This window comes from Choloepus didactylus, chromosome 14, assembly GCF_015220235.1.
Source record: "Choloepus didactylus isolate mChoDid1 chromosome 14, mChoDid1.pri, whole genome shotgun sequence".
NCBI lineage: Eukaryota > Metazoa > Chordata > Mammalia > Pilosa > Megalonychidae > Choloepus > Choloepus didactylus.
Genome location: NC_051320.1, coordinates 65,213,633 through 65,285,721, shown reverse-complemented (window position 1 = coordinate 65,285,721; position 72,089 = coordinate 65,213,633). Strand labels below are relative to the sequence as shown.

The following is a 72,089-nucleotide window of genomic DNA, read 5'->3' as shown; positions in this document are numbered from 1 at the left end:
ATAACTACTTTGCTTCCAATATGTTCCTACCATACCCCAAGAAAATTAATAAACCATGTCCAAACAGAGGAGTAAGAAAAACAAATAATCTAAAATAACTACATTGCTTCCAACATGTTCCTGCCATACCCCAAGAAAATTAACAAACCCTAAGAAAACAAAGGAATAAGAGAAAAAAAAACCTAAAATAACTCTATTGCTTCCAACATGATCTTACTATATCCAAGAAAGTTTACAAACCATAATCATTCCTGAGCATTCCCATAACATTGAGATTACCCTCCATAGTTTATCTGTTCTTATTAGATTATCATTCCCCCTCCACTAATTGGTATCTCTAGGTCCCCTACATTCTACAGTATAAAACATTGTACATTTTTCACAGAATTCACATTAGTGGTAACATACAATATCTCTCTTTTTGTGCCTGGCTTATTTTGCTCAGCATTATGTCTTTTTTTTTTTTTTTTTTTTTTAATCTTCATTTTATTGAGATATATTCATATACCACGTAGTCATACAAAACAAATCGTACTTTCGATTGTTCACAGTACCATTACATAGTTGTACATTCATCACCCAAATCAATCCCTGACACCTTCATTAGCACACACACAAGAATAACAAGAATAATAATTAGAGTGAAAAAGAGCAATTGAAGTAAAAAAGAACACTGGGTACCTTTGTCTGTTTGTTTCCTTCCCCTATTTTTCTACTCATCCATCCATAAACTAGACAAAGTGGAGTGTGGTCCTTATGGCTTTCCCAATCCCCTTGTCACCCCTCATAAGCTACATTTTTATACAACTGTCTTCGAGATTCATGGGTTCTGGGTTGTAGTTTGATAGTTTCAGGTATCCACCACCAGCTACCCCAATTCTTTAGAACCTAAAAAGGGTTGTCTAAAGTGTGCGTAAGAGTGCCCACCAGAGTGACCTCTCGGCTCCTTTTGGATTCTCTCTGCCACTGAAGCTTCTTTCATTTCCTTTCACATCCCCCTTTTGGTCAAGAAGATGTTCTCCGTCCCACGATGCCAGGTCTACATTCCTCCCCGGGAGTCATATTCCACGTTGCCAGGGAGATTCACTCCCCTGGGTGTCTGATCCCACGTAGGGGGGAGGGCAGTGATTTCACCTTTCAAGTTGGCTTAGCTAGAGAGACAGGGCCACATCTGAGCAACAAAGAGGCATTCGGGAGGAGGCTCTTAGGCACAACCACAGGGAGGCCCAGCCTCTCCCCTGCAGCAACCGTCCTCCCAAGGGCAAAACCTGTGGTAGAGGGCCCAACCCATCAAACCACCAGTCCCCCATGTCTGTGGTCACGCCAGCAACCATGGAGGTGGGGTAGGCGAACACCCCCGCACTCCCCACAGGCTCCTCAAGGGGGCACCACATCTTTTTTTTTTTCCTTGTTTTTTTTTTTTTTTTTAACTTTCCCTTCTTTTTTAAATCAACTGTATGAAAAAAAAGTTAAAAAGAAAACAAACATACAATAAAAGAACATTTCAAAGAGACCATAACAAGGGAGTAAGAAAAAGACAACTAACCTAAGATAACTGCTTAACTTCCAACATGTTCCTACTTTACCCCAAGAAAGTTACCTAATATAGCAACATTTCTGTGAACTTGCTCCTACTATATCCATCAGAAATTAACAGACCATAGTCATTCCTGGGCATCCCCAGAACGTTAAATAGCTTATCTGTTCTTCTTGGATTATTGTTCCCCCTTCCTTAATTGCTCTCTATTGCTAGTTCCCCTACATTCTACATTGTAAGCCATTTGTTTTACATTTTTCAAAGTTCACATTAGTGGTAGCATATAATATTTCTCTTTTTGTGCCTGGCTTATTTCGCTTAGCATTATGTCTTGAAGGTTCATCCATGTTGTCATATGTTTCACGAGATCGTTCCTTCTTACTGCCGCGTAGTATTCCATCGTGTGTATATACCACATTTTATTTATCCACTCATCTGTTGAAGGACATTTGGGTTGTTTCCATCTTTTGGCAATTGTGAATAATGCTGCTATGAACATTGGCGTGCAGATATCTGTTCGTGTCACTGCTTTCCGATCTTCCGGGTATATACCGAGAAGTGCAATCGCTGGATCGAATGGTAACTCTATATCTAGTTTTCTAAGGAACTGCCAGACTGACTTCCAGAGTGGCTGAACCATTATACAGTCCCACCAACAGTGAATAAGAGTTCCAATTTCTCCACATCCCCTCCAGCATTTGTAGTTTCCTGTTTGTTTAACGGCAGCCATTCTAATCGGTGTTAGATGGTATCTCATTGTGGTCTTAATTTGCATCTCTCTAATAGCTAGTGAAGCTGAACATTTTTTCATGTGTTTCTTGGCCATTTGTAATTCCTCTTCAGAGAACTGTCTTTTCATATCTTTTGCCCATTTTATAATTGGGCCGACTTTACTATTGTCATTGAGTTCTAGGATTTCTTTATATATGCAAGATATCAGTCTTTTGTCAGATACATGGTTTCCAAAAATGTTTTCCCATTGAGTTGGCTGCCTCTTTACCTTTTTGAGAAATTCCTTTGAGGTGCAGAAACTTCTAAGCTTGAGGAGTTCCCATTTATCTATTTTCTCTTTTGTTGCTTGTGCTTTGGGTGTAAAGTCTAGGAAGTGGCCACCTAATACAAGGTCTTGAAGATGTTTTCCTACATTATCTTCTAGGAGTTTTATGGTACTTTCTTTTATATTGAGATCTTTCGTCCATTTTGAGTTCATTTTTGTGTAGGGGGTGAGGTAGGGGTCCTCTTTCATTCTTTTGGATATGGATATCCAACTCTCCCAGCCCCATTTGTTGAAAAGACCATTATGACTCAGTTCAGTGACTTTGGGGGCCTTATCAAAGATCAGTCGGCCATAGATCTGAGGGTCTATCTCCGAATTCTCAATTCGATTCCATTGATCTATATGTCTATCTTTGTGTCAGTACCATGCTGTTTTGGCAACTGTGGCTTTATAATAAGCTTCAAAGTCAGGGAGTGTAAGTCCTCCCACTTCGTTTTTCTTTTTTAGAGTGTCTTTAGCAATTCGAGGCATCTTCCCTTTCCAAATGAATTTGATAACTAGCTTTTCCAAGTCTGCAAAGTAGGTTGTTGGAATTTTGATTGGGATTGCATTGAATCTGTAGATGAGTTTGAGTAGAATTGACATCTTAATGACATTTAGTCTTCCTATCCATGAACATGGAATATTTTTCCATCTTTTAAAGTCCCCTTCTATTTCTTTTAGTATTGTTATGTAGTTTTCTTTGTATAGGTCTTTTACATCTTTGGTTAAGTTTATTCCTAGGTACTTGATTTTTTTAGTTGCTATTGAAAATGGTATCTTTTTCTTGAGTGTCTCTTCGGTTTGTTCATTTCTAGCATATAGAAACATTACTGACTTATGTGCATTAACCTTGTATCCCGCTACTTTGCTAAATTTGTTTATTAGCTCTAGTAGCTGTATCGTCGATTTCTCAGGGTTTTCTAGATATAAGATCATATCATCTGCAAAGAATGACAGTTTTACTTCTTCTTTTCCAATTTGGATGCCTTTTATTTCTTTGTCTTGCCGGATTGCCCTGGCTAGCACTTCCAGCACAATGTTGAATAACAGTGGTGACAGCGGGCATCCTTGTCTTGTTCCTGATCTTAGAGGGAAGGCTTTCAGTCTCTCACCATTGAGTACTATGCTGGCTGTGGGTTTTTCATATATGCTCTTTATCATGTTGAGGAAGTTTCCTTCAATTCCTACCTTTTGAAGTGTTTTATCAAAAAAGGATGTTGGATTTTGTAAAATGCTTTTTCAGCATCTATTGAGATGATCAATTGATTTTTCCCTTTTGACTTGTTAATGTGTTGTAATACATTGATTGATTTTCTTATGTTGAACCATCCTTGCATGCCTGGAATAAACCCCACTTGGTCATGGTGTATGATTTTTTTAATGTGTCTTTGGATTCGATTTGCAAGTATTTTGTTGAGGATTTTTGCATCTATATTCATTAGGGAGATTGGCCGGTAGTTTTCCTTTTTTGTAACATCTTTGCCTGGTTTTGGTATTAGATTGATGTTAGCTTCATAAAATGAGTTAGGTAGTGTTCCATTTTCTTCAATGTTTTGAAAGAGTTTGAGTAAGATTGGCGTCAGTTCTTTCTGGAAAGTTTGGTAGAATTCCCCTGTGAAGCCATCTGGCCCTGGGCATTTATTTGTGGGAAGATTTTTGATGACTGATTGGATCTCTTTGCTTGTGATGGGTTGCTTGAGGTCTTCTATTTCTTCTCTGGTCAGTCTAGGTTGTTCATATGTTTCCAGGAAATTGTCCATTTCCTCTACATTATCCAGTTTGTTGCCATACAGTTGTTCATAGTATCCTCTTATAATTTTTTTAATTTCTTCAGGATCTGCAGTTATGTCACCTTTTTCATTCATTATTTTGTTTATATGGGTCTTCTCTCTTTTTGATTTTGTCAGTCTAGCTAGGGGCTTGTCAATCTTTTTGATCTTCTCAGAGAACCAACTTTTGGTGATATTTATCCTCTCTATTGTTTTTCTGTTCTCTATGTCATTTATTTCTGCTTTAATCCTTGTGATTTCTTTTCTTCTACTTGGTTTAGGATTGGTTTGCTGTTCATTTTCTAGCTTCTTCAGTTGATCCATTAGTTCTTTGATTTTGGCTCTTTCTTCCTTTTTAATATATGTGTTCAGTGCTATTAATTTCCCCCTTAGCACTGCTTTTGCTGCATCCCATAGGTTTTGGTATGTTGTGTTCTCATTTTCATTCATCTCTATATATTTAGCAATTTATCTTGCTATTTCTTCTTTAACCCACTGATTGTTTAGGAGTGTCTTGTTTAACCTCCAGGTATTTGTGAATTTTCTAAGTCTCTGATGGTTATTGACTTCTAATTGTATTCCATTGTGGTCAGAGAATGTGCTTTGAATAATTTCAATCTTTTTAAATTTATTGAGGCTTGTTTTATGTCCCAGCATATGATCTATTCTGGAGAAAGTTCCATGAGCACTAGAAAAGTATGTGTATCCTGGTGATTTGGGATGTAATGTCCTGTATATGTCTGTTAAAACTAATTCATTTATGAGATTGTTTAGGTTTTCAATTTCCTTATTGGTCCTCTGTCTGGTTGATCTATCTATAGGAGAGAGTGATGTGTTGAAGTCTCCCACAATTATTGTGGAAACATCAATTGCTTCCTTTAGTTTTGCCAGTGTTTCTCTCATGTATTTTGTGGTACCTTGGTTGGGTGCATAGACATTTACGATTGTTATTTCTTCTTGCTGAATTGCCTCTTTTATTAGTACGTAGTGGCCTTCTTTGTCTCTCAAAACATCCCTGCATTTGAAGTCTATTTTATCTGACATTAATATTGCTACACCTGCTTTCTTTTGGCTGTAGCTTGCATGAAATATTTTTTTCCATCCTTTCACTTTCAGTTTCTTTGTGTCCCTGTGTCTAAGATGAGTCTCTTGTATGCAACATATTGATGGTTCATTTTTTTTGATCCATTCTGCGAATCTATATCTTTTAATTGGGGAGTTTAATCCATTTACATTCAACGTTATAACCGTGAAGGCATTTCTTGAATCAGCCATCTTATCCTTTGGTTTATGTTTGTCATATTTTTCCCCTCTGTCTATTAATATCCTTTATTGTACCCATACCGAATCTCTTTAGTACTGAACCTTTCTCCAAGTCTCTCTGTCCTTTCTTTGTTTCTCTGTCTGTAGGGCTCCCTTGAGTATCTCCAGTAGGGCAGGTCTCTTGTTAGCAAATTCTCTCAGCATTTGTTTGTCTGTGAAAAATTTAAGCTCTCCCTCAAATTTGAAGGAGAGCTTTGCTGGATAAAGTATTCTTGGCTGGAAATTTTTCTCACTCAGAATTTTAAATATATCGTGCCACTGCCTTCTTGCCTCCATGGTGGCTGCTGAGTAGTCACTACTTAGTCTTATGCTGTTTCCTTTGTATGTGGTGAATTGCTTTTCTCTTGCTGCTTTCAGAACTTGCTCCTTCTCTTCTGTGTTTGATAGTGTGATCAGTATATGTCTCGGAGTGGGTTTATTTGGATTTATTCTATTTGGAGTTCGCTGAGCATTTATGGTTTGTGTATTTATGTTGTTTAGAAGATTTGGGAAGTTTTCCCCAACAATTTCTTTGAATACTCTTCCTAGACCTTTACCCTTTTCTTCCCCTTCTGGGAAACCAATGAGTCTTATATTCGGACGTTTTATATTATCTATCATATCCCTGAGGTCCATTTCGATTTTTTCAATTTTTTTCCCCATTCTTTCTTTTATGCTTTCATTTTCCATTCTGTCATCTTCGAGGTCACTGATTCGTTGTTCAACTTCCTCTAGTCTTGTACTATGAGTGTCCAGAATCTTTTTAATTTGGTCAACAGTTTCTTTAATTTCCATAAGATCATCCATTTTTTTATTTAGTCTTGCAATGTCTTCTTTATGCTCTTCTAGGGTCTTCTTGATTTCCTTTGTCTCCCGTACTATGGTCTCATTGTTCATCTTTAGTTCTTTGAGTAGCTGCTCTAGGTGCTTTGTCTCTTCTGGTCTTTGGTTTGGGTGCTTGGGCTTGGGTTATCCATATCGTCTGGTTTTTTCATATGCTTTATAATTTTACGTTGTTTTTGGCCTCGTGGCATTTGCTGAACTTGATAGGGTTCTTTTAGGATTTGTAGACCAATTGAAGTCCTTATCTCTGATTTATCAGATCTACAGCTTCGTGGAGTACACTTTCTCTAACTAACCAGCAGATGGCGTCCACGAGCCACCTGTTCTCCACAAGCCAGTTCTCCCCTGCTTAGCCTTTTTGTTGAGTGGGGGAGTGAGTCTTGTGGGGTCCAATTGGTGTACCAAGCTTGCGTGTGTAGTTGGTGTTGCCTGCCCTGTATATGGGGCGTGTTTCTGAGCAGTCAGGGAGGGGGGGGTGGCTCTAACAATCAAATCTCCCTGGTGATCCTAGAGTTTTAAAGCTGCTGCAATAGTCTAATCCTTCAGTTCAGTCTTGCCACAGTTTGTCTCTGCCACTGACCCACAAGTCCTTGGTATTGGCGTATGGCTCCTGAGACTTGCAAGTGGGCCCCTCTTCCAGGCCGTGCACCCCGGGTCCTCTGTTGAGGGATGACTGTGCTATGTCACAGGTGAGTGCCGTACCCCCAGGGCAGTTCTGGGCTGCTGGGCTGTGTAGGGAGGCTCCCAGTCTGCTGAAATGATGGCTGAATGGGGCTTTGTTAATTGAGACTGCTCTACCTTCCCAACTCTGGGACAATCAGCTGAGGTTGCAGGGAAGGCTAATGTCCACGCCCAGTTTTGTGGTGTGTGCCTGTTATTTGAAGCACTTCCGTCACACTGGGTTGTCTGGGGCAGTCTGGGCTATGGGGCTGGCGATGGGCAGGAGTGTTTCCTGTCCACCAGGATGATGGCTGTGAGCGGACACCCCCCTTTTCTTGGGAAGTTGTGGTGTTTAGTGAATTTTCTCAGCCACTGGATTATTGCGTTTTGTCTCAGAGCTCTCCTAGTTCTGCTCTTGACTTGACCTGTCCAAATATTAAGTCTTTGAAGCTTTCTGTATTGGGCTTCTTAGAGTAATTGTTTTAGAAAAAGAAAAAAGGATTAAAAAAACAAACAAACAAACAAACAAAAAAAAAACGGGCCTTCCTCAGAGATTTAATGGGTTATTGAAATGCTAAGAGACAAAGCAATTAGGACCATTAAGGAAAGGTCCACAGGGCAGAGAGATCAGCTTTTCTTTGGGATTTGCATATGTGCCTCAGGGCCCTTCCCCTTTCTATGTTCACCAGAACTCCAAAAATCCTCCGCTTTTATTTTGGAGTTTTTCATGTTGTTTTTTTTCTATGCCTGTCTCCTGTCTGCTGGGCTGGCTGCTCTCAGATTCTCTGGTGTCTGGTCTCAGTCTATCTATGGTTGGATTTTGGATCAGTAGAATGAGTTTCCGATAAGGGCTGCCACTTCAGTTCTCCCTTCTCCTTCCCGGAGCTGACATCCCCTCCTCCCCCGGGACTGAGCCTGGCAGGGAGGGGCACGGGTCCCCTGGCCACAAAAACTTACAGATTTCGCTGATCTCAGCAGTTCCACGTTTTCATGAGTGTTGTATGAAGTATGCCCAAAGTCAGATTGCTCTGTGGTGTCCAGTCCACGCAGTTCCTGGCTTTCTACCTACTTTCCTGGAGGGGTAACTAAAACATACAGCTCACCAGTCTGCCATCTTGCCCTGCCTCCCTCACATGCATTCTTAATAAACTTTCTGCCTGCTTAAAAAAAAGAAAAAAAGAGAAGAGCTTCCCAAACAGAGAAATATGGAAGGAGCAGTAGAATCTACTTCTCTCCCCAAAGCAGCCAGTAGCCAGGCAGAAACTATCCAAATTAACTGTTCCGGGGAACCAGAGACTGGGGGTGGGGAGTCAGTAGAACATCCAGGGAAGAGTGGAACAAAGAGACTGAGAAACTGTGGCCAGAGACTGTGAGCAATCCATCCACAGCTCCTGGCGCCTATCCCTCACCCTTATAGGAAGCAGTGGCAGGGGGCCTGATTCTTGACTAGGTGATGGCTGCAGGCTGGGATGGCTGTGGAGTTGTCTGGCCCAAGTACAAAGGGGACATAGCCCAGCACTGAGCCAGACATTTACTGGTTAAGTTAGAACACAGGATCCCCGAAATCACAGCTAATCCCTGTCAGATACCACTAGATGCCACTGTTTTGTGTCATAGGTGGAACTCACAAAGAGTTATAAAAGCCTGCATTTGTAGGGCTGAGGGGATAGGTAGCTGAAGAGTGCCATCTGTTGGGCAGGCCAGAAAGTGCAGCCTGGTGATGAGGTGGGACGGGGCAGTTTGGAGTCTTTCCAGACCCTCTTCCAGGGCCCTTTGGATCTGGTCTCTGCCCCATGCATGGTACCTGGCTCTGTTTGGGCTGGGAAATACTGACAATCCAATTGACAAAGAAGAGCCTTAATACAAATCCAATCAACAACAAAATCCTAGACAAGAGAGAAACCAACCTTCAGAGTAAACACATCAAGATAATCAGATGACCTAACAGCAAAAAATCACAAGGCATACTAAAATGCATAAAATATGGCCCAGACAAAGGAACAAATTAAAAAATCAGAGGAGATACAAAATTTGGAACAAATAATCAAAGATGTTCAAATTAATCTCTCAAATCAATTCATGGAGATGGCTAAAGAGATAAAAGATATTAAGAAGACACTGGGTGAACATAAAGAGGAATTTGAAAGCATATAAAGAAAAATAACATTTTATGGAGATGAAAGACACTATAGATGAAATTTAAAATACTCCAGAGACACACAGCAGCAGATTTGAAGAGACAGAAGGAAAGATCAGTGAACTAGAAGACAGAGTATCCAAATCTGAACAGACTAAAGAACAGATGGAGTAAAGAATGGAAAAATTTGAGCAGGATCTCAGGGAAACAATTGACAACACATGCATCATGGGTGTCCCAATAGGAGAAGAGAAGGGAAAAGGGCCAGGAAGAATATTTGAGGAAATAACATATGCATCATGGGTGTCCCAATAGGAGAAGAGAAGGGAAAAGGGCCAGGAAGAATATTTTAGGAAATAATGGCTGAAAAATTGCCAACCCTTATAAATACACAAGTCCAAGAAGTCCAACATACTCCAAACAGAATAAATCTGAATAGTCATCCTCCAGCACACATACTAATAAGAATGTCAAATACTAAGAAGAAAGAGAGAATTCTGAAAGTAGCAAAAGAGGTTCACCGAATACAAGGGAAACTAAATAAGACTAAGTGCTGTTTTCTCATCAGACACTATGGAGGTGAGAAGACAGTTGCATGATATACTTCAGACACCGAAAGAGGAAAACTGCCAGCCAAGAATACTTTATCTGGCAAACCTGTCCTTCAAAAATGAGGGAGAGTTTAAAATATTCACAGATAAACAGAAGATGAGAGAATTCGTTAATAAGAGACATACTTTTCAAGAAATTCTCAAGGGAGTTCTGCCTGCTTAAAGGAAAGATGAGAGAGGGCTTGGAGAAGAGTACAGAATGAAGATTATCAGTAAGGGTAACTAAAATAATAAAAAGAGAGAAACAATAGATATGACAAAAGCCAGAGGATAAAATGATTGAAGTACTGCCTTTAGAGTAAAAACATTGAAAGTTAATGGATTAAACTTCCCAAATCAAAAGACACAGATTGGAAGAATGGATAAAATATATAATCCATCTATATGCTGTTTACAAGAGACTCATTTTAGACCCAAGATACAAATAGGTTGAAAGTGAAAGGCTGGAAAAGATACTCCATGCAAGCAGTAACCAAACAAAAGATGGGGTAGCTACAAGAATAGCAGACAAACTAGACTTTAAATGAAAAAAAAATGTTATGAGACAAAGAAGGACATTATATATCAGTAAGAGGGGCAATTCACCAAGATGAAATAATAATCATAAATATATATGCACCTAATCAAGGTGTCCCAAAGTACATGAGGCAAACACTGGCAAATACTGTTTCTACAATAACAGTGGAGACTTCAACACTGCACTGTATTCAATAGATAGAACATCTAAGCAGAGGATCAATAAGGAAAGAGAGAACCTAAATAATATGATAAATGAACTAGACCTAATAGACATATATAGAATATTGCACCTCCAAATAGCATGATATATACATTCTTCTCAAATGCTCATGGAACATTATTCAGAATAGACCACATGCTGGGGCACAAAACAGATCTTAATAAATTTAAAAAGAATGAAATTATACAAAGAACTTTGATCATAATGGGATAAAGCTGGAAATCAATCACAGGTGAAGAACTGGAAAATACATAAAGACATACATGAAGGTTAACAACATGATCTTAAACAATCAGTGAATCAATGATGAAATTGCAAGAGAAATCAGTAACCATCTCGAGACAAATGAAAATGAGAACACAACATATAAAACTTATAGGATGTAGTGAAGGCAGTGCTTAGAGGGAAATTTATAGCCCTAAACTCCTACTGTTCTGGTTTGCTCAAGCTGCTGTTATGCAAAATACGAGAAACTGATAAGGCTTTGTGAAGGGGGATTTATTGGGTTACAAATTTACAGTTCTAAAGCCATAAAAGTGTCCAAGCTTCAATAAGAGGATACTTTCACTGAAGAAAGGCCTATGGTGTCCAGAACACCTCTGTCAGCTGGGAAGGCCCATGGCTGTCATCTGCTGGTCCTCTGCTCCTGGGTTCTGGTTTCCAAATGGCTTTCTCCAAAATGTCTATGGGCTTCTGTCTCTCTTAGCTTCTCTAGCTCAGCTCCTGTGCATTCTTGCTGGTTCTCTCAGGGCATTTCTCTCTAATCATCTGGGGGATCCTCTCTTAACTTCTCTGGGGCAAACTCTGGGCTTCACCTCTTAGCTTAGCATCTCCAAATGCCTTTCTGTCTGCATCTCCAAGAGTCTGGGTCTGTGTTGGCTCTTAGCTTCTCCCAGGGGCATACTCTGGATTACATATCTTAGCTTCTCTCCAAAATGTCTCTCTCAGCTTCTCTTGGGGAATTTTGTCTTCTTTGCTCTCTGTGTGAGCTCTCTTTATAGGAACTCCAGTGATCTAATTAAGACCTACCCAGAATGGGCTGGGTCACACCTCCATGGACATGATCTAATCAAATGGTCTCACCTAGAGTTGGGTGGGTCACATCTCCATGGAAACAACCTAATTAAATGTTCCACCCTAATCAAAAGAGTAATAAGTCTGCTGCCACAAGACTGCAATAAAGAACATGGCTTTTGTGGGGGGGCATAATACATTCAAACCAAAACACCTACATTGAAAAGGAAGAAAGAGCTAAAATCGAATACCTAACTGAACACTTGGAGAAACTAGAGAAAGAAAAGCAAACTAATTCCAAAGCAAGCAGAAGGAAAGAAGATGGCAATTCTACCCAAAATGATTTATGGATTCAACACAATCCCCATCAAAATTCCAACAGTCTACTTTGCAGTTATGGAAAAGCTAATTATCAAGTTTATTTGGAAGGGTAGGTAGCCTCAAATAGCCAAAAACATCTTGAGAAAGAAGAATGAATTTGGAGGACTCTTGCTTCCTGACTTTAAAGCACAGTATAAAGCCACAGTGGTCAAAACAGCATGGTACTGGCATATAGATAGACACATTGATCAATGGAATCAAATGCAGAGTTCAGAAATATCCCCTCAGATCTATGGTCAATTGGTTTTTGACAAGGCTTCCAAGTCCACTCAACAGGGACAAAACAGTCTCTTCAATAAATGGTGCTGGGATAACTAGATATCCAAATCCAAAAGAATGAAAGAGGACCCTATCTCACACCCTATGCAAATATTAACTCAAAATAGATCATCAAAGACCTAAACATAAGAAGAAAATGTAGGGAAGCATCTTCAGGGCCTAGAGATAGGTGGTAGTTTCTTAGACCTTACACCCAAAGGACAAGCAATGAAAGAAAAAATATATAAATAGGACCACCTCAAAATTGAGTATTTCTGTGCTTCAAAGGACTTTGTCAAAAGGGTGAAAAGGCAGCCAACTCCATGGGAGAAAATATTTAGAAACCACATGTGGTAGTTTGGAGGTTTTATGGACCCCAGAAACGATCATGTCCTTAGATTTAATCCATTCCTGTGGGTTTAGACTTATTGTTGGTGGGACCTTTTGATTAGGTTATGTAAATTGAGATGTGAACCACCTCATTCAAGGTGGGTCTTAATCCTCTTACTGGAGCCCTTTATAAGAGGATAAAAGCCAAAGAAATTCACAGAAAAATGCTCAAGAAAAGCTGAGGTGAAATTCAGAGAATCACATAGAAAAAGGCCCCAGAGAAGCTAACAGACAGAAGCTAACTGAGAGGACACACAGGTGGAGAAGCCAGAGCTAAAAGCAATGAAACCTGGGAACAAGGACCATCAGCATCTCCATGTGCCTGGCCATGTGACAGAGGAATCTGGATTGCCGGCAGCCGGTCTTCAGAGAAGGTATTGTCCTGTTGATGTCTAGATTTGGACATTTTTCACGGTCTTAGGACTGTAAACTTGTAAGCTATTAAATCCCCATTATAAAAGCCAACCCATTTCTGGTACATTGCATTTCATCAGCTTTCGCAAACCAAAACACCACATATCTGGTAAGGTTTTGATATCCAGAATATATAAAGAAATCCTACAACTCAACAATAAAAAGAAAAACAATGCAATTAAAAAATGGGGAAAGACTTTAATAGACATTTTTCCAAAGAGGAAATACAAATGGCTAAAAAGCACATGCAAAGATGCTCATCTTCACCAGCCATTAGGGAAATGCAAATCAGAACAATGAGATATCATTTCACACATAGTAGAATGGCCATGATTAATCAAACAGGAAACGAAGTGTTGGAAAGGATGTGGAGAAATAGGAACACTTATTCACTGCTAGTGGGAATGTAAAATGGTACAGCCACTGTGGAAGACGGTTTGGTAGTTTCTCAGGAAGCTAAGTATAGTTCTGCCGTATGATCTGGAAATCTCGCCACTATGTCTATACCCAGAAGAACTGAAAGCAGGGCTGCAAACAGACATTTGCACATCAATGTTCATAGTGGCATTATTCACAATTGCCAAAAGATGGAAACAACCCAAATGTCCATCAGCCGATGATGGATAAACAAAATGTGGTATATACATATGATGGAATATTATTCAGCAGTAAGAAGGAACAAAGTTCTGAAGCACACAAGAACATGGATGAACCTTGAGGACATTATGTTGAGTGGAATAAGCCAGAAACAAAAGGACATATATTGTATGATCTCACTAATATGAACTAAGTATAACATGTAAACTCATAGAGATAAAATCTGGAATATAGTTTACCAGGAGAAAGAATGAGGCTAGAGAATGGGGAGCAGATGCTTCATATGTGCAGGATTTTTAATTAGGTCAGGATTTAGGTGTATTTAAATGTTTGGAAATGGATAGAGGTGATGGTAGCACATTATGGTGAGTGCAATTAACAGCACTGAATTATGTGTGTGATTGTGATTGAAAGGGGAAGTTTAGAGTCACGTATGTCACTAGAAGGAAAGCTAGAGGTTAAAATATGAGACTGTATAACACAGTGAACCCTGTGGTGGATGATGACTATGATTAACAGCACAAATATTAAAAAGTTATTTCATGAACTAGAACAAATATATGTCCCTAATACAAGGAGTTAAAAATAGAGTGGTATATGAGGAAAATGCATCTATTGCAACTATGGACCATAGTTAACAGTAATATTTTAATATTCTTTCAGCAATAGTAAGAAATATACTATACCAATGTTAGGGGTCAATCAAGGGGGTGGGATAAGGGGTATGGAAGTTTTTGGGGGGAGAATAATGAAAATGTTCTAAAAGTTGATTATGGTGATGAGTGCACAACTATGTGATGGATACTGTGAGCAATTTACTGTATACTTTGGATGGATTATATAGTGTTTGAATATATCTCAATGAAACTTCATTCAAAAAGGAAAAAAGAGGGAAAAAAGTAAGACATTGCCCCACTAAATTCCTTTTAAGAATGAGCACTGCTTGACTTGAGAGTGTTATTCAACTCTTAATCTTCTGTTTTAAACAAGTTAATTTTTCATGGTTTCTATCACACTCCACCATCTCCATGCTATGTTACCCTTTCTCAATACTTTTGCTCAGGCACATTTTAAAAAAAAAGTCTCCCCTTTTTGTCTTCACTACCCCTACCTTCTATGCCCTTTAATATCCTACCATCATTTAACATTCACCTCATAACGCACCCTCCAAAACTCCTCATATTGCTATCTTAGCATAGGGTGACTTCTCTCTCTTTGAATTTTCATAACATGTATTGACTTTTAATTATTAGGCAATTGACCATGCACTTCCCTCTTTCTTCTCTTGGCATCTTGGACTGTTACCTAATTTAAAATATTTGAATTTGGTTTCTTTAGCCAGATTGTAAGATTCTTAAGGATAAATCCTATTGTCTTCTTTGCCTTATCCCAGTACCAAGGAAGGTGCTTTGCATATAGCATTTCTCAGTGAATATTTGTGACTTGATAGGGTAGGGTTTCCTTGTCTTGAGTCTGCTCTGTTATTGTTAGGGAATGTTTTGTACATACCATGGGCCATATATCTTGTAACTACTTTTATAAATAGTTTAATGTAATCCTCACAGTTCTCCCATGAGATAAATATTTCTATCTCCATTTTACAGATGCAATGATTAGATGCTAAAAATCAAATACCTATAAATTACATAAGGGAGAATGAGAAGAGTAAAGATGCACTGAAATGACAGGATCCTTTATGGCTCCAGAATATAGAGAAACAACCTCATTTTTTCTGTGTTTCATAAAATGTATTCTATACTAAAAATAAAATAGTTGACATACATATACAATGTCAGGTCTTCGAGATTTAGAAGGTGATCTCTGATTGGAAATACAATGAGATCTATTCTCAGCTTCATTTTCTGATTCTTCATCTTCAAGATGACATTTCTGATCCACTACTCACCAGGCATCCATTTTTATTTTATTTTTTAAACATTGTAACACTGATGTTCCCTTAAAGCAGAAGACTTGGGTACAGACGGAACATTTTAGAGTTGACGTTAGGAAGCAGATGTTAGGGAGTTGAGAGAGTGGGATAAGGAAGGAGGAAAAGCAAATGCAGGTTGTGTTTTTGCGCTGGTTACCATTATGGAGAACTGGGGCTCAATCCTGCCGAGGACCCTCTGATGCCTCAGAAATATTACAATAGAAGGTGGGAGGCTGGAATATTTGTCCATCGGCTTTCACTATCCACTGATTGAGGACTGCCCCCAGGGGCATTAACTCCCGGAACTCCTAGCCTACTTATAGCCAAGCTAAGTGGTTTTCCAGGGCTTTGGAGAAACCTTAGAAGTGGAAATGCAGAAAGACACCTTGCTTTACTGGACATGGTATAGCGGCAATGTGTGTAGAACTGTCCACGACAACTGTGCTGAAATCACAAGGAGGGACCAAAGCTATGTGGCTCAAGGGTTTTCATGTCAGAGGAAGAAAACAGAAAGGCCTGAATCACGAAGCTGAACATATTTGAAGATTAATATGAATAAGTGGATGGTGTTTCAGATTGAGGAAACAGTGTGTACAGGCAATCTACCCTCTTAATACTTACTATATGTGATATACAATGCTTTCTGCACATAAAATTTAATTCTTTAATAAGAACATTTGTTTGCATCCATTAATGAATATTTGTGGAAGTTCTATTTTTGCCAGGTACTGTGAAAGTCACTGTATTTTGCTGACCATGGTGAGCAAACACCTGTTCTCATTGATTTTTATAGCATTTTAGGAGAGCTGGGGAAGAGGAATATGGTAAAATCATATTAAACTAACTACTTGGGAGAACTGAGGAAAATGTACATAGCTGGGATGTTACACATCATCATATAAGGGAAAAATGCTTTGAATAATAAATAGTGTTAGTGACGGCAAGGTCGCTTTATTCTTTAGGCATTTCTAAGAAGCCTCTCTTGTTCACAGAATTCTACAATGCTTTAAGTATATATACGTATATATTTTTAAAATTTTACTTCTCGTGTTCTCCAAGTGTGAAAGAATGAGGTCACTGAAGCAAAACTTGAGATCCACTTCAGAAAGCATTTCCTTTACATGCGAGAATGAACTTTATCAAATGTATTTGTCTACTCAACCATTGGCCCCAGGGACTGGACAAACCTGCTTTCACACAGAGCTGAACTTTATAGTCTATGCATTTTTACCCTGCCTCTTCCAAGTAAGTTGGAGATTATTTGGAATTACAAAAGTAATAGAACAATTTGCTTTACCTTAACACATACATATTTGAGTTTACTCTGCTAGTGTTCAAAAAGAGACAGAGACATTTTAAACAATATCTTTAAACAGTGTTGTCCAAACTTCAGCCACTTGTTTAACCCTCATGATTTTTACCTCATCTAATGTTAAGTAGACTCATTAATATCAGTGAAATCATAGATTCGATGAACTAGTCATATCTGTTCCAATACATATTAAATTTATTGCTACAATTGAAAATGTGTATCTGTGTATTACTTATAATCATCTCAAAAAACCACCAGTTGTATATATACCATACTTTGGGTGTCACTGGATTAAAAGGAAATCTCTGGGCAAATGGTTTGGGATCAAGTTACATTGGAAATAAAAGAATCTGAGAGAAAACGAAAGCTAAAGAGCCAGATCTTTCAGTTTGATGCTTTATTGCTTGCAATGTACATATTGGAACGACACACAGTTTCCCACTGCAGAACATATAATACTGCACTTTCTTAATGAAAAGTCTTTGTCCGACAAGGACACGATGGTTATTCCCAAGTGATGTGGTGAGCCAGCACGCAGCTTTCTAAATCTAATGGAAGGAAGCCAAAATAGTCAGAGGCACATCATAAATCAATATGCAAGTTAACAAGTTTGTCACAGGTAATCTGAAGCAAATCACTATGCATTTTCAATTTCATACTTAATGCTGAAGCTTAGGTTCAGGAAGGGCCAAGGTCTCTGAGCCAGCTCTGATCTCTATGTTTAGCATAATTGGATAAATCCAGAGTTGTTAAGGACCCCTGAAATATATGCACATGTATAAATATGTTTAATATATGATGACAATATAATATAGAAACAAAGATGTAAATATTACTTTCACTTGGAAAATATGGATTATAGGAATATTTTTAGAATTATAACACTTAAAAGATAAATAAGGTACTACATTTTCTATACATAAATGAAACTCACAAAGTTTAGAAAATAAGCATAGCTGGCATATACATTTCTTCTTTACATTCTTATGAATGGGTAAATATTTCCTTTTTAAATATAAGTACAGGTAGACCCCCAACTTCATTTACTTTTCCTGTACTTGGCACTTTAATAGTGGTGGCAAATATCGAAGGACTAGCTGCCTTCCTTCATCAATCCTAATGGACTGGACTTGCTTTGAACACAAATCTTAAAAGGTCTAAAGCCTTGCCCTAGCATTTGAAATGTCTCCCTGCCCTCACTAATCTTATTTATTCACATGGTTTGTCTTTTTTTTAAACTATCTAAATCAAATCTATCCTTCAAGGAAGTTCTGTCTTCTCTACAAAGCCCTCCTAAATGATTCCAGGCCCTACTGATGCCCTCTTTCCTATGAAGAGCCCAGTTGTTTGTAGTCTGAAAACACAATTTGGCTTGAATTGTGTATTCTGTTTTTCTTATATGTTGCTGTGTCAGTGTGTTGCCACTAAATAGTAAGTCTCTTTGAAGACAGAAGCAATGTGTTAGTCTTCTTTATTTGTCCTTATTAAATTAGGTGATGGATATGAAAGTGTTGAGATTGTCAAAAATGACACATATGTAAGGGATTGTTCTGACCATCATCCTTCATACTTAATACAGTGCCTTTAATGGAGCTGGGAGAACTATTTAAAGAAATAAAAACAAACAAAACTAGTAATCTTATTGTGAGGATACATCTATAGGCAATTACGCAGCATCAGAAGATTTAACAATGTAATCCTTAGTTTGGGATTCACTGGCTTATTCATTCATTTAACAGGTACTTAGGGACACTGTTCATATTTAAGTGATCTGTGGAATATGAAAGATAAAATAGACTAACCCTAAAGGAGTTTTCTGTTTAGCTGCTTTTTAAGAATTATGTGAAAATAAGAGTCTTGAAGACTCTATGTTGGAATCTAAGACTTGGTGGTTTTCCAGATGTGATCAGAGGAATACAGGCATCAAAATCACTTAATAAATGAGAGAGTCTTGGGGCAGGGTCAAAGAAAGTGCATTTTAAAATAAGCTCACAGGTAATTCTTACATATACCAAGCTGGGAGTGATTTATTATTCCTGATTAGGTAGTCAAGTATTTGGCCTACTTAATGGAGCATTTTGTGCCATTTCAGGAATACAGAGAATGTTCATATTGAGTTCTGAATTCAGTCCTCTGTTTAGGTTTAGTCTTACTCTGCAGCCATGTTGTATTTATTTTTGTTTTCTGAAGAGGCTCCATATTTATTAATAAAAGTCTATAACATTCTTGAGGAAGTTCATATACTCTCTTCATTGTAAGTCAGAAAACAGCCATATACACAAACACTAAGTCCATTATTTCTGAGATGAATGAAATAATCACTTACAGGCTGTTACTTCAGGACTCAGATAAATTGCAGGAGATGTAGCTAACTCCATTGCTCATCCTATCCTTTTAACTTCTGTAATTTTCAAAATTTTTTCATTTCCATTATTCCATTTGGGAGCCTGTAGTATGTACTTGACCCAGATGCTCCTCCATGAAGGTACCAGGCAATATGATGCAGATTTTCTGTTTATTGGTCATAAAACTTTTGTTTTTTTTTTTTGCTGGACCCAGATTTTTCATTTTTCTAGAAGAATTTCTGAAGTATGAATCAATTACCACCTATGGATTTACATTGGATTTACCATGAATGTGCTTGGAATGTAAACAGGAACAACAGCATTGTGTACAAACATTTATGGCCACTCTCTCCAAAGAGATTATTTGAATATGAAATCAGAAATGTATAGCATTAGTTAATGTCAGGATACTCCATTTGGTGCTAACCATCTCAGTAGCAAAACTATTCCTCAATGCTCAACTCCTGTACATGAGATTTGCTTTTGAGTGATTTGAGATGATACTTATAGAGTAAACATAAAAATAAAATATTTCAAGGTCTTATCCTACCCTTTTCCCCCTATGTAATCAAGGAAGTTAAGAAATAAATTAATTGATGTTTCTAATTATAGTCCATGAAAATAGAAATCACCACATGCAAATAATCTTTGCATTAAAAGTCATACTAGTGATTTTATGGAAACAAAAAGGTTTTCAGAACAACAACATATTTCCTTGTACATAAACAGATCAGAATGCATGTTTACACTTTTATTTAAGATATTTCATGTCCAGTTTTAGTCTTGAATGAAGTTTGATGAATCTTCATGCTCTGAGGAAAGCAATGCTTGTAATGAAAGTTTGATGGCGGAGGTGGGAAGGAGAGAAAAAATATTTATCAGTACAGAGTTCTGAAAGGTTTCTTCATGTGCATTACTTCAAAAACTTACATTTGCTCAGCCAAATCTTGGTTTTTGTGGCTATTTACTGTAGATGGCTAAGATAAATAGAAAATAAATTGCTATAGATGTTCATATTGCTTCTTACTAGGGTAACCAGTGATTCCAAACATCTGAAAACATTTTCTTTGAACCTGGGACTGACATGCCACTTCTGTGTGCTCTCTCATTCACATATAGTTTCTTTACTTCACAAACAAATATTCCAGCCCCTTTGTGAATTGCAGTTGAGAGGCAAAAGCAGTGCCAAATATCACACTTGTAGAGTCCACAGAATCTTGGGTAAACCATTAAAAATCTCCTTTTAATTGTCTAAAATCTAATTTTCCTCCAAAAAGTTAAAATTTTCTTTCTACCAACATGTTTACAGTTTTAACACAGGTTAGAATGATATAACTTTTTATTCTTTAAGAACACACCAGAACTCTGTGGACCCAACTTTGGTAAAACATATTGTTCTTATTATTCCAACACATTCTTCTGAAAAAGAAAAAAAAAATCAAATATCCACTTAGGACTTGTTTACAATAAATTATGTTCCATGGCTACAGTTTTTCCTTTGACTTTTACCAGTTGTTTTGCTCAAACTAGCCATTAGTCTTGGTATAACATCAAATTCTGTGCATTTAACCTATCTAAGAATGATTATAGAGTCTGGACTTTTCCCATTTCTCTTCAGCATTTAGAATATTTGTGTTGGAAGATATATTCTAGAAATATTCTCCCGATACTGATGAAGAAGTCTTAAGAGGGAATTTATATTTGCTTGCTTTATTCATGATCTGTGCCCTTGATCTAATTACCTTAGGTGCAAGATATAAGCAAAGATGCTCAGCAATTAATGAAACAGGAAGTAATAAAGTAACTCAAGGAATTTTATTAAGGGAGGCCCTTAATAACATTACTTCATTCCTGTATCAATTTTATAATCTAGCACTCTGTATTTTTCATTTGATGCTATATCAAGTTTTTAATGACTTATGAAACTATTTTATGATTTTGTACAGTGTGATAAAGAAAACTTTTAAAAGTTATATCTCCTCTGCGTAAACTTAAATGTCTATTGGACATTGCATGGAAACATTTAATTTTATAATGATATTTGCTTTAGAGTTGAAACACTATGAACTGTGTTCTTTTGAATTTCTCATGCGGTTCAAAGCTAACAGATTATTAGCAAATAACTTTTTAAAAATTAAAATGAAAAAGCTGAATCCATGTATCAAATTCCCAACAGGAGAAGAGTATATTGTGTTCTGAGCATATTATGTAAAACTACTTGGAAATTTTTTCAAATCTGATATAACCACTCTGCAAAGTATATTTTCTGTTAACTAGGCCATCAGGTCACAGGAATTGTAATCATCATGCCAGCATTAAGAGAGAGAAAAAAAAACAAATTTTCTCCGTTTTCTGACCCTTGTTTTATACTATTTAGGGAAGCAGCATTGATCTCTGGCCCCTGATCTGATCATTAGAGAAATTCCAACTGTTGTGAGACCGTGATGAAGATAATGTCCATTAAGGACCTACCAGCATGTCTAGGACATAGTAGATAACCAATGATATTAGTTCCTTTCTCTAATAAGAAGATCTACGATATTCCAGCGCCTTCGTTAAGCAATTTATATGCATGTGTGTATGTTTTTGTATGCACCTGCACATGCTTGCCTGATGTGAGGTTGGGTCTCTCTGGCACTCTACCTACATGATTCTAAGACTAATATTTAATCCAGGATGAAAAATCGGTTAAAATAGTTTGCTTAGTGTCATGCAGAGAGATTTTTAGGGTATTTCCTACAAATATTTGCTTGCATTTGTTTACTGATACTGTGACTGAATAAGAATGTCTTACTGGAGTAGATGAGTCCAGTTTTCACAAAGCATATTCTGTAAGGTTCTGGATGGCAGTCTTCATGAAGTAGCATTTTAAAGCACAAGTTTCCAAAACAGAATGATGTGTTCTTTATTAAGAAGGTAGGGAGGGGTAACTACCATTAGCAATTAGGGTCCAGAAAAAAATCCATGAAAGGGATATAGGCTGGAGAGGGAAAATGCCAGCCTATGGGGTACTTAAAGTACCAGGTACTTTTCTTTGCTCTTAAACTTTTTATTGTATTAACATATGTACAACTCATACTATGCTCTTGCTTATACCCAATACTTTCTGACCCAGTGATTAAAATTCAGTGTTAAAGAACAGTCACCAAGAGCAATTTATACACTTGGAGACGAGTCACTTGAAAGGGAGCAAAGTAGGACCTGACACAACGTCCTGGGCAGACTCACTTCACACCTCCCTAATAATCACTGGAATAGGTTTATCTAAGTCATAATTGCAAAGAAGAGATACTGATAATAAGGATGAAATCAGTTTTAACTCTATCAAAAATAAAGCCTGCAGAAATTTTGCATTGCTTTGATTTAGAATCTGTAAACAAAATATCACTAACATTTGAAGGAGAAAAAAAAAGAACCTACAAATGACAAGCAAGGCAGGAAAGAGAGACAATTGCAGACAAGTCACCTTAGACTCCAATGCTCAGTGGGAAGTCTTCATCAGGAAGTGTAATAGCCAACTTTGGCTGACTGAGAAGAACAACTAAGCTTTCGTGAATATATCAGACTTTTAAGCTAGATTCAGCTAGAAGGATTCACTTGATAAGGCTCAGTAGTTTATTCACAAGAATGTTCAAAAAAGATTTTTTCCTTAAAAGTTTCAGAGAAAAGCTAAAACCTTATTTTAAATACTTAGTCTTCATTTGGCTATACTTTTCAATATTAATTGCATGTTAGTTTGCATCTTCACAGTTACTTAATCTTGATATTTCTCCTGCCCATCTATCATTCATGAGGCTTGAACAGTTGATAAAAGCTGGATTCATCTCACAATAAAATTTACATATTTTCTCAATTTGTAATTTTGGATAGTTTTGAAGTTTATTTTATATTAAAATAGAATGATAACCACCTATTTACTTTGTAAGATATAAAAATTATCTCTGAATTTAATAAACATTATGACATTTGGCTTATTTGTTTTTAATATAGTAAACATGTTTGCCTGAAAACTCATTTTTACTCACCAAATAAAATGTTTTCTCTATTTTCCCCTACAGTCTCAGATATTCATGAAGTAGCACTGTACATTGTTAAAATGAAATACTAATTGCAAGCATTTAAAAATCTGCATGTTGTAAAATTATCAAATGTATAGACAAGTATTGAAGGCGGAGATTGAGAAATTACCTTTGCTAAGGCTATTATAAATATGTAAAATGACATCTAGATTTGATATAAACTGCATAGCCCAGAAAACATAGTGAACTTTTCAAGTTAAATGAAAAGGGTCTACTTTCATTTTCCACATTTTGATTATTTTCCAGATCTTCTCTACATTTTGTGATACTAGTTTGATAAGAGGGAAAATATGAATCATTCTCATGGGTTAAAATATCTTGGGCCAGGACTTGTTAGAACATTGGCAAAGAGTTTATCTGCTCTGTCTTCACAAATTATTGGCTATTTTCTCCCTTTTGTTGATAACTGCACAGATTCTAGTTTGTGGTTCATGATCTAATTCATGAATCAACTTTGGCTCAAGGTTACCTCAGAAGCCAAGCAGGTGTCATCAAAAGCTACTTTCGTGGCAGACAAATAAGTATCAGTGACAGTGATATCTTCAAGCTCTGTGCTGAAATGATCCGACTCTTTGATGACGCTGTAATTCAGGGCCACACTGTAGTTAACAGGTTTCTCTGCTGGCTTCTGTTTGCAGTTGCAGAGCTTTCTGAAGGCTGCACGGAATTTCTGGGACATGAGGTTGTAAATGACTGGGTTGATGGCACTGTTGAGATAAATGCAAATTCTGCAAAAGAGCAAGAACCAATTTTCTTGGAAAGGGCTGGAGAGAAATGAGTTGACAACCACAAGGGTCCTGTAGGGCATCCATAAAAGGGCAAACAGAATTACAACCACTGCCAGCATCTTGGTGACCTATGAAGAAATAGAGAGAAATGCAGTGCAGACTCAAATGAAAACAAAACAACACAACCCCTCATACTGTCCCCACCAAAGCTTTAATTCCCAAAATGTAGTCTAAGTTAATACTTTAGTGTGGGTAGTTGATTTGGGAGGTGATTCTATGAAGTAGGATTGAAAGTGCCGAGGACAGTGATACAGTAGAGGAAACGACAAAAGGGGGCGTCACTGAGATTGCTATCGGTGTGGGCAGCTGAGGTTCAAGTGGTGTACTTCCGAGTTCTCTGAGGATGGAGAAGGAGTTGAGGCATTTTTCCATTGGCTTTTATTTCTCATTTGTTCAGGGGTGCCCTTGGGGACCTTAACACCCCTGCAAATCCAGGATTCTCCTGCCTGGGCACTCAAAGGGGGCTGTGGAGAGAATCTGAGGCAGGAAAGATGAGAGACAAACAGGGGACAGGGATGCCTGATATGGATGTTGTCAGCATTTAGGAACTATCCACTCTAGCAGTGGCTGAGGTCAGAGCCAGGCCAAGAGAATGTGGCACAGGGCACCAACAGTGCCTGTGAGTAGCAGTAGCAGATCTAGGTCTAATACCGTCCCCGCTTACCTGCTGTGTGGCCCTGAAATTATTTTTGCCTTTCTTACAGCTTGTGTGTAAAATGAACTGAATATTGCCCCCTAACCAAATGAGGTAATGTAACAGTTTGAAAAGGATAAAGTCTCTAAAGCCAATAAGCTAATGGCTATTGAACATTGACTATGGGCCAGACACTCTACTAGGCTCTTTACATACATCATCACATTAACCAGCCTAAAACCCTACAAAATAGGTATTGTGCCCTCCATTTTTCAAATTGGAAACTGAGGTACAATGTAGGCAAGTACTTTGACAGAAGTGGTAGAGTCTTAGAGCTGGGACTGGAATCCAAGTCGGCCTGTATCCAAAGCTTTTGCCCTTCTCACTGCACAGCTTTCTTTCAGGATAACAGGAGTAGAAGATACAGAAAACAAACTCTGAAATTGTACCTACATCTGTTCCTACTCCTATGTATAAGCAATGCACAGGAGGTAGTATGTTAGCTTGGATGAAGGTTAATATCAAAGATTGTCCAGGTACAAGATATCAATGGGCATAATTGATAATACTTTACTCTCACTCACACAAATGCTCAGTGAAATTCTGAGGACTGGTCTGGTCTTGGAGTTAGATCATCTGACTTTGACTCCATAACAGGCCTTGACTTAATAAAGTTATTCAATCTTATCTGTACCACCATTTCCACATATGAAAATATGCCTGCTCATATTGTTTCATTTACCTCATAGAGAAGATTGAATAAAATGATAAATGTAATAGGGCTTTGAAACTGTAAAGCACTATGAAAATATAGTGACATAATGAAATGTATGAAAATATAGTGAAATATATGAAAATATAGTAAATAATGACAACAAAAAGATCATACTATTTCTACTGTGTGAAAGGGCAAATTCAAGTTGTAGCAGTGATTGTCTTTGAGTGGAGAGATAATAATTGATTGCTTTTCTGTTATCAGAAGTTTTCAGTTTTCTTCAGTCTCTCACGGAATTTGAGAGATTTCAGCTTCCTCAACCAAGACTTTCTAGAACATGGAGAGTACCTAAATAGAATTAACTGTCTCTGCTCCCTTTATTCCTCCTAACCTCCCAGCTGTCTCACTTAAACAGCCTCTAGCTTGTCCTGGCATCAACGGAGTTGTCCTGTCCTTAGAGAGAGCTTTTAAAAGTTCTTTACCGTAGAAATAAAGATTCTGCATTTAGACACCTGCTCTGTCATTAGTATCTACTCTAAACTCAGGTCCCAACTTTGTTCTTAATCCTGGTAATAAAACCATCTTGGTCTCCTGTGTTGGAATGTCTGCCTTTGTTACCCAGCATTCTTTAAGTTTTCCAATCCTGGGGCTCTACGTTCCCTTGACTACACCTCTTCCACCCAGCTAAGGACCCCTTACGAGTCCTCTGGAGATGATAATGCTAGTCTTTTGCTGTTATTATCCCTGGATGAATATAAATTGTTGGCCTCCTTTCCTGGCCCTCCATGTGTCAACTGCAATAAGACTTCTTACCTATGGACATACATAGCCCTTATCTCTTTTGAACCACACCTATCCCTACTACTTGTCTGCAATGGAACCTATGAGACTTCCCCCTGTTTCCACATCCCTTCTGCTTCCAGGGCCTTTTGCTCTTTGTTGCATCTTTCTCTGCCCTCCAAAATGTGACCCCCTTGAGAACCCAGCCCCTCTTGGTCTATTCCAGTTAGTGTTCACTGAGCTTCTCGTCTGACTCAAAGTGTCTAGTATAGTAACACTCCATATTTGCTCACTGGGGGTAGAAAGGTTGTTCAGTGGGAAGGTGATTTTCACACTGGTTCATATAATACCAGGTAAGACATTCCAGAGATTCTGACTTCTTTTAGAGATAGGGAGAGTCTGCTCAACTAAGAGCTTAACCGAGGAATGATTTTTCCTATGCAGATTTTTCAGATTATGAGTAAATATATTTTAATCGGTCATAAGAAATAAAAGGCTCAATTCAGTGACAAATATTCTGAGCTTTGGAAGGAGCTATAGTAATCATCTTCATCATCACCATCACCATCACCTTTATCCCTGCATTGTCCCCTGCCTAGTACTCCAGGTTCTCTGACTTCAAGTCACTGCTTCACACTTGCCCACATCCTCCCACTCCCTGCCAAGGACTAAGGATCTGACATTTGAATCTCTGTCATGATATACAATTAGATTGCCCTTTATGATGGGCCATGTAATCTGATAAGTGCTATATTAACATTATCATATTTAATACTTACAATAGCCCCATAAATTAGCTAACATCATTTCTATTTTACAAACGAAGAAGTTGATGTTTAGGGAATTTAGGAGATTTGCCTGAAGACACATGAGTAGTAAGTGACAGAGCCATGATTCAAATCTAGGTCTACTTAAGCTGAAGCCCATGCTTTTTTCCTTTATATTTTACTCCATGAAAATCTTTTGCATTTTCAATGATGAGATATCTACTGTTTTATCCCCATTGCATAGTTCTTCTAAGTAGGCAACACATTTCCGCTAAATTTCAGAACCGAAAGGTTGAATTTCATCCACCTTCATATTTTTCTCTACAATTGTCAGGTGAAACATTGAATCCACATTTAATATCCACTTACTTCTTTTCACTTAACTGTTTTTTTAAAGGAAGAGCAGCCTGCTTAGAGGTTAGTGTCTCTCCCATGTGCTTCTATAGATCCCCATGCATACTTGACATCATTCCCAAAACATTTCACTGTAATGAGCTATTTCTGTCTGTCTCCCCAGTAGACTATGAACTTCGTCAAGGCAGGGGTAAGGTTATTCATTTCTCTGTCCTCAGGGATTTAGTACAGTCCCTGAGATAAGGTAGCCCTCAGGAAATGCTGAATAAATTCAGGCATGGAAAGAATTATTTCAAAACGTGTAACCAGGATCCTTTTCTGGGTTTTAATACTACAAAGTATTGCTAGAGGAAACTTGCAAACATTTTATTTTTTAATATAAAAATAAACCCTTTTAAGTGGTGGTTAGGTAAATTAGTAAAATGAATCCTTAATAAATTTCAGCTTCTCGTTTAAAATATATTTTTTAAAATTTAAGGAGCTGTAAAATGAAACAAATACAACGACATTTCTAAGGTTGATTGAGATGGAAATATGTCTCCCGTGGGATGCTAGAGAATACATTTTGATCTCATCCATAATTATTTTTACTTAATTTCAACTATGTTTGTCTGAGTTTAATCACTTTCTAAAATGTTCACAAATTTTTAGTATAGCTATATCTTGGATTTTAACAGCGCTTACTCAATACAGATGCACACACCTAGAAAGGGAATGCCCTGGAGATTGTCTTTCATCCTCAATTAATTTCACTGTGGTTGTTGAAGTTTAATTTCTGCTGTTATTCCTTATCCCAAATAAAGTGACAAGAATCCAAATCTGAAAAACACCCTTGGACCATTGTTTTTAAACAATGACTTTTTTGTCAGGGCAGGGAAAGGCATGCGGCGTGTGGTCATGTGGAAGACTGCTTCCTCACAGCAGCCTTTGCCCCAGGGTGTAAAGGTCCTTGGGAAATAGAATAACACAATCTATGGGGGAAAATGATCTTTCAATATATTTTTGATTTGGAAGGAATTTTTCCATTCATTCTAAAATAATATGTAGTAGTCAATGTCCTGGCTCCTGAGGAAGCAACAACGATCTGCAGTGAATTGCCAATGGCCTTATGCACATTATAAGCTGATGGGCAGGTATAATACAATGTGATAAATGCTATGACAGAAGATTATTTTGGTTTGCTAAGAGGATGAAGGATGATTAATAAGGGCTTCCTGGTCTAAGTGACATCTAACACAACCTGAAGGTAAAGAGAGAAGGGAGTGTTCCTGCAGAGATTTGGTGTTTGTGATGTATGAGGTATGAGGTATGAGGGATGAGGGCATATCATGGTATGAGGTATGAGGTATGAGGTATCATGGTATGAGGTATGAGGTATGAGGGAGGAGGGCATATCATGGGGACGAGAAGTCATTTAATACAAGAAGTTCCTATTGCAGACCATGTAAAGAAATGGAGCTACATCTTTCCCTAGCAGACCTGTGGAAATCATTGCAAAAGCCATTACTTTTTCTATGATGAGATGATGTGACACTCCGTGGGGTACATGGCCTTCCAATGCCAGGGCAGAGACAGAAAGCTGAAGCTGCCAAAGGAGATACAGATACAGGGCAGACTTCTGAATTCTGAAAATGTCCGCTTCATGGAACCACTTCAACATGGGAAGTAGGCAGTCATTTTTGACAAGCATATTGCAGACAAGCAAAGGAGGCTATAAAAACATCACTTCATAAAAATGCAGTGTTTAAAGACAGAGCTTGCTAGCAGAGATGGTTGAGAAGAGCAGAGAAGGAACAGGATTAGCTGGATAGGACTCTGTCCTTTGCCATGACAGTTAAGGGTTATCTCCTTAGTTAGAATCATCTAGAAACTTTGATATCAAGCCCTACTGTATATCTTTTACTGTTCACTGTATTCAAGTATGTGGAATAAATCACATATACTCACAAGAGAATTTGGATTCAGTCCTCAACAAATCCTTTTGTCATTGTTATAAACCTCTAGCCAAAGATCATAGATTTCTTTTTCTTTTATTGTGAACTGGATAGATTTCTATCTTATTGTCAAAATTGAGATTATGGTTCCTTGAGTGGGCACAACCTTATCTCTGTATATGTGTGTTGCATATGAAATAAAGAGAGGCTAATTGTGATCTCTCCTCCATACTGCTGACGAGCCTTCTGTTACTACTATCGCTATTACGACTACTATGACTAGTAATAAAAGTTCTGAAACTATTGACTAGCAAGCATTTATTGCTTTAAAAAAAATACTGATAGATTATGGAAAAGCTGCAAAGATAGTACAGAGAGTTTCCGACTGCCTGCACCCAGGCCCCTATTTTTAACATCTAACATTATTATAGAATACTTGTTACAATTAATGAATCAATATTGAAATATTTTAATTAACTAAGCTCCATAATTTATTCACATTTCATTTGTTTTCTCCTAAAAAACTTTTTCTGTTCTAGGATCCCATCCAGGATACCATATTACATTTAGTCATCATGTCTTGCTGGGTTCCTCTGAGCTCTGGCAGTTTCTCATACTTCCCTTGTTGTTTGATGACCTTGGTTAACAGTTTTGAGGAGTATTCGTCAGGCATTTTGTAGAATATCCCTCAATTTGAGTTTGGCTGATGGGTTTCTCATAAGTAGACTGGGGTTATGGGTTTCACACACTAAGTTTATTTATCAGAAACTAAAACCTCCAGATTGTTCTTATGCCAGATAAGCCCTGAAACCAAGAGATACCAGTCTCCAAGAATATCAACCTGTTGCATCCCTCTACCCCACAATGTCTTCTTCAATTTGAAGAAGTTAGAATGGCCATTGCCCAAATATCCCGGAAGCTTGGGAGAATAATCAAATGAGAGGGAGGAGTTGTAACAGAGAAGATAGAATTGAACAAATGATTATGACTACTAAATCATTACGTAGATATTTCTTTTCAGTCTCTAATGTTTTGGAACAGCTAGAAGGAAATACCTGAAGTTGTGGAACTCTAACCTACACTTTGAAATTTGCTCTATAATAACTTGTTAAACTGTATTTTGAAATTTATCATTCTGCATATATGTTATATTTCACATTAAAAATGTTTTTAAAAACAGAGAGAATGGGAGGAGGAGAAATGCAGGTAGTGAGTAAACATATCTTTTGAGAGTTTTGCTGAAAAGAGTAGACAAATAGAGGAGATGACAAAGGGGAGATGAAGAATAGAGGCTTTATGTTTTTGAGGATGGGAAATATTACAGCATGTTCATATGTTAGGGAACAATTCCACAGAGAGGTAAATTTATGGTTGAGGAGGGAGAGAAAGGAGATAATTGGGGATGGGGTCCAGTGCACAAGTGCTGGTGTTGGGCTTTTCTCAAAAGCATACCCAGAGTTACTTTTCCAATATCTGTTCCTTTTTTGTAGTTACACTAATTTCCCTTGTGTTTAAGAGTGTATTATTTATTTTCCACATTTGTGGATTTTCCAGTTCTCCTTATTGATTTCTAGCTTCATTCTATCATGGTTGGAGAAATACTCTGTATGACTTCACTATTTTTTCATTTATTTTGACTTGTTTTGTGACCTAACATATGGTTTATCCTGGAGAATGATCCATGTACACTTGAGCAGAATGTGAGTTCTGCTTTTGTTGGTGAAGTGTTCCATATCTGTCTGTTAGGTCTAGTTGGTTTATAGCATTGTTAAAGCCCCATATTTACTTATTGTTCTTTTGTGCAGATCTTCTATCCATTATTAAAAGTGGTGTACTGAAGTCTCCAACTATCAATGTAGAAATGCCTACTTACCCCTTCAAATATGTCAATGTTAGGTGCATATGTTTATAATTGTTATCACTTCTTGATGAATTGACCATTTTATCACAATGTGATGTTCTTCTTTGTCCTTTGTAACAGTTTTTGATTTAAAGTTATTTTGTCTTATATTAGTATAGCCACCCCAGGTCTCTTTGGTTACTATTTGCATGGAATATTTTTTCCATCATTTCACTTTCAACCTATTTATAAGTTGAGTCTCTTATAAACTATACGTTTATAAACAGCATAAAGTTCAGTCATGCTTTTATATCCATTCTGCCAATATCTGCATTTGACTGGAGTGTTTAATTTACTTACATTTAAAAAATAAGTATTGATAATGCTGAACTTGCTTCTACTATTTTGCTATTTGTTTTCTTAAGTCTCAAACATTTTTTTTTTGGTCCCTAATTCCTCAATTACTCTTTAGTATTGTATTTAGTTGATCATTTGTAGTGTACCATTTAAAATCCCATTTCATTCTGTGTATAGTTTTCAAATATTTTCTTTGTGGTTATCATGGAGGTTAAATTTAACAACGTAAATAGATAACAATCTTGTTCGATTTGATACCAACTTAAATTCAATAGCATACACAAACTATGTTGCTATACCCTTCCATTACCCCTCCCTTTTTTTGTTCTTGTCACAAATTACATCTTTATACATCCTGTGTCCAAAACCATTGATTTATCATTACTTATATGCATTTACATTTTAGATTCTGTAGGAAGTGAAGAGTGGAGGTACAAATGAAAAATTCAATAGTACTGGCATTTATATATACCCATGTAGTTACTTTTACTGGAGATCTTCATTTCTTCATTCAGTTCTAAACTACTGTCTAGTGTCCTTCCTTTTCAATCTGAAGAAATTCCTTTAGCATTTATTATAGGAAAAGTTTAGTGGTGATGTACTTCTTCAACTTTTGTTTATTTGGGAATGTCTTAATCTCTCATTCATTTTTGAAGGACAGTTTTGCCAGATATAGAATGCTTGGTTGGCATTTTTTTTTCTTTCAGCACTTTAAGTGTATCATCACACTGTCTTCTCACTTCCATGGTTTCTGCTGAGAAATTGGCACTTAATTTTATTGAGGCTGCCTTATATCTGACAAGTTGCTTCTGTCTTGCAGCTTTCTGGATTCTCTCTCTGGTTTTGGCATTCAACAGTTCAAGTATAGTATAAATTGGTATAGATCTCTTTGAGATTCTCCTAGTTGGAATGCCTTGAGATTCTGGGATGTATATATTAATGTATTTTGTTAAATTTGGGAAGTTTTCAACCATTATTTCTTCAAATATTCCTTCTGACCTTTTCTCTCTTCTCCTTTTGGAACTCCCACAGTGCATATATCGGTATGCTTGACTCTGTGTGGATGTTTTCCTTCAGAGTTTAGCCGGTTTTTTTACAGTGAACCTAAAGAATGGCCTGAGGTGAAAGCAGTCTTTTCTGAGCACATGTCTTCTCTTCTTCATGTATGTGTGGCTTTAGAATTCCACTGTTTACATGAATCCTCTGAATTCCACTCTTTCCCCAGGGAATTCAGTCTTTTTTCCTGGTCCTAGTGCTCTACTGTATTTCTTTTTTTTTTTTTTTCCCTTTGCTCCAAGTTTTTTTTTTTTTTTTAAATCTTCATTTTATTGAGATATATTCACATACCACGCAGTCATACAAAACAAATCATACATTCGATTGTTCACAGTACCATTACATAGTTGTACATTCATGACCTAAATCAATCCCTGACACCTTCATTAGCACACACACAAAAATAACAATAATAATTAAAGTGAAAAAGAGCAATTGAAGTAAAAAAGAACACTGGGTACCTTTGTCTGTTTGTTTCCTTCCCCTATTTTTCTACTCATCCATCCATAAACTAGACAAAGTGGAGTGTGGTCCTTATGGCTTTCCCGATCCCATTGTCACCCCTCATAAGCTACATTTTTACAGAATTGTCTTCGAGATTCATGGGTTCTGGGTTGTAGTTTGATAGTTTCAGGTATCCACCACCAGCTACACCAATTCTCTACAACCGAAAAAGGGTTGTCTAAAGTGTGTGTAAGAGTGCCCACCAGAGTGACCTCTCGGCTCCTTTTGGAATCTCTCTGCCACTGAAGCTTCTTTCATTTCCTTTCACATCCCCCTTTTGGTCAAGAAGATGTTCTCCGTCCCACGATGCCAGGTCTACATTCTTCCCCGGGAGTCATATTCTACGTTGCCAGGGAGATTCACTCCCCTGGGTGTCTGATCCCACGTAGAGGGGAGGGCAGTGATTTCACCTTTCAAGTTGGCTTAGCTAGAGAGAGAGGGCCACATCTGAGCAACAAAGAGGCATTCAGGAGGGGGCTCTTAGGCACAATTATAGGGAGGCCTAGCCTCTCCTTTGCAGCAACCGTCTTCCCAAGGGTAAAACCTATGGTAGAAGGCTCAACCCATCAAACCACCAGTCCCCTATGTCTGTGGTCATGTTAGCAACCATCGAGGTGGGGTAGGCCAATACCCCTGCATTCTCCACAGGCTCCTCAAGGGGGCACTACATATTTTTTTCCTTGTTTGTCTTTTTTTTTTTTTTAACTTTCCTTTATTTTTTAAATCAACTGTATGAAAAAAAAATAAAAAAAAAAAAACATACAATAAAAGAACATTTCAAAGAGACCATAACAAGGGAGTAAGAAAAAGACAACTAACCTAAGATAACTGCTTAACTTCCAACCTGTTCCTACTGTACCCCAAGAAAGTTACCTAATATAGCAACATTTCTGTGAACTTGTTCCTACTATACCCATCAGAAATTAACAGACCATAGTCATTCCTGGGCATCCCCAGAACGTTAAATAGCTTATCTGTTCTTCTTGGATTATTGTTCCCCCTTCCTTAATTGCTCTCTATTCCTAGTTCCCCTACATTCTACATTATAAACCATTTGTTTTACATTTTTCAAAGTTCACATTAGTGGTAGCATATAGTATTTCTCTTTTTGTGCCTGGCTTATTTCGCTCAGCATTATGTCTTGAAGGTCCATCCATGTTGTCATATGTTTCACGACATCGTTCCTTCTTACTGCCGTGTAGTATTCCATCGTGTGTATATACCACATTTTCTTTATCCACTCATCTGTTGAAGGACATTTGGGTTGTTTCCATCTCTTGGCGATTGTGAATAATGCTGCTATGAACATTGGCGTGCAGATATCTGTTCGTGTCACTGCTTTCCGATCTTCCGGGTATATACCGAGAAGTGCAATCGCTGGATCGAATGGTAACTCTATATCTAGTTTTCTAAGGAACTGCCAGACTGACGTCCAGAGTGGCTGAACCATTATACAGTCCCACCAACAATGAATAAGAGTTCCAATTTCTCCACATCCCCTCCAGCATTTGTAGTTTCCTGTTTGTTTAATGGCAGCCATTCTAATCGGTGTGAGATGGTATCTCAATGTGGTCTTAATTTTCATCTCTCTAATAGCTATTGAAGCTGAACATTTTTTCATGTGTTTCTTGGCCATTTGTATTTCCTCTTCAGAGAAATGTCTTTTCATATCTTTTGCCCATTTTATAATTGGGCCGACTGTACTATTGTCATTGAGTTGTAGGATTTCTTTATATATGCAAGATATCAGTCTTTTGTCAGATACATGGTTTCCAAAAATGTTTTCCCATTGAGTTGGCTGCCTCTTTACCTTTTTGAGAAATTCCTTTGAGGTGCAGAAACTTCTAAGCTTGAGGAGTTCCCATTTATCTATTTTTTCTTTTGTTGCTTGTGCTTTGGGTATAAAGTCTAGGAAGTGGCCGCCTAATACAAGGTCTTGAAGATGTTTTCCTACATTATCTTCTAGGAGTTTTATGGTACTTTCTTTTATATTGAGATCTTTCGTCCATTTTGAGTTAATTTTTGTGTAGGGGGTGAGGTAGGGGTCCTCTTTCATTCTTTTGGATATGGATATCCAACTCTCCCAGCCCCATTTGTTGAAAAGACCATTATGACTCAGTTCAGTGACTTTGGGGGCCTTATCAAAGATCAGTCGGCCATAGATCTGAGGGTCTATCTCTGAATTCTCAATTCGATTCCATTGATCTATATGTCTATCTTTGTGCCAGTACCATGCTGTTTTGGCAACTGTGGCTTTATAATAAGCTTCAAAGTCAGGGAGTGTAAGTCCTCCCACTTCGTTTTTCTTTTTTAGAGTGTCTTTAGCAATTCAAGGCACCTTCCCTTTCCAAATAAATTTGATAACTAGCTTTTCCAAGTCTGCAAAGTAGGTTGTTGGAATTTTGATTGGGATTGCATTGAATCTGTAGATGAGTTTGGGTAGAATTGACATCTTAATGACATTTAGCCTTCCTATCCATGAACATGGAATATTTTTCCATCTTTTAAGGTCCACTTCTATTTCTTTTACTAGAGTTATGTAGTTTTCTTTGTATAGGTCTTTTACATCTTTCATTAAGTTTACTCCTAGGTACTTGATTTTTTTAGTTGCTATTGAAAATGGTATCTTTTTCTTGAGTGTCTCTTCAGTTTGTTCATTTCTAGCATATAGAAACATTACTGACTTATGTGCATTAATCTTGTATCCCGCTACTTTGCTAAATTTGTTTATTAGCTCTAGTAGCTGTATTGTCAATTTCTCAGGGTTTTCTAGATATAAGATCATATCATCTGCAAACAATGACAGTTTTACTTCTTCTTTTCCAATTTGGATGCCTTTTACTTCTTTGTCTTGCCGGATTGCCCTGGCTAGCACTTCCAGCACAATGTTGAATAACAGTGGTGACAGCGGGCATCCTTGTCTTGTTCCTGATCTTAGAGGGAAGGCTTTCAGTCTCTCACCATTGAGTACTATGCTGGCTGTGGGTTTTTCATATATGCTCTTTATCATATTGAGGAAGTTTCCTTCAATTCCTACCTTTTGAAGTGTTTTTATCAAAAACGGATGTTGGATTTTGTCAAATGCTTTTTCAGCATCTATTGAGATGATCATTTGATTTTTCCCTTTCGAATTGTTACTGTGTTGTAATACATTGATTGATTTTCTTATGTTGGACCATCCTTGCATGCCTGGAATGAACCCCACTTGGTCATGGTGTATGATTTTTTTAATGGGTCTTTGGATTCGATTTGCAAGTATTTTGTTGAGGATTTTTGCATCTATATACATTAGGGAGATTGGCCGGTAGTTTTCCTTTTTTGTAGCATCTTTGCCTTGTTTTGGTATTAGATTGATGTTAGCTTCATAAAATGAGTTAGGTAGCATTCCATTTTCTTCAATGTTTTGAAAGAGTTTGAGTCAGATTGGTGTCAGTTCTTTCTGGAAAGTTTGGTAGAATTCCCCTGTGAAGCCATCTGGCCCTGGGCATTTATTTGTGGGAAGATTTTTGATGACTGATTGGATCTCTTTGCTTGTGATGGGTTGGTTGAGGTCTTCTATTTCTTCTCTGGTCAGTCTAGGTTGTTCATATGTTTCCAGGAAATTGTCCATTTCCTCTACATTATCCAGTTTGTTGCCATACAGTTGTTCATAGTATCCTCTTATAATTTTTTTAATTTCTTCAGGATATGCAGTTATGTCACCTTTCTCATTCATTATTTTGTTTCTATGGGTCTTCTCTCTTTTTGATTTTGTCAGTCTAGCTAGGGGCTTGTCAATCTTGTTGATCTTCTCAAAGAACCAACTTTTGGTGATATTTATCCTCTCTATTCTTTTTTGTTCTCTATGTCATTTATTTCGGCTTTAATCCTTGTTATTTCTTTTCTTCTACTTGTTTTAGGATTGGTTTGCTGTTCATTTTCTAGCTTCTTCAATTGATCCATTAGTTCTTTGATTTTGGCTCTTTCTTCCTTTTTAATATATGCGTTTAGTGCTATAAATTTCCCCCTCAGCACTGCTTTTGCTGCATCCCACAGGTTTTGGTATGTTGTGTTCTCATTTTCATTCGTCTCTCTATATTTAGCAATTTCTCTTGCTATTTCTTCTTTAACCCACTGATTGTTTAGGAGTGTGTTGTTTAACCTCCAGGTATTTGTGAATTTTCTAAGTCTCTGGTGGTTATTGACTTCTAATTGTATTCCATTGTGGTCAGAGAATGTGCTTTGAATAATTTCAATCTTTTTAAATTTATTGAGGCTTGTTCTTTGTCCCAGCATATGATCTATTCTGGAGAATGTTCCGTGAGCACTAGAAAAGTATGTGTATCCTGGTGATTTGGGATGTAATGTCCTGTATATGTCTGTTAAATCTAATTCATTTATCAGATTGGTTAGGTTTTCAATTTCCTTATTGGTCTTCTGTCTGGTTGATCTATCTATAGGAGAGAGTGCTGTGTTGAAGTCTCCCACAATTATTGTGGAAACATCAATTGCTTCCTTTAGTTTTGCCAGTGTTTCTCTCATGTATTTTGTGGCACCCTGATTGGGTGCATAGACATTTACAATTGTTATTTCTTCTTGTTGAATTGCCCCTTTTACTAGTATGTAGTGGCCTTCTTTGTCTCTCAAAATATCCCTGCATTTAAAGTCTATTTTATCTGAGATTAATATTGCTACACCTGCTTTCTTTTGGCTGTAGCTTGCATGAAATATTTTTTTCCATCCTTTCACTTTCAATTTCTTTGTGTCCCTGTGTCTAAGATGAGTCTCTTGTATGCAACATATTGATGGTTCATTTTTTTTGATCCATTCTGCGAATCTATATCTTTTAATTGGGGAGTTTAATCCATTTACATTCAACGTTATAACCGTGAAGGCATTTCTTGAATCAGCCATCTTATCCTTTGGTTTATGTTTGTCATATTTTTCCCCTCTCTCTATTAATATCCTTTATTGTACCCATACCGAATCTCTTTAGTACTGAACCTTTCTCCAAGTCTCTCTGTCCTTTCTCTGTCTGTAGGGCTCCCTTTAGTATCTCCAGTAGGGCAGGTCTCTTGTTAGCAAATTCTCTCAGCATTTGTTTGTCTGTGAAAAATTTAAGCTCTCCCTCAAATTTGAAGGAGAGCTTTGCTGGATAAAGTATTCTTGGTTGGAAATTTTTCTCACTCAGAATTTTAAATATATTGTGCCACTGCCTTCTCGCCTCGATGGTGGCTGCTGAGTAGTCACTACCTAGTCTTATGCTGTTTCCTTTGTATGTGGTGAATTGCTTTTCTCTTGCTGCTTTCAGAACTTGCTCCTTCTCTTCCGTGTTTGACAGTGTGATCAGAATATGTCTTGGAGTGGGTTTATTTGGATTTATTCTATTTGGAGTTCACTGAGCATTTATGATTTGTGTATTTATGTTGTTTAGAAGATTTGGGAAGTTTTCCCCAACAATTTCTTTGAATACTCTTCCTAGACCTTTACCCTTTTCTTCCCCTTCTGGAACACCAATGAGTCTTATATTCGGACGTTTTATATTATCTATCATATCCCTGAGGTCCGTTTCGATTTTTTCAATTTTTTTCCCCATTCTTTCTTTTATGCTTTCATTTTCCATTCTGTCATCTTCCAGGTCACTGATTCATTGTTGAACTTCCTCTAGTCTTGTGCTATGAGTGTCCAGAATCTTTTTAATTTGGTCAACAGTTTCTTTAATTTCCATAAGATCATCTAGTTTTTTATTTAGTCTTGCAATGTCTTCTTTATGCTCTTCTAGGGTCTTCTTGATATCCTTTGTATCCTGTACTATGGTCTCATTGTTCATCTTTAGTTCTTTGAGTAGCTGCTCTAGGTGCTGTGTCTCTTCTGATCTTTTGATTTGGGTGCATGGGCTTGGGTTATCCATATCGTCTGGTTTTTTCATATGCTTTATAATTTTCTTTTGTTTTTGGCCTCTTGGCATTTGCTGAACTTGATAGGGTTCTTTTAGGATTTGTAGACCAATTGATGTCCTTATCTCTAATTTATGAGATCTACAGCTTCGTGGAGTACACTTTCTCTAACTAACCAGCAGGTGGCGTCCACGAGCCACCTGTTCTCCAAAAGCCAGTTCTCCCCTGCTTAGCGTTTGTGGTGAGTGGGGGAGTGAGTCTTGTGGGGTCCAACTGGTGTACCAAGCTTGCGTGTGTTGTTGGTGTTGCCCGCCCTGTATATGGGGAGTGTTTCTGGGCAGTCGGGGAGGAGGGGTGGCTCTAACAATCAAATCTCCCTGGTGATCCTAGAGTTTTAAAGCTGCTGCAATGGTCTAATCCTTCAGTTCAGTCCTGCCACAGTTTGTCTCTGCCACTGACCCACAAGTCCTTGGTATTGGCGTATGGCTCCTGAGACTTGCAAGTGGGCCCCTCTTCCAGGCTGTGCACCCCCTGGTCCTCTGTTGAGGGATGACTGTGCTATGTCACAGGTGACTGCCGTCCCCCCCAGGGCAGTTCTGGGCTGCTGGGCTGTGTAGGGAGGCTCCCAGTCTGCTGAAATGATGGCTGAATGGGGCTTTGTTAATTCACACTGCTCCACCTTCCCAACTCTGGGACAATCAGCTGATGTTGCAGGGAAGGCTAATGTCCACGCCCAGTTTTGTGGTGTGTGCCTGTTATTTGAAGCACTTCTGTCACACTGGGTTGTCTGGGGCAGCTCTGGGCTGTGGGTCTGGCGATGGGCAGGAGTGTTTCCTGTCCACCAGGATGATGGCTGTGAGCGGAGACCCCCCTTTTCTTTGGAAGTTGTGGTGTTTAGTGAATTTTCTCAGCCACTGGATTATTGCCTTTTGTCTCAGAGCTCTCTTTAGTTCTGCTCTTGTCTTGACCTGCCCAAATTGCAAGTCTTTGAAGCTTTCTGTATTGGGCTTCTTAGAGTAATTGTTTTAGAAAAAGAAAAAAGGATTAAAAAAAAAAATAAAAAATGGCCCTCCTCAGAGATTTAATGGGTTATTGAAATGCTAAGAGACAAAGCAATTAGGGCCATTAAGGAAAGGTCCACAGGGCAGAGAGATCAGCTTTTCTTCGGGATTTGCATATGAGCCTCAGGGCCTGAGCTCTGCCCTTCCCCTTTCTATGTTCACCAGAACTCCAAAAATCCTCCGCTTTTATTTTGGAGTTTTTCGTGTTGTTTTTTTCTATGCCTGTCTCCTCTCTGCTGGGCTGGCTGCTCTCAGATTCTCTGGTGTCTGGTCTCAGTCTATCTATGGTTGGAGTTTGGATCAGTAGAATGAGTTTCCGATAAGGGCTGCCACTGCAGTTCTCCCTTCTCCTTCTCGGAGCTGACAGCCCCTCCTCCCACGGGACTGAGCCTGGCAGGGAGGGGTGCGGGTCCCCTGGCCACAAAAAATTACAGATTTCGCTGATCTCAGCAGTTCCACGTTTTCATGAGTGTTGTATGAAGTATGCCCAAAGTCAGATTGCTCTGTGATGTCCAGTCCACGCAGTTCCTGGCTTTCTACCTACTTTCCTGGAGGAGTAACTAAAACATACAGCTCACCAGTCCGCCATCTTGCCCCACCTCCTCTACTGTATTTCTTAAAGCATTTAATCCTTTGCCCCTGGGAGGTGAAGTTTGGTTGTTCTCTTAGAGCATTTCAGCAGCCTTGAAAGTCACTTCGACATCCAGAGGAAGTTCTGGGACGTGGGATTCAGAGACGAGCATCCTACTGCATACAGTCCCTCAGGTTGCCACCTGACAGACTGGTACACACATACACGTACCCTTAAATGTGTGAAAGGTTATTCTGCTCCCTCTGGAACGAGGACCAGGGACCTCCACTGGGAATGTGTACTGGTTCTGCACTAAGCCAGGGATGGGATGGGGGAAGGGCCAACAAAGGTACCGTAAGGTTTTCCCTATACTTTGTACTGCCTTTTCTCCTGAATTGGTACTTGCCCAGTTACTGCAATCATTTAACTATTTTCTGGAGCTCTGAGAAAGAGGGGTGTCCTAGTTTTTGCTTGTTATTCCAAAATTCTATGTTTGTGGGCAGAGCCCTGGAGAATCTCACTCTGCCATGGTATAATGTAATCCCCAACAATAAACTTTTACTCCGTCTCTACTGCAGAAAAGGTTGGAAGGACTCTTTAGTGTCTATGCCTGCCATATAATAAGTGCTAGATGCATAGCTGAATTGTTATTGCATAAATACTTATATTTCCAAATATTAAATAGGACTGTGGAGTGATGCGTGGATTTCAAGCCCTTTAAATTAGCAAAGAGCTATAGTACTTGCACTTCTTCTGGCTGGATACTCCCATTTTCAGAAATGTACTTCCATTTGGAAACATTTTGTTGTTGCTGTTAATGAATATAAAAGTTAGCCTTTAATATTCTAATGTCATTCTTTGAAGGGTAACAATACATTCTGTGTTTGGACCTTATCCATGTTCTCTTGCATTGCTGCACATTAACAAAGTGTTATAAAGCTGGGAAATTTTTCTCTCAGGAAGGCCTTCGGCAAAGTGATCAATGACACTTTACAGCTTGTTACATAAATTGAACCAACTGAAGGATAAACTTGACTTGATAATTAAATAAATTTGAATTTAGCCAAATTTATACACTGAGTGGGGGATCTGGGACTTCACTCTTGCACATTGTTCTCCTTTATTTTGACTTGGTCAGTGGCTGGACATAACAGGTTTTGAAAGAGTTATAATCAGTGCTTGGAGAGAGATCACTGGTGAGGTTTAAAAATTGAACAATGGGGCAGAATGGGTCTTGGAATCAACTCAAAGTGAGTTGAAATATAATAAAATTGAATAAAATCTGAGTGGTGATTCACTGTGGAGAGAACACAGACTACTGTACCCTGCTTGTGGATTACTTATGAATTTCTTGCTAAGAAGCCAGCTGGGGAGGCCAATGCATGGGTTCTTGACTCTATCTGTCAAGTGCCTTTCTGTTCAGAATTAAAAGTGTTTTCTGGGTTCTACTCTGATTAAAAGTGTCCATGAAAATATTAGCAGAAATTCACAATAGAGAAACTGGGATTATATTTATTTGGTAATGCTGGGGGAAGAAGTAGAAATTAAGACAAAAATTGATAATACAGGATGTTTTAAATATAAATTTATAGGTATGGTGTGTGCAATGATATGGAAAGAAATGTTTTTCTTCTCTATGCTAGGGGGTGCTGTGCCAGTTTGATGTATTATGTTCCCCAAAATGCCATGTTCTTATAATGCAGTCTTGTGGGGGCAGATGTATTAGTGTTGATTACGTTGGAATCTTTGGATTAGGTTGTTTCCATGGAGATGTGACCCACCCAGCTGTGGGTAATACCTTTGATTGGATAATTTCCATGGAGATGTGGCCCTGCCCATTCAGTGTGGGTCTTGATTAGTTTACTGGAGTACTTTAAAAAGAGCCACACAGGCCCAGATACTTGCTGCAGCTAAGAGAGACATTTTGGAGAATGCCATTTTGAAACACCCTGGGGGCAAAGGAAGAAGATGCTAGCTACGTGCCTTTCCCAGACAAGAGAGGTGTTCCAGATGCCACTGGCCATTCTTCTGTGAAGGTACCCTATTGTTGATACCTTAGCTTGGACATTTTTATGGCATTAAGACTGAAACTTTGTAACCAAATAAACCCCCTTTATAAAAGCAAATCCATTTCTGGTATTTTGCATAATGGCAGCATTAGCAAACCAGAACAGGAAGGTAGGATTGCCAGGCAGAGCTGTTTCATGGGCAAGGCATTTGAGAGGGCAGGAAAGTGGATGATATATCCCAGAGGGGATGCATGTGTCAGTAGAGCCACAAGTTGGAACAGCCTTTGGGAGGATAACAGCACATGGGCAAGAGCAGGAATTATAGGATGATATATTGCTTGTGGGGCATGATGTGACCCTTCCCCTGGGACATCCCCAGTTCTCTGGTAAAGTTACTAAGCATCAAAGAATGTCAAGTGTGAAGGTACTTCGAGCAGAAAATGAACAGCACTTTCCACCAAGTCTGATGTGGAATCATGTGAAATGTTCTTGTACTTCTAAGAGCAAAGAGAGAGACATAAACACATGAGGGGTGGAAAAAGTGATGGAACTTTGAACTGCCCCAGTTAGTGAAACTGAGGTTCAGGTCTACGTTATAACAAATCAGCAGCCCTGAGTGGTTGTAAGCCTCACTTTCTGAGGATTTCTAGAGACCTGCTTTAGATGGGGATGGTGCAGAATTTATTTCTTTCTGAACATGCTTCAATCTAAAATAAGGAAAACATGTTGAACATTAAAGGTGTTCCATTTTGGGAACAGGAATTAGCATGCGAATGGGGAGGAAGAGAATTAAGATATATGAAACGCCTACTAAGCACCAGGCAATGTGCTTGGTAATTCTTCATAACAGTGCTTCTTTATTTGCATTTTACAGACAAGACTGGCATTCAGAAATGTTATATGCTAGTGAACAAAAATCAGACTTCAAGAGTATACGTTTGACTCCAAAGTCTTTCATTTTTCTCTTTAATACAATACGTTGTATTTGGGGAAGAAAAACTGCTCCTGAAGTCAACAAAACTAAAAAACAAAAACAAAAACAAAAACACCAAAAAAAAACCAACAAAAAACCAAGACCTTTGTTTAAAGGTTGGAATAGGTGAAGGCTCTATGTGTGCGTGCTGGGGGGAAGAAGGGAGAGTGAAAACCTAATTCGTATTCTACCCAAGGATTTATGACTACAAAGAGACTCCTACTCACACTGTGACACTTAAGTCCTGATGGAACAAATTTTTTAAATATTTCTGAGTTCAGGATTCTTCTGCCAAGAGTTGAAAACAGCTGTTTGCTAGGTAATATTTGCTTCTTAACTTGGGGAATAGATACAACCTTCCACAATACTAGCAACTACTGTAGCATGGAGGTTTCAGTATTGATTACAGAGTCCTGATAATTGTGCAGGATGAAAGGCTGGCTTCCTGCCTGTTGCTGGGATGTTTTCTTGTTCACAGGAGGCAGATATTTGGAAACATGCTGAGAAGGGAAAATCTCAGCTGGCAGAATTGGGATTCAAATTGCAACAACATCTCAATTTAGAAAATAAAATGTCATTCTGAATTCTTTCATGAGCCGTTTTGGAACAATGCTACAATTCATCTGCTGTGAGTTGAGCTTGTATTTAGCCTTTTCTAAGTATTCTCTCTTTCACGTAAATTATTAGTCAATGGCTAAGCATGCTGAACAGTCTGTCCTAGCACATTTTTCTTTAGTTTCCTTACCTCGGCTCTCTAGGAGATGTTCACTTGTCTTGGCCATTGTTCTCTTTGGAACCACACCTTAGAAATTTTGAATGGGGCATCCTGGCTGTCCTTGGGCTAGGAATCCAGCTATAACACTTCTCTGAAGATACTGATGCATTCTGAGGGAGATATTGCCCGACCTCATCTCTTTCCTGTGCTTTTCTGACTACACAGTCTGAGAACGGTGACATTGTAGACAGGTGACCCCTCAGCTGCTCATCTAGCAGGGCTGGGAAATTAAAGATAACATTTTAAGATATAAAATGTGAATGATGGAGAGGGAAAGAGACCATCTTTACATAGAAGGAAAACTCTCAGGGCTGCCAATTTCTTAATGAGCCTTTAGTTGTCTTGCTTCTAGAAGTCTTGGGTAAATTTCCTCATCACAGAGCTGAGAGTTCCCGGGAAGTAGCCAATTCCTTTTCCATCCATGCCTGTCCCAGGAGAGATAGGCTGTACCATGCTCTGTCCCATCTGGAGTTAAAGAGCTAATTTTCTAGCTAGCTGTCCCAAAAGAAATAGGAGAGACAGCCAAAATGGGGGATGTTTGTTTCTTTCCCTCAGCAACCAATAATTTAGGTATTTTCCACTGCTTTTAGTTTCATGGTGTGCTAACTTTGGGACCAGGAGTCAGAAGACTTGGTTTTAAATCTCAGCTTTACCACTCATTACCTTTCAAAGCTTTGTGAGCCGTGTTGGCCACATTTAATATATGAATATATATACATGAGGATTAATTGTAAGGGGGATGTGAAAATGCATTGTAAAAAGTACTGTACATTTCTAATATGAGGGGCTGTTGCTGTGGTATCTACACCATCTTGAAATTTGCATACTTGGTAAGGGTAGCTTTATTGCCCTGGTAACAGACTGACTGAAGCTTCTTTGCATTTATCTCTTTTACCTATTTGGCTAGAAGCCTGTGCTTTTAACAGGGATTATTAAATCATCAGAGTCTTCTTTGGATGATACTGTTTGCTTTGTAGTATTAGTATATTTATTAAGGGAACAGGCTGTGAAACCAGACATAGCAGGATTTTCCTCTGCTTAACCTGCCATATGACTTTGGGAAGATCTTTTACCTTTTAAGTAAGACTCAGTGTATTCATCTGTGAAACAGGAGCAGGTATTAAGAATAAATGAGGTAATATTCGTAAAGCACCCGGCATACAATGCCTTTAATAAAAAATAGCTAATTTTACATTTTGAGTAGTGAGATTTCCCTTCATAGGTGAAATGTGGAGGATTTAACCAGAATGAGAGAGAGTCTTTTGTTGATGATGTTGATATTTTATCACTTAATATAGCTCAAACACAGTACCAGGGACTTCATAGTATTTATGAAGTGATATTCTCTTCATTTTATAGAAGTAAAAGAGATCCAGAGAAGTGAATGTTACTAGAGAGAGTGGCTAAGCCTTCTCCAAGTTCGTTTTCCTTACCTCCCTTTTAATTTCATCTGTACTATCAGTCACAATCTGAAAGGAGCCTATTCCTTCATTTATTTGCCTGTATATTGTGTCTCCGTCTTCCCTAGAATGAGGATTCCTTGAGCCTAACTACCCTGTGGAGAGCAACATTCTGCTGAGGGTCCTGTACCTACTAGGAGCAATGAATATTCAGGAAATGAATGAATGAATGAATGAATGAATGAATGAAAAAATTCACTAATGCTATTCTAAGTTCTGCTTCTTTCAGGGAGTTCCATGTGGTCGTTTGACACTTCCAGGCCTGTTCAAAAATGTAATTATTATTTCATCTGGTTTCTTCTCTGATATGTGAGATCCTGATGGCAGGAATAATGTTTATCACATATTTTTATTTTTTAATCTCCAGTCCCTAAAATAATATTTGGCATCAAAACAAAATACTTGAAGTGAAAAATTAAAATCAATGTGTAAAGATTCCTTCTCAATTAAAGGCATGATAGATCAGACTGGAAATATGGTGAAGAAAATTTTCCAGGTAACAGTCTGTTATTCCATAGAAATAAATAATTGTTGAATATAGTGTTATGAAGAACTTGAGAAATATAAAGGGCTAAAGAGATGCTAACTTAATATGAGGTATGCCGAGTTGCCTCCCCATTACTGAATGTTGATTGACACTGTGTTAATATACACAAAAGTAAGATGGGATTTGCCTCCAAGAGGTACAAATTTCACTTTTGACAGACATTCCTATTCTGATTTACCTGTCTGCTGTCACATTCAATAATTTGTGGCCACTCTGTCACTCATAAAGCCAAAGAAGACTATTTTGCTAGATGTAACTCTGTATCTACACAGTATAAATTTGTATTTTTAGAGCCCACTGAAAACAAGGATTCTCCCATAATAGGCAAGGCATTTTCTTTAGGGGAAGCAGAGCCAAGATAAAGGCAAGGGATGCATTAGATGTTTATTTAGGCTGCCTGCAAAAAGCTTGAACATTCTTCTTCTTGGTAATTTTGTGGAGTCAAAACATATTTATTTAATATTTATCATTTATTTCTTGACCACCTGTGCTAAGTACATAATATTTTCACAAATAAACTTTTAAATAGGAATAGCTCAGGGGTCAGCGAACTTTTTCTGTAAAGGGCCATAGAGTAAATATTTCAGGTTTCCGGACCATACAGAATATGTCAAAACTATTCAACTCTGCCATTGTAACATGAAAGCAGCCAGAGGCAAAAAGTAAACAAATGAGCATGGCTGTGTTCCAATAAAATCTTATTTAGAAAAACAAGCAGTAGAGCTGGATTTGACCCAGGGCCGTAGTTTACAAACCCCTGGAGTAGTAGAACACTTTTAATAAAACAGACAAATGGCATATAAGATATTTCAAACTACTACTGTTGATTTATGGATAATTTTTTCAATTTATTTATCTACATATAAAAAAGTAAACAAAGCCTTTGAGAAATATGGACCAAATGTTGCTGGCTCTAAGCTTGTGGACCAAAGTTTGATTTTCAAATTTGATCTCTCTTGTGACAGAATCATGGTTAGCCCTATCTCTCTACCAACATCTAAAAAGATCATGATAACACTGCACTTTTAATACTCCTGGAAGAGCTTCATTTCCTGAAGACATGCACCCTTATGGATGATTAAATCAGGAGAAGTGTAGGAACCAGTACAGGAGCCAGATGGAGAAGACCAGATGGCCTTCCTGGCCCTGAGCAAGTCAGTCTCTCGTTTTTCTTTCCTCTTCTTTTTTAACCAGTCTTTCCTAATGTACCAATGACTCTCAGTCTGGATTGGTGTCCTGGCTCTACAACTTACCAGCTGTTAGAACTTGGGTCCTTTATGATTTCTCTGAATCTCTATTTCTTCTTCAGGAAAATGGTGACAGAAATTGTACTTTATCTCACAGGGTTGTTGTGTGGATAAATGAGGTGAAGAATATCAAGTCTTTATCCCAGTGCTCAGCACACAGTAAATGGTAGGTAAGTGAAAGCTACTTTTAAAAATAATAATAGAAAATATTAATATCATTTACTGTGCATCAAGCCTTGTTCTAAGTGCTTCATATACATATTAGCTCATTTAATCTCAACAATAAGATAACGAGGAAGGTACTATCATTATCTCTATTATACAAATGAGGGAACCCACTTACAGAAAAATCAAGGAACTCGGCTTACAAATGGTGAAACTAGTATTTGAACCCAGGTAGCTTGGCCCCAATCTGTGCTTTTTAACATTTTGGTTGCCACTGAAAAGATGGAAGAGTCTCTTCTATCTGTCCCTAAAAAGGTAACTGTTCCTTATTCCCCAGGTAAGAACTGGATGGCAATTTCCTACTTTCTCTTTCAAAAATGAAGAGCGTTAACACTGTATTTGGGTGTAGGAATATTTATCACATCTCGCTCAATCACTGATTACCCAGAAGTCACTATTCTTACCAGTGGGAAGTGTTTGAATTCTGGATTAGAAAGCAAAATGCATTTTCCTTTAGAATGGCTGTTACAAAAGTTTGTGAAATGTATTGCACATGAAAGCCAAATGACTTACATTTGCCAGACTGTGTATCATTGCTTCTGTGGGAAAAGCCTGTTGATTTTAAGGCACTGACTTATAAATGGCATTTTCTAGTGCCTGCAGATAGAATCAAGACAAAAGCATACTCTGAAAATGGGCATTTACTTGATATCTCTAGGGCCACCCAAATTTAAAATTACATTCCTCCTATTTTAGCATTTCTTACTCCCCTTGTCTGCTAATTTTTCTCTACAATTTGATACATCTCAATCTGATATTCTATGAATATTTGTTTCTTTATTGCCTATTTCTCCCTCCACCCTTGGAATGTAAGCTTCATGGGACAGGGATTTTTTTCCCTTTGTTGTTCACTGCGGGGTCCCCAAGATGTAAAACAGTGCCTGGGACATTCAAGCAGGTGTTCAACAAATTTTGATGGAATGAATGAATGAATTTAATTCATTCACATACAAGAAAAAGTTCTTTTTCTCTTGAGTAGATTTAACCCACTCTGTGCCTCATTTCCAAGATACTAGTACTGTGGGCAAGTGTGGGAAAAAGTACAGTGTAGTGTTGTTATAAGCAGCTTTGAAACAGATGCTAGGATTGGTTTCTATTCTTCCATTTTGATTGGGTGACCTTGAGTTTAATGTCATTAAATCAGACTCCGCAACTCTAAAATAGATATGATAAATTATACCTATGTCATAGGTGTAAAGGAGATGATGCATGTAAATCCCTTAGCACTATGCCTGCCACACAGTAAAAGCTCAATAATATTACCTATCATAAGGATTAACAAATGACCAATACCTATGCAAATGGGAAAATTTTCTGGGTTACACTGGTAGGAAGACCAGACAGGATGAGAGGAGAATGGTGGAAAAAGCAGTAGTGCAAGTTGATATATAAGACCCTTGTAAAGAAATATCCAGAAGTATATCCTTCTCATTTGTTAATTATAAAATAATCAGCTTGCCCCCCAGACACGAGTCTTAATTCCATAGTCTCCTACATTGCAGGGGCTACTGGAATGAAGTGGGGGGAGGATGCAAGGACCCCTTTAAAGGAGATAAGCTGACTTTGCTCTCCACAGAACTGCTGCTGTTACTGCTGCACAGGGAAGGTGGGGTCAAATGCCTGGGCAGGTGGAGGAACACGTGGCCCGGGAGGCCCACCAGGGAACTATCCACGCAGGAAGAACCAGCAGTGTCAGGCACCCGTGTGAAGCCTAGTCATCTTTCTCTTGTCCTTCAAGTTGAATATACCTGGAACTCAAGTGTTTTCCACTTTGGAGCTTCAAAGTCAGCAATCTGATTACAATCGGTATCTTGAAATATTCTTATGAGCTGTCGTTACATGAGATTAACTGGAGAAACTCAGCTAGTATTTAGAGAGTGGTCCTTGAACTGGCATGGGAGGTTTTGAGGAGGGTTAAGGGGATCAGTCGAGGGAATTTTCCAAACTCTCTATGTACTTTGGAGAGTCTGCAGTGCTGCCTCATTTTTAGAATTTATGTTGGAATGTTTCTCTGCTACTAAAGGGAAATGTTCTGTTTCTCAGGTATTTTGGGGTGAAATAAATGTTGATAAATTTCAATATGTTACTGAGATACAATATTTCAAATCTTTAAGATGGCTATAAACATGGCATATATATAAAATGTTGCCAAGTAGTGTACAAGGAAATCACTACTCATTACAATGCTCTTACGCATAGCCTTTCTTATTTAGCAGTACTATAAAATAGCTTACCAAGGCGATTTACTTCTTACTGCAGACATTTCTATTTCTCTTTAGGGAAAAACGGTTTAAAAATTTTATCCTTGCAAACTATCATGCTTCAAGTTGCCTCTATGAAAAATTATCAGTGTTTTTGAAAGAATGCTTTATAGTCCTGGTTGTTATTAAATAACTTGATTTTCTATCTGTAATTATTGGGATCATGTTAATTAGATGTAGCTGAAGCAGAAAAGTGAGCTTACCAAATAAATTGAATTCCAATTGTAATAGCTTCAGACCTGTAACTCTTTAATAGATAGCAGCCTTATCTGACAGTGGGCTTACATGTAGGTATCAGTTTGCAAAAATTAGTATATCTTCCTTAAATGCTACCAAGAGCTTCGTAACTACCGTTAAAAAACTATTTGGGAAGTGAGTTCATTCTGTCTCAGCCCAGAAGTTTCTGTCTTTTGACTAGTGGCATAATAGGGACAAGAGTTTTCTGATAGCTCAGTCTTCATAATTAAAAATTCAAGACTTCTTTCTCCATGTGTGGTATATGCACTGATAATTGTCTATTTTAAAACATGTTTAAGATGGGGACAACAAGCTTGGATTTAATAATCTCTCTTAATTATTCTGAGGAAGTAGGTAGCAGTAAGAAGCAGCCAAAAATAGAAACTTACTCATTAGCTTAAAAGCCATGGTCAGTGACAGCAGTTTTCCACCTGTCTGAATTTTGAATCTGCTTTGGATTTTGAGTGGCTGGCACAGACTCCTTGAGTTGGGAGAGCTCCCCTGAGGATAAACGTCCTTGTGGTCCTGAAGTGTGAAGAGTGTGCACTGATAGTGTTATGTAGAGTCTTCTGTCTTCTGCTGTTAGTACACTCAAGACTCTTGGTGAGGCACAACCAACCAACATGCCTGCCTGGACAAGAAGAGCCAAGCACCCTCAATCCTGTTGCTCCTGTTTATTAGGAGCATTTACACCTCATGATAACCTCTTCCTCTGAGATAAAGTCAGTAGCAAAGTCAAGTCAAGAACTGTGTGGAAAATGGTGTGTGTTGCATTTGCCCCAAGGCTAACTACTTCCTAAGTGTGTTTCCTACCCAGAATCCCTCAAAGATAAAAGTGGAAAAAGCCAAGATATTTTGGGGAAGGAAAAACAGACATTCAATTCAGCTGGTGTTGCTGATAAAGCAGAGACTTTTCTCAGGAATAGGAGGAAGGAGTTATTGCCCGTGAGCTGGTCCTGCGCACAGTGCTTTTGAGTGAGGGATTTACTGCGGCACCAGGCTTCTATAGATTTGGAGTCAGAGCTTCCGATGGAACTTTTGGCAAATGTAAAAATCTCTGCCCTGTGGCAGTGCTCAAATATAATCCAATCTGGCCCTTGTCACAGGATCCTTCCCTCAAAGAAGGGAGTGAAGTGCTAAATGTGAAATTGCATTGGTTGGGGGTGGGGTGTCTTCACTCACTGCAGCAGAAAATGAAACAACCTTGAGGACAATGCCAGCTAGCTTTGGGTCAATGAAAATGGCTCAACTAAATATGCCTCTGATTGTCCAAACGAAGGGAGGTATTTTCCTAATTAGTTCAAGATGTTCATTCAGATTCAGTTCCAGAACAGACTCACTGCAAAGTATTTAGATGTCAATAAGAAATTCAGATGATCTATGATTTACCATCGTATCAGTTTATTTTTCCTAAGCACAAATGGGATTTAATGCTGTTATCATTCTACCTGTCATATATCTCTCCCATCCACCACAATGAATTGCCAAGTCTCTACTCCTGTCCCTTGTTCTTGCCATTACTCCCATCCTTCCCAACTGATGACTTTCCATTTGGCTTCTCTGAGAAAATAGGTACCAGCATGTAAGAACTCACCACTTCCTGGTTCATAAGCTAAAATTTATTTGCAACCTTGAACGTCCTTATCTATTTTCCTTGTATTTATCCAGCCCTTCTTTTATTCATTCATTTACTCATTTATTTTTTTGACAACACTTACTGAATACTTCTACGAGCCGGACACTGTGCTAGGTGATGCAAGCAGTTGTCTATTCTCATTCTCTCTCCATTTTTTCCTCAATCTGTTCATTCGGCAATTCCATGCAATCCAATTTATTTCCACAAAATTTTATGGAAATTTTTGCAAGGTTACCAATGCTCCTTTTGGGTGCTTTTTCAGTTGTCACTGTTACCACTTTCTACTGACCACTACTGCAATAGTTTCTACCTTTGGCTTCTGTGACTCTACTTCCTCTTGGTTTTCCTCCTCCCCCTTTGGCGATTTCTTCTCCTTTTCCTTTATCCTCTCTCCCCAGAATTCTAGCTATTCTAGAGTTCCTTTTCTATTTCATATGCACTCTGGTGTTTTCGACAAATCATCCACACACTGGCTGCTTCCAAATCTGTATCTCCAGACAAGATTTTTCTTTTAGATCTATATTTCCAACTATATCCATATATTTTATATATACTACAAATTCAATGTGGGCAAAACTAAACATAACATCCTCCTAACTCCACTGAAATCTGTCCCTCCATGTCTAGTCCTCATATAGATATACTATCCAATTAATAATAACAATGGCTAACATTTATTATTTGCATGCTCCAGGCACCACAAAGTACTTTATATGGCTTTTTTTTTTTCATTAAATCCTAATCCTACCTTGTGAGATAGGTAATATTATTATCGTCCTTTCTACAGGTATGCAAACTGAAGCTCAAAGTTGTAAACTAACTTGTTCATTGCACATAGTAGTGGTCAACCCTGACTCTGACCGCAGATTCAGAATTCAGATTCCAGAATGCAGGCTTTCAACTGTCACATCACTTTCTCTCTGAATGTTCAAGCAAATTAACTTTGACTCCTTTCTCTACTACTCTTTATACATCTAGACTCACTGTCTATTAGTGCTACTCTAAATGTCTTTCTATCCTCACTGCCATACACCTTATCATGCTAGCTCTTTGCAGAATCATTCGGATGATCTTGCCCATATTGTTCTAGCACCCTCCTAACTGATGTCCTTGACTTCCATCCAACCCTTTGCCCACACTGTAGACACAGTGTTCTTCCTCAAGCATAAATCTGATTACAACACTCTTCACATTGTTTCAATGACTTCTCATAGCCTTTAGAGTATTGTCCAAATCCTTCACTATACTAGATAAAGACCTTATTTCCTGGTCCCTGCTTACTTCATTAACCTCATCTTTTCTTGTCCACTCTTAATGATATACTTATATTTCTCTGGACTGATCATGTTTATTCTAGACTTCTGCCCTTCATCTGTTTAGTTCCCACTGTCTGAACCATCTTCTTTCCCTTTTTTACCAATGAAAATTCTATTAATTTGCAAGTCTCAGCACAGGAGCCCTCCTTCCAGAAAGCCTTTCTGATGCCCACCTTTCCTCAGACCATCTAGGTCAAGTGCCACTAATCTGTGCTTTTTGCAATGATTACTTATTCCTTTGGGGTTTTAATGATCAATTATCTTTCTGTTTTCCCTATATTAGACTGTGAGCTTCTTGTAAGCAGTACTCTGACTTGTTCATCTTTGTATCCTATTACCTAGCACAGTGCCTGACATACAGTAGCCTTTCAATTAAATCATAGGTGAGTAGCTGCAAATCTGTCCTGAATATGAGTACCTGTTCCTTACTTCCGCTACTTCCCCATTCTGTTTAATAACACACTTGAAGGGGTTGTAATAATTTAACTACACCATCCTTAATTTCAGGATAGTATCTCCACTGTCCACTGCAGTCGGTCTATACAAAAGTATTGACTTGATTACTCTTAATTTATTCAGAGAGATGGCTAATTCATTCATAGAGAAATACCTGATGGCTTATACTAGCACTTCATGATTGCTAGTTAATATTTCTCCAGTAAGTTCACCCTGAATCTGATAGTCCATTGCTATCTTTCCTAATGGAGCAGAAAATATATACATGTTCCCCTCCCTCCTTTACCACTCAAGTTTTCTGTACAAATAATCTTTCAAATGTTTGCCAAGAAGAGTCAGTCACAAAGTGAGACTAGTATCAAGAGGAACATGGCACGTGTCAGTCCTGCATGTTGGCAGAGGCTTGAGTACCTTGACTCAATAAATCTAAAAATTTACTGGATGCTCTGCCTTTGCCCACCTCTGTCTTCTATCTTGAGTCACTGCCTTATTTTCTGAGCTAAGCGCTGCTGCCTGCAGAAAATATGCTGAGCTCTCCCATAGTCATAAATCCCCATAATGCACAAACAACAAAGGCACAGAATGGAGAGGCATAGGATGCTTTACTAACTTGCAGCTACTATATGACTACGTTCAGGCCAATTTATTGGAGGGTTATAGCCAAAAGTCACCAGGGTTCTTTATAAAAGGTTTCAGTATTTTCTTTTCCAAAATAATGTTATCTACTTTTATTTCAACTAAATATGGCTCTCAGATATTTTACGTTATTTGTCCAATTTTACTTGCATCTATATTTGGCTTTGTTTAATTTTCAGAGCCAATTTAATTTTTAGTTTATTCGAGTTCTTCTCCCATGCCTTTCATGCAACCCTGAAGAGCTGTGCTTGATTCTAGTGGCAAGGCCTGGCTTCTCAATTTTAGATAAATCCACTTATTATTTTAAATGCACCTTCTCTCTCTCTTTGACTCATTCTTTTTCATTTTCCCTCCCACATGTGAGCATCCATTAAAACTCTGTCTTTGGCCCTCTGGCCATGTTCCAAAAAGGGAAAACATTCTTTTATGTCAGCTTCTAGCCTCTAAAATGTAAACATTCCTCCAGATTTCAGTTTTTGTGGGTCTGTCTTTCCCTCTTTTATAAATCAACCCTAGTCATACCTTCTTCCCATTATTCGAATGATTCCCAAATCCATATATCTGATCCTGACCACTAACTTAAGATCTAATATTTCCAACTCCTAAACACAGCTCCTCATCTTAAACTGAACATTTCTAACTTATTAACATCTCCTAATAAACCTCAACATTTTTTTTCAGCAAATTCACCAATTTCAGTCTCCTGAAATAAATCTTGAGAGTCATTTTGATTCTTCCATCTTATTCATCCCCTCTATACAGTCTTTTTCAGTTAGTTATTTATCAGTATGTCCCTAAGCACCATGGGAGGCACAGAGGGCACAAAATCAACGGAATAATCTTCCTGCCATTGGGGAATGTACAATATGGTGGGAGAGTCAGACACTTGAACAAATGATTACAGAAAGATGATGACTCTAAAGAAGAAGGAACAAAGTGCTACCAAGGGAAGGGAGAAACACTGAACCCTGCCAGTGGAGGTCAGGTAAGCCTGCCCTGAGAGGTGACCTGTGAGAAGGTGGATTGAAATTATAGGTCAGATGGGAGGCTTGAGGAGTGTGTAAGGCTGGGGGAGTATGCACAAAGGCTTGGGAGCATGATAGAGTGTGGCCAGTTAAGAGAATTTCTACTAGATATGCTGGGAGACAGGAGGAGATGAGTTGGGAAAGGAAGCAGGAAGCAGATCATAAACATTGTAGGGTACCCTAGAGTTCCATGATAATGACTTTGGATTTAAACCTGTAGGAAAGGGTGATACTGGAGGAATTTAGGCAAGACAGTCACATTATCAGGTTTGCTTTTTGGAAGATGATTCTGGCAGCCCTCTAGGGGAGAAATTGGAAGAAGACAAGTAAGAGACAGGGAGACTGGTTAGAAGCCTTTGCCACAGTTTAGCCATGCACAGAGATGGGCAACCTCACCTAGAATGGAGAGAGAAAATGACAAGACTGGAACTGAGACAGTAAGTAACCACTGAGTGCTTGTTATAAAGCAGGCATTTCCTCACAGAAACCCTATGGCTGGATATTATTAGTATCCTATTTTATGCAAGAGCAAACCGAAGTGCTAACAAGTAAAATAACTTTTCCAAAATTATACCACTAGAAAGTAGAAGAGCCAGGGCTTGAACTTATTTCTCTCTGACTCCAGAGATCATGCTCTACTGCCTTCCATTATATGACCAGGGTGTGGTAACTTTTGATCAAGCTGCAGCCTGAGCTGGGAACCTAAGCACTGCAGAAAGGTATGGAAGTGCTAAGAGGGGGGAGGGCATTACAGGTGGGGAAGATTGCATGTGTAAAGTCACAAAGTAAAAATGAGCTTTGTATGGATGGGGGATTCTGATGCCACTCACCTTACCATGAAGGGAAGCAATATGTATAAAGTCCGGTCTTAACCTTGTATTCCTTCCCATGCTTATTAACACTATGATCTGCCCAGTTACCCTAAGAATCTGGGAATCCTTAGAAACATCATTCTTCTTTATGTGGAAACCAGTCACCAGATCCTACTTATTTTACATCCCAAATATTTCTCATTTCCATCCCTTTTTAACCACCCCCACTGCCACCTCCTAATTCAAACCTTCCTTGCTTCTTGCTTGGATTGCTGCAAGGACAGGAGTGAGGTTGACTCTGAGCTGCCTCCACCATACAGTTTTAAGAGTAAAGTTCCTAAAAGGTGACTCCCATTTGCCACTGTCATTGTTAAAGAACATAATTGGTTGGTTCCTCAGCGCCTTAGAATCAAGTTCGGACACCTTCATATGACACACAGGCCCTTCCATGGTCTTACCCTGAGCTCAGCTCAGTTACATAATGACTGCTTCTGCTGGTTTGAATATCTTCTATTTCACATTGTCCTGGTGAATGTCATGTTTCTTTGCCAGCCTGTCCTATTTGGAAGGGGGAAACTTTCCTAAAAGGTCCCAACCACCAATATATTCACCATTCGAATTTCAAAGAGGTTCGATAAAAGATAGGAAATTCTAATTTAAAAAGGAAGAAAGTATGGCATAAATAAGCAATGATTTCTGGGGGAAGTGTTGGTCTTGACTGAGCCCCTAAGTATGCATGCATGTACTGTTTCACCTTTTCATTTATTATATATGTAAAATGATATATGTGCATATGTATATATATCCACATATATATAAATATATATAGATGTAATTATATACATGGAGAGATAGGCTGGTAAATATTTAACAATTGTTTCTAGACAAAAAAGGAGGGAGGGGGCTAAATTGTACTGTTTGCCAATTTCCTTAGAGTAAGTATTCTAAACATGGCCAATTTAAGCAACCAGTGTGCTGTGGCAGAACACAGAGTTGGGAAGAGATGCTAACAACTGGCTCTTGCAAAGGCTATACTCACTGGCTCCTATACATCCCATATAAATACACTTTTTTGTGGAGCCTACAACATGTGCGTACTGGGGAGACAGGGCCCTACTCTTCAGGAAGATAGTGTCAATGGAAGACAGACAGGCTGACAATTATGGTACGTAAGAATTATGTACATAAATTATTTTTATGTGCATAATTAGGTACATAAATTATGTACAGATGTAAATGCAAAATACTGTGGAAACAGGAAGAACAGCTAACATGTACAGTTATAAGTAGGCACTCAGCTATATATCTGCCATTGACACTCAGGGAAGGCTTGCTGGATGGCTGGGGGCGGGGTGGGGTGTAATTTGATCTGAGACTTGAAAGGTAATTGGGAGTTTGCCAGGTGAAGGGCTTTCTGGCTGAGTGAACATGGCAGTCTTGGAGAACTACAAATAATTCAGTATTGCTGGAGCATGACATGTAAATCGGACAGTCACAAGAAATGAAGCTGAAAAGGTAGGAAGGGCCCAGGACCTTACTGGTTATGCTAAGGAGTTTAAAGTCTAGGCCTCAGGGAAATATAAAACCATTTTGATAAGTATCTGTGTGCTAGAGAGATCCCTTAGTCGACAATGTGCAGAGTGATTTGGAGACAGTAGAATGGGAATCAGAGAGAGTAGTAAGGTGTATATTGAAATAGACCAGGTGAGAGGTGGCAAACTAGGACAATGGCAGTGTGAGTGGGGAAGTAGGTCAGATATAAGAGCTTATATCTAATAACTAAGCCTTGATTATTGCTTAGATCTGAGGGATATAGGAGAGAAAGTCATTTAGGACTCCCAGTTTTCTGGCTGGGGGAACATAATGTAGGAAAATAAGAAGGTAAATGTTTATAAGGGGAGATGGTTGGTTCAGTTGTAGACAATATGTTGGATTTGGCGTACTTATGTGATGTCCAAAAGGCATTTGAGTATAAGGGTCATGGGAAGTCTTTGCTAGAGGAATATACTGGAGACTTACAGGAATATAGATGGTAATTGGAACCACAGGACTGGATGAAATTATGTAGAGTGACAAGAGACAGAGCTGGGGAGGTGGAGTGGGGGTTAGTTTCAGCAGGACTACAATGTAGTTCAGACTTGCCTCTCCAGACATTTCCCTTTCACGGTCTCCACTTCAACAATGCTGGCGATTCTCTTCCCTGAACATGACCAGTCCTCTCCTATCTACTACCCCCTTAATCTTGAAATGTCATTCTTCCTTTCCTCCCTAACTACTTATTGCTGTTCTTGATATTCTGCCTATCCTTAGATGCCCAGCTCAAATGCCACGTAGTCCATAAAATCTTCTTCCATTCTTTCCCATTTTGCTTCTCTCTTCACTGCTACCACATCCTCTTTCATAGAACATAACGATTTCTTCAGGGCTATTAATGTACATGGCCAACATTGCGCTCCTTGAAAATGAAGCATTTATCTTTATGCATCTCCTAACCTCCACACCTTGAACAGTGCTAGGTGCTTTTTGGATTGTGAGTCAGTATTTAATTAAATTGAGGAAAATATTGAATATAAAACGATCTACTACAAAATTCTGCTTAATGTTGACCCAGCTCTACCTTTAAAGCTTGTACCCTTCCCCCCACTTATGGAAAAAAAGGGAAGGAGATTAAGAACGTGGTTATCACCCAGCCTTCATCTGACTGGAACTTAGGGTATCTTTTTGCAGTTTGAAGAATTTATGAGAGGCTGTATCAAGTATAAATAAGTATAAAGTAGCTTGTCATTTTCAAGTTAGCTGATTTTGAGGTGTTTTTTGACTGATTTGAGCATTCTGTAGGAGAAAAGATTTTCCTTTTTGGTTGGCATGCAGAAAAATTCTTCTCTACTGGTGAAATTATGGCTTAAAACTGCAAAGATAAATTTGGGAATACACAACATGTTCTTATCTAAACCAAAGGATACAAAGCAAACAACTGCAGGGGATTTTCACTTAGTTAATTTATGGGCTATATAAAAAGTCTTTCCTTATACATGATATGCATCGGAAAATGAAAGCTATTCTTTAACAATAAAAATAAAATGAAACAAATACTTAGCTTCCTGTGTGCTAAGTGACAAACACCGCAGTTTTTTACAACTTAGAAATTTTTATACTATTATGGATATAGTTGAACCCAGACAATTGGAACAAATAAAATAATCAACAATTAAAAATGAAACCTGGGCCTGTAAAATACACTGCAAAAACAGTCTCAGTAAACTGAAGAAACCTCCAATTTATGCCTAATTTTGGGTTAATCACTGACTCATCTACCCTGGGAAAAGGATGAATATGTTGGGCATGAATTTGCTTAGATGGATATGGCATTGGCAGTTGCTTAAGCAGTACATTTTAAGGGATTCCATATGCCCAAATACCAGCCCTACTGTGTGACAAATTCCCCTCATGCCTCCTTTCCTTTGTGCCTTAAAGGTTTTTCCTTGTTCAAGATTTCTTATTTAAAAAGTAAATGACACGTAGGCAGCAGTTGAAGGGAGACAAGGGTGGCAGAGAGAAGTCATGTTTAGGCCATTTCTTAATTTGAATGTCTCTGTTTTCCATGAGCACACTATATTACTGGGGATTGATTAAGAGAGTCAGGAGGATTGTGGGGGTAGGTGGGCGTGTCTGAGAGGACAGCAGTAAGGGACAGTTGGGAGGGGAGCAAAGATCAATTTTGAATGATGCATCTCATTTGTTTCTCACAACTCTATAAGGAAATCATCATTTTTTCCATCTTACTGATGAGAAAACTAAGGCTCAGAGAAACTGACTTAAAATTCTATCCACTTTTTTTACTCTGTACACTCTTTGTGTACAAAAAGAAACAAAACTATATACATATATATGTTATAATTATGCAAAAAAGATCAAGGGAAAACATAGGAAAGGGAATAGAAAAAAAATGCTAATATTGTGGTCTTTGAAAGATGGGTTAAGGAATGTCTTTGTTCTTCTTCCTTGTTTCCTGTATTTTCCATAATGCACATGCTTGCTTTTATAACAAATGACAACAATAGCAACACCAAAAAGCCAACGTTTCCTCAAAAAGGAAAGCTGCTTTTGTTTCTTTGGCTACCAGTATTCCTTCTAGTAAGGTGGAAGGCTTTCAAGAAATTTATGGAAACAAACACTGGTATTTTTAAGGCCTGATAAGTCAAATAAAACCCATAATGAAATATTTGCCATAAACCCTTGGAAGCTCCTATTTTGGACTATGTTACATGGTTCCCCACCAATTATACTGGTATAACCAGCATACCAGTTATCTATAAAAAGAGAAAATAGACATTAGAGAGATTCAGCTGAAAGTGAAACTAGTTAGCCTGATTCATAAAATATTCTATCTATCTCTACATCCTGTGGAAAGCAACATAGTTATTCAAGTTAATCTTTGAATTCAGTGTATCTACCCATAATCCAGCCCTTCTTCAAGGGGTTCAGGTGTTACTGGGCCTCCAAAATACCAAAGGGTCCAATTAATCTCATAGAAATATATAGTCAATAATACAGATGTTTTACGTATACAGTGTGGAACGCCTGATTTGACTGAACTGAGGAATTGTTATGACATTGTGTCCATAGAGCTGAAATGAAACAAATGTGATAATTTGAGCCATATCTGCTCAATATCAAAACAAACAATTGTACAGCAAGATATTTAGTCAATCAGATAATTCATTTGCCTATGCAATTCCAGGTCATTAGTTTGAGAAATTTATTTTATTGAATTTGCCCATATGTAGGTGGTTTCCAAAAATATAATCGAATCTCTGAATAACAGAAGAAAAAACATTCTGGCCTGGATTTTATGCATAGGGGATATCAGTTAAAGAAAACAAGAAAAACTTCTCATTTGTCACATAAAAAAGCTCTTTTATTTTCTTTTTAAATGTGGGTCTTTTAGCGCTATGCACATTTGGACTTTAATAACTTGATTAGAAAGAAGACCTGCCTAGACAGGGTATTTATTAAAATATAAATTTATTTTGTCTGAAAGAAAAAAAGAGGCAGAGAAAATCTTAAAATAAAATTCCTTGAATTATAGGAGGTAGAGGTTTGAACTTTTTCATGGTTTATTTCAGAACGGTTTCAAAAGAGGAAAAAGCCAGAGCAAAGGTCACTAATTTTGGACAAAACTGGCTCTTTGACAGCTCTCATTCCCATTCATCAGGGGCTCTGGCATTCTTTCCAGACTCAGAACCCTGGTGTCACAACTATTCATTCCCCTTCTTCATCCTTTGTATTCAATATGTTCACATCTCACCCTTTCTTTGAAACATTTCTCCTGTTTACAACTTACTTTAAATTCTGCTGATAGAGAACCTTGCCACCTCATGCCTGAATCACTACCAACAACCTTGAAAGTGCTCCTTCTGCCACCAGTGTCCGGCCTTCAAATCGGCCTGGTCCATAGCTGTCAACTTACTCACCCCCAAACACCACTACCACAATTTCATTATCACTGCTCCCTGCTCAGCACCCTTCACATTTTTTATTGCCTCTGTATTAAGTTCAAACTCCTTTTTCTGCCTCAGGATCCTTCACAATCTCCCTCCTCCCCTCCCCTCCCCTCCTCTCCCCTCCTCTGCCCTGCTCTTCTCTTTTCTCTCTCTCTCTCTCCCTCTCTCTCTCTCTCACACACACACACAAACAATTATATCCAATTCAATGTACTTTTTACTGGCTGCCCCCAAATACATCATTCATTTAGTCCACCAAGTCACTCCATCACTTAAAACTCCACCCTATGCACCCCTCCTTGCCCCTCTCTCTACACCCATACCTTTCTCATTCCAGGTACTATGTCTGGTCCTTTCTGTAGGAGTGAGGAGTGACTTCCCTCTTGACTTTTACTCTCCAAAGAATCCTTCAAGAGCCTCCTCAAATGTCACCTCTTCCATGAAGCCTTCTCTGACTCCTCTAGCCCCATAAGTTCCTTCCTCTGAACTCCCATCCCATTTATAATCAGGACTAAATTACACAATATATGATTTAAATCCACTCCTATTGATTTATATGTCATCCCATGTTTTTCAATGAGGGGTTTTTTGGCATTTGTAGGAGGCCACTTCTTTATGGTGCAGAGCTGTCTTGCACATTGTAGGATATTTAGCATCCCTGGACACTAACCAATGGTGATATTATTATGATAATCCAAAATTTTCTGAATACATTTCCAGGTGCCCTAATTATTAAAAAATTCCTAGAGAAGTTACCACACCATATATACATCAGTTCAACAAATAATCTTTGTTTAAATAATGAATGTATATCTTTAAGAACAAATTTGTACTTCCTTTACAGCTTCCAACATATTAAATGAATTCGAAGGAGGCTAATTGACAGTAAGATGTTAATACCACTCCATCTTCAGGTGTCTTTCATAAGAGGTTTCCTTTCACACTAACCCCCTAGGGCTTTGAGCGTGCTACTTATCTAAGGTCATTCAGCTTCACTGAGACCTTGGGATTTAAACCCAGGGTTGACTGGGGCCAAATATTGGCTTTTTCTCCTACCACACAGCTTCTATAAAGACAGACTCTCCCTAATAGCTTTAAAATAAGAATCTGAACATGTAGCATAATTAGCTATTTAAAGTACATAAATTAATGCTGATAGGTACAAATGACTGCAATTGAGGAAAGGACTAATGCCAGACAAATGATTTTTTTAGAATTTAATACAAGAATATAAATTGATGTCTAATGAATGAATTTACTCACTGCCTTTCCTTGCTGTAGACATTAACCCATGTTTGGTCTCTAATTGAGATGTACACATTCTTTATTCTCTTATTGTATTTGTTAATGTTTGTTTTGGCAAATGGTCAACAGACCTCTGTACATTTACATAAATCAAGTTAATTTACAGTTGCATAAATCAAGTATGCGTTATATCAGGAAGCACTGCTGGATGCTAAGTGATCGAAATCTAAGAGTGGGCAATAGTGTCCCAGGTATTCCTTTTCTATCATCTACGTATTTTTAATAATAAATGTTACATAAATCAAGTATCATAATAACATTTTAATGCTGTATATACTCCTGTTTAGTTACAGTTCATGATTCATTTCACAGATATGTAAAAGACTTATGTTTATTTGTGGCTTATTTTACTGTGTGCCCATATTCTTCATACCAAGAATTTAGGAAGTGTTAGTGTGGATGGATGATCATATGCACACTTTTAAAAATAAACACAAGAAAAAGTGGATTCTTTACAGAAAAAAATGAGAAAATTCAACCCATTTGAAAGAAGCTATATTGTTGAGCTTCAGTTTGCTTTTAGAGCTAAGAGAATAAATGTTTACCATGTGTTTATTCTGTTCAGCAAAGAAGGAAAAGGACCCAAAAATTAAGTACATATTTAACTTAGAACAATTGTGTAAAAATTGATGGATGTGTACATGATATAAAAGCATCTTATTCCTATATTGTCTTATAAACATATCTACTGTAATAAAGATGCACTTCATTCACTAGCAAAACCACTATTCAGCTGTAAGCATATGTGTATCCAGATGATCTGAAAGCATAAAGGAATTTTTAGTTATGCTCAGCAGGGAAAACAGACATTTTGAAAAAAATCAATCATTATATCAAATTGAGCTTAGTGTTGAACGTTTTATTAGAAAATTTCCTGAGCAAAGTGCATTTTCAGCTTCTGCATGCTTGGGCAATTTGTAGGGAACTGGAGGGCATGAGAAGGGGAGAGAGTGATAGAATCTTTCCCCACTAAGATTCACAAATATAAGCCCAGGAACCTCTGTCTGTTTGTGTTTGAGTCGTGAGCAACTAGAGAATTGCAGAACAAGTTTCATTATTGTTTTGACTCTTTTTTCTCTAATTATCTTGTCAATTCTTTGTTGTACAATAAAATTCTTAAAAATAAATAGCTGCTCCCCAAAGCAGCCAGAAATGGTCTAAACATTTTGATAACATTTCCCAGAGAGGCATAAATATTTTAAAGGTAGATTTCTAGAGTTTCTGTTTTATATTTCCTTATATGTTAATTGAATAGCACCTGCTGTGATATCAAATTTTTCCCTATCTACTTTAGATCTTTAGTTCTTTTAGAGATGGATTTAATATGTAAAGCGGACACTTACACTATGAAACATTTGCATGATTGTATTTTGGCTTCATCATCAGCTAAGTAGGGCAAAGTTGATCCCATCCTACAAGGAAATCCATCCTGCATTTCCTCTGTTGTCTTGGAACATGTTGTCAGATCTGCTTACCTGTTTCCTTGAAGATACTGTACTGTTGAAACATCTATTAGAGGTCTTTGAATTCAAGTTCTTATTGTGATTGGTTGAGTCATGCTTCCATGTCTTAGAGTTTTCTTTAGGATCTGAAGGAATGGGATTCAAGAAGAGGATTCTAGCTATGAGTCCATAGAGGACAGTGGCTAGGATCATTGGCATGACATAAAAGACACCAAAGTCCATTAGGTAAATAGGTGAGTAGTAATTCCTGGAGACCTTGTAGCCACAGTACACCACAGTAGCATCTTTGTAGGTGAGGATATTGAGATCCAGCAAGAAGAACCAGAGCATACAGTAAATGGATGTGAAAGCCCAGACAAAGATGATGATCTTTTTGGCTCTGGAAAATGTGCAGAGAAACTGGGCTTTGATGGGATGGCAGATCGCTATGTACCTCTCAATGGTAAAGGCTGTTATTGAGCAAGAGGATGCATTAATGCCCAAGTACTGCAGGTAAGTAATGCAGAGGCATCCAACATAGCCATAAACCCAGGAGCCGTAGACACTGTCTGTTATGTTGGGGAGGCCTGCGGCCACCAGGACCATGAGATCAGCTACTGCCAGACTCACCAGGTAGCAGTTCGTGGGGGTCCTCATGTGCTTGGTTCTCATGACCACCAGGACCACCATGATGTTGCCCACGATGCCAAGACCACAAATAATGAGCACAAGTAAGATAGTGACCACTTGGTATTCTAGGGCCACTATTGCTCGCGGCTGAAGTTGTGTTTGGTTCAGTTCGCTTACTGTCTCGTTTTCCATCTTTAGTGGCTTGAAGTTTCTCTGAAACACTTGCTTCTCAAAACATCTCCTTTCCAACGCCCTGCCTTTATCCCAGTGGTTCTAGCCCCCTGTGAAGAGTTGGAGCACACATTCATTCACAACATCACCATTTCAGACCATGTTACACTCAGTCCCTGGTAATTCTCACTTCCTCTCCTTTCCCCTCCCATTCTTCTATGATGTACTCAGTACAATCTGAGATGTACTTCTGAAAACTCCTTTTATATTGAAACTCTAGTGAAGGATAGAATACCTACTTTGTTTAGCTCACAATAATAAAGCTTTTCCCTTTTAAAGGAGAAAAGTGCTTAAGAAAAGAGGAACAGAAAAAGCTCCCTGTTTTGAAAGAGTTCCCAAAGGAAAAAACCTAAACAATATCTGCCACCTGAAAAATAAATACAGAGACCTCCCAGATGCTTGGGAAAAATGTAATGAGAAGAAAATGTTATCAGGGAGAAAAAGCCAAGAGCTCAATGATCAATCTTGTTAGGTATTTAGCATTTAGCTTTGCCCTATTTGATCTCAGAGGGTGAGATCCCTATGGTATAAAATAGCAAGCCTTTGAGCCCACATTTCCCCCTGTCCCTCTGCTCTCCATATCCAATAGAGAACAATTTCTTCTCTTACCTTGTCCTCCGTAGTGCTGGCTGATTTTCTGGATAGACGAAGTGCTAATGGCTCTAAGTTTCCAATCCTGCAGAAAATCTCATCTACTTTGACAGGGAAAGTGCTCACTCCTCAGAACTGCAGTTCCTCTAAACCCTCGCAGCCCTTTTCAACTAATGACAGACCATACAGCTGCAGCAGAAGCAGCAGCAGGAGCAGCAGCAGTGAGGCTGTCAAATCATAGATCGTCCCCTAATGAGGAGACAGGCGCACTAACACACACACACAGCACACATACTCAGACACACTTACGCTCACAAATGCCAGTCAGTCACCACTGATTCATAGTCTTCTTCACTCCAAGGATTTACTTTTAATGTGCTGATGACACAGTCCTCAATCTGGAAGGCTGAAATCATAAGCAAAGAGTCTGGAAGCAATTGGTCTTATAGTTGCTTAAGTTGAAGCAATGCTGCAGAAACGCCAATACCTGAGCAGCTCTGAAATATACATACACTCCGTTTGGTAGGACTTTGGGGGTAGCAAATCCTTCTCCATTCAGACACAGCCCTTGAGTCTTGAAATATCTGTCTGAGCTGAAATCAAATTATTTCTCTTTTGAAGAAACCCTTAGACTATTTCTTCAGTGAACCAGTAAAATTGGCTCTCTCTTCTTATACTATATGAATGGAAAATGAATTAAAATTGATTTTAAACCATTTCAGCTACAATCTTCTGAGGCTTATAAAAATTGCTAAAAGAAAAAAACTATTTGAGCTAGGAACATTGATTTAAACCTCCATATGAACTGTTAAGTTTGTTTTTCAACTCTGGCTCTGGAACATTTAGCAGAATCTCTCTAACTGCTCTGAGTACCTTTTCCCTCTTCACTCATCCTCTGGACAACCCACCATATGTACCTCCCAGCAACATTTTATTCAGTTTATTTATAGGTGGAAAAAATCCTCTAGTGAAAATCTAGTCCAATGTCACTCTGGTACCACACCTCTGAAATGAAGCATTTTATAGACTTATCTTTCTTAGAATAATGCTTTTCAGCTTGATTTTTATTTCTCTTACATAGCTGTTGTAAATATTTATAGTTTTTTTCTGGAAGTTCAGAAAACATGACTCCCTTTTTCATGCACGAACAATGAAAAAGGAATCACATTGGTTGATTCTCTCTTGCAAGAAGTTCAGTTGTTTTCCTTCCAGAAGAAGTTAATAGAAGGACAATTTTTGAGTGGACAGGACCATAGAGATATCAAAAATATGTTAAAGACTAGGTAACAATGAGATGAAGATGAGGGTCTGGATCAAATTGAGTGAATTCCACTCTTTGCACCTCCAAGGGCTCTGTGAGCAACTACTTCCCCTTCTAAATCACCATGGTTACAAATTAATGACCCATGAGCCAGAGTCATGTACCTTCAGACATGTATTATTCAGCCAGCACAGGTATGCTCAGGCATGATTTAAAATAATTTGATTATTGTCTGTCTTTCAAAATTGAGAAACTGTGTATTAAATCTGAATTTCCACCTCCTCACAAAAAATAGAAAGGTCTGGCAATCATAAGCCCACATTCCTACAGAAATAACTGTCTGATGCTGAATGGTTGAACCTTGATACAGGACATTCCCTCTCCTATTTTCCTCATTTCACACTACCTCCCTCCTATCTGTCACACATGCCAGCTTCTCTCAGTAATCATACATACCTGATCTCTATGGTCAGTTGAGTTTTGACACCTTCATCACATCCAAATTCCAGAGACTGAAAATGGAGGGTATCAGCCAAATGTAATTTTTCTTTTTTTAAATACTGAGTAGGATTCCTGCCCACATTCTAGTTTGCTCCTCAAACTGATTTAGCAGACTGGACAATGTAGGCTGCTCCCTAACCTCCTTCCCTGGCCTAGAGGACAGAGATTACTCTGAACAGCATGTTTCTTATCCAACTCTCTGCATTTTAGAATTAAAGATGTGTTCTAAGCTAAAGGCACTCCTTCTCCCCACCCCACCCCCACCTTCAACACAACTACCTTTTGAAAAGTCACACTTGATAAAGTACATCCTCACCTCTGGATTTCAGTTAACCTTCAGACTTCCTAAAAAGACCTTACTTCACATCTTATCCTTGGGTAGTAGAGATGAGGGAAGAGAACATCTACAATGCTATTTGCTCTGTCACTTCCACTTCTGCTCCAAATTTTGTCTTATCAACATTCTTCAGCATGTCTATGCTAGGTCATCATTTGGGGTCTCTAGCCATTCTTTTAGCAAACACTTGTTAAGCTCCTACTATGCCAGGTAGCTAGTAAATAAAATTTTGTCCAACCTTCAAGCAGGTCATGATGTACTGAGAGGAAGCAGACTTAAAAGCATGACAATGAGATCATGCCCTAAAACACATGTTTGGAGGATTTGGGTTATTAAGAGGAAAGTATGGGCGGTGGGGGTAGAGACTGCAGGGGCAGAGAGGGCTCCAGAGGCAAAGTTACATTTAAGTAGGTTTTCTTTTTGGAAGTGGGAAGGGTGAAGACGTTTTGATTAGAAGTAATAGGACATAGAAGGCCCAGCTGTGTAAAGCAGTGAGGATTTGGGGGGATCAATTTTCTGATTCTATTTTGATCATGAGAAGTTTGAGCTGGTGATGTGACAACCATCTGATGACTACCAGGCAGGTTTTCCACTAAGGAGCTCTCCCATCCTTGGCATGTTGTTTCCTTCTCCTCTCCTCCCGTCTCTTCTCAACTCTGGAAAGACTCCAACTTCTGACTTTACCATCTCAGACTTGCCTGACAATCATTGTCCTATCTCTGTTCAATCAACTGTATGCTCTCTACAAAATATTTTCAAAATAACTGTTTTCATAGGCTAGGCTCTTAAAAAATACTACCGCTAAACTACAATCAGTTAATATCTAATTAATGCTCTCCCCATGCAAGGTACTGTAGAAAAATAGGATACAATTGGAATCAACCTTACATTTCAGTTGAGAACTCTTTCTCACAATATTTTAAATTTTAATCAACTGTGGCCTTTACATCTTTTAAGTATTTCCAACTAGAAAGAAGCACATCCTTTGAAAACAATCCTGTGGCATCTGTTTTGAAAAAGGGTTGGTAAGTCATAGCCACAGCACTGTAGGATGGCAACCGCAAATCGCTGCACACACTTCTCATGCCCACTTTCTGTCTAGCCCTGTTATCTGACCTTATGCCTTTAGAAGGCCTTCCACTCTGCCACTTGGCCAGCATCAATGAAAATGAGCATCAGACTACACCGACTCCTTTGTAAGAATGTCTCTGAACTCCTGGCCCGAATTTTTTTCCCATTTCTGTCTGGCCTCAGACTTGCCCCTTGAACTGAACTTTAGGTTTAGCATTCTGCTCACCATCTATGACATTTCCAAGCAGGTAGCTGGCTTTCCCTTTCCAGATTACCCTAGGAAACCATCCACTTGTCCCTAGGACACACTGGTTGACATGACTGTCACACTTGCTGGGTCTACTCTGTCTACACTAGGGGGATCAAGGCAAGCTTTACTCTCATCTCTAGAGATGTTCTTCACTTTCTAGGGAACAGATGGCCCTAGAAAGTCATCACAGACTCATTAGCAGTTAGATGATTATTTTCACTAGAAATCTTTCTCAAACTTTAGCATGCATCTGAATCACCTAGAGAGCTTGTTAAAACCCAAATTGCTGCCCCTGCACCCAAAATTGCTATTTTGGTAGATCAAGAGTGGGGCCTAAGTATACATGTCTTTCTGACAAGCTTTTAGGTGATGCGGATACTGCTAATCTGTGAACCACACTGACTAAAGCCGTGCTCTACAGTCTAGCACAACGGTTCTGATAGGGGTTGTGGGAAGCAGTGATGAATTAGAATCATCTGGAGAGAGTTTTAAAAATGTGCATACCTGCTTAGCCTCCTATATATTGTGGGTATAGGTATTTTTTCTAGGATTGGACCTAGGACTCAAGAAAGAGATTGAGATGCTGGACAAAAGCAGTTGATTTGTTTCTGTCTTATGACTGTTTCTCTCTCTAGCTTGTGCTGTCATAACTGGAGCTTGGCAAGTGGTGGGAGTGGGTGTATCAGATTGTGAAAGCTTGGAACCTAGAGAATATCCATGTTCACTATAGTCAAATGGCACCAAGGTCAGACAGAGGTGCTGATATTATAAAGCATCCAGCTAGTTGTTTGCAGGACTTGAACTATGTTGAGAGGAGTGCAAAATTTAAGGGGGGGCATGCAAAACTTGGCAATCAAGATAATATTTTACTGAAATATTTTTTAAAATAAAAATCAATGGAAAATGTCTATTAAGAACAAAATATCAAAGTTTTAAATGAGGACAAGATCAATATCAGTGATTTTTCCTTTTGCTTCTGTCTCCACTATAACTTCTCAGGGCACTGTACTAATCATGTCTTTACTTAAAATACTGGTATTTGTTTACTATGCACTATTTCAGTAATTTTGATTTTTAAATAAAATTGCATTAAGATAGTGTTTTGATTAGTGAGTTTCCTGGAGTCCCCTTACATTTTGCACCCTCATTTGCCTTACTCTATTCCCAGCCGTCTTATCCCTGGTGGAATTTCAGAATCACTGGAGAATTTTTTAAAATACAGATACTTAGGTCCCTCTCCAAGATATTATTATTAATCAGGGAGTGAAGTCTAAGCTTTGATATGAGCAACGATGAATGAGAACCACTGAGCTATGCCAACAAAATTTGGTCTCTGGAGATAAGAGTCTGGTAATAAGTGGTAGTCCAGGTTGAGAAAGACCAAGGAGGTAAAACAAACTGGGTGTACATAACCTGCCAAGATTCAGAAAGGTGACAGCATCAGAGTGATTCGGCAACAGAGAGCAATGGCACTAGACACTGGTCCCTGGGAGAAATGGTACAAACTATACAGGTTTCTAGGCTTAGAAGTGCTTAATTTGGTGCAGTTTATCAAGATTCAGAGACAGAAACAGTGACAAAGATTTGGTTCCAGCAATTGGGATGTAAGGTCTGGGTTCTAGAAGTGGAAAACAAAGTCAACACAGGATTTGATGCTGAGTCATCTAGACACAGAACTAAGGATCCTTAAATTCTCTCTGTTCAGGTACAGGTTTCATCACAGACTCTAGGCTAGAAGAAAATTGCAAACATTATGGAAAAAAAATGTCAAAATCCATTTGTTGCTGATATTTAAACATTAGCCAGGGAAAACTGTTGGCTCTTGTCCAATGAATGAAAATATTTTATTTAATGGGTTTATGATTTTGTGTTTGTGCTTATTGGAAAAGGCATGAAGTCTTGTTTACCCTGAAAGGTAAATTATGCTTGTGGTAATACTGTGATTGTATTCTTTTTTGCCCTTCCTTTCTATTTCTCTATCATATATACTTTTATATTTCCCAGTTACAGTGTTTATGGGGAAAATTGAATCTAAGATTTAGAAATAAAACACAGAACTCAACCTGAAAATGATGAAAAATTAAAAAGTATAAACACATATACACATAGCTCCTCCTCTCGGCAGTGTGGACCATTCATTTCCTGGTCAGGAGCAGCATGTTCAAGAAAGGTTAAAACTGTTTACAAAAGTTTCCCTAACTGTGTCACTTGGGGATATGATCCACACAAATGATTAAAGAATTAGAAGTGTCTAGCTTCTGAGTCTGTGTTGCGTATTTTCTGGAATACTATTTAAACTTATTTTTAAAAAATTCATATAATTATTAAAACCTGTAATTAAGTTGTATAAAATTTCATTTTGTAACTGATCATTTTCTTTTATTTTCTCTGGCCACTAGGAATCTCAAGTCCAAATTTATATATCCTTACATGAATAGTTGGCCAGACTTTACCAATAAAAGGCTTTTTTGCCCACACATAGTTTTTTTTTTAATGCAATTTTATTGAGATATAGTCACATAACATACAATAATTCAAAGTGTACAATCAGTTGTTTACAGTATCATATAGTTGTACATTCGTCACCCCAATCTTTGAACATTTTCATTACTCCAAAAAATTAAATTAAAATTAAAATAAAAAAGAACATCCAAAACATCCCATTCCCCTCCTCACCTCCATTGTTCATTCACTTTTTTTAAAAAATTCATTTTATTGAGATATATTCACATACCATGCAGTCACACAAAACAAATC

General features: G+C 38.2%; 1 protein-coding gene across 2 annotated transcripts; it reads right to left on the bottom strand.

Moving 5' to 3' along the window:
• Positions 1-19,900: 19,900 nt before the first annotated feature.
• TRHR (thyrotropin releasing hormone receptor) lies at positions 19,901-65,282 on the bottom strand. 2 transcript variants are annotated; one of them, XM_037803197.1, is made up of 3 exons: positions 64,494-65,282; positions 23,827-24,213; positions 19,901-20,255 (listed from the first exon to the last, which is right to left on the bottom strand). In XM_037803197.1, exons 1-3 carry the CDS (start codon positions 65,280-65,282, stop codon positions 20,205-20,207), a joined length of 1,227 nt encoding a protein of 408 aa, XP_037659125.1. In that variant the 3' UTR covers positions 19,901-20,204. The 2 variants fall into 2 exon arrangements, with proteins under 2 accessions (XP_037659125.1, XP_037659126.1); XM_037803198.1 differs by lacking the exon at positions 19,901-20,255 and having other exon boundaries at positions 23,806-24,213.
• Positions 65,283-72,089: the final 6,807 nt, after the last annotated feature.

What these genes read in the sequence shown, in the direction of transcription:
- TRHR (XM_037803197.1), bottom strand. Translation starts at nt 65,282, where the DNA reads ATGGAAAACGAGACAGTAAGCGAACTGAACCAAACACAACTTCAGCCG. An exon ending in CAGTATCTTCAAGGAAACAG is followed by an intron (nt 24,214 to 64,493) that starts GTAAGCAGATCT and finishes ATTTCTTCATAG; the next exon opens with GTCACCAAGATGCTGGCAGT. An exon ending in ACACCTGCTTGGCTTCTGAG is followed by an intron (nt 20,256 to 23,826) that starts GTAACCTTGAGC and finishes TATTTATCTTAG; the next exon opens with CCATCTACAGTAAATAGCCA.